The 72,089-nt window shown below is 39.5% G+C and overlaps 1 long non-coding RNA gene and 1 other non-coding gene across 4 annotated transcripts; one reads left to right on the top strand and one right to left on the bottom strand.

The window, feature by feature from the left end:
* The first annotated feature begins 5,962 nt into the window (after positions 1-5,962).
* LOC119506616 lies at positions 5,963-6,064 on the top strand. The gene has a single exon (XR_005211029.1). It is a non-coding gene; the product is annotated as a U6 spliceosomal RNA (small nuclear RNA).
* Positions 6,065-34,165: 28,101 nt separating this feature from the next.
* Positions 34,166-54,617, bottom strand: LOC119506440. Of its 3 annotated transcripts, XR_005210996.1 has the most exons (5): positions 53,663-54,617; positions 47,292-47,351; positions 43,618-43,743; positions 36,816-36,885; positions 34,166-34,318 (listed from the first exon to the last, which is right to left on the bottom strand). It is a non-coding gene; the product is annotated as an uncharacterized LOC119506440 (long non-coding RNA). The 3 variants fall into 3 exon arrangements; XR_005210995.1 differs by lacking the exons at positions 34,166-34,318; positions 36,816-36,885; positions 47,292-47,351 and having other exon boundaries at positions 43,164-43,743; positions 53,663-53,725; positions 54,153-54,617; XR_005210994.1 differs by lacking the exons at positions 34,166-34,318; positions 36,816-36,885 and having other exon boundaries at positions 43,164-43,743.
* Between the last annotated feature and the right edge of the window lie 17,472 nt (positions 54,618-72,089).

Here is a 72,089-nt window from a genome sequence, read left to right on the forward strand (position 1 = left end):
GGATTAAGACCCACCCAAATCCAGTATGATCTTACCTTAACTTGATTACATCTGCAAAGACCCTATTTCCAAATAAGGACAGATTCACAAGTACTGCATTAGGACTTCAACAAGTCTTTTTAGGAAGACAATTCAACCCACTACAGGGTTTTTTAAAAAATATTTTTCTCTCCTTCCTTTCAAGAAAACTCAGGTGCTGAGAAAACATCTAGCCAGACTTTGTCTAGAAAGTAAAATGTGTGTTAAGGACTTTCTAAGACACTCAAGGATGGGGTATCACATCCAGGTATGTAGTAATAACATTATTTTCAACGGCTATACTGGAGTCTGTGTTTTTACTAGATTTCTCCAAGTCAGTGGCATTCTTAGATTCTGGCAATCTAAAAAAAAATTTGAAGAAGAAGAAATCCAGAATCCTGAAGACAGAATCCAAATAAGTGAATGAAAAGGTAAAAGAAAAAATCCAAAAGTACTGATCATTTTGTTTGTCTGTTCTAGGCAGCTGCACAAATAGGAAAACTATAGGACGGACCCAGACCTTACCACAGGAATCTCAGCCTCTACAAATACTGCCAAACCCAGCATCTATTCTACCTATCAGAACAATATCCATTACTACAACTTTGCAGGACAATAAAAGAATCTCAGTAGTCCCTGAGTGTTCACAGTAAGGGAATTTAAACTGCCTGCCTGTTCAGATTTGCCACATTTCCCTGAAAAAGTAATGAATACCCATGCAAGTCTCTTCATTCCAGGACCAGAAATTTCAATCTTGATAAGGCAAAGGTAGAACGCTAAAGCTATACTCTGGTACAGGAAGGAATTCCAAGATAACTCTCCTAAAAATGAAATTACAAAGGGGTCAAAAATCCAGGGTAGCTCACACCACCAAGCAGAGAATAAGTACAGAAGGCAAGAACAAGTAAAAATGTTGGCAGCAAAAGAAAAAGTATTATGTATGAAAATCCAAATAAAGGAATGGAGTCCTTAGCCCCCTGAGCAACTTCTCTGCAAATAAACTTGCTTTCACTCTCAAAGGTAGGACTTTTATAGACCGGGATAAACAAGAGAGAAGTGTCATTTCCAGAAGAAGTGGCCATGGAGTTAAAAAGAAAAAAAAAAAATGCTTTTGTCAGAGGAACAGCATAATTTTCAGTCTCCCACCTTATCTATAGAAAGTCAGTGTAACCAAAAACATCCAAAGAAGTCAAATCCTCTGTGTGTCATGTGGGCATTATGCCAGTACCAGACAAAGCAAAACAAAAGGGGTGATTATTTTTCTCTTCAAAATGACCCCATGCATGAGGATTTGCTTTGCCTCCTGCTCTACACCTTCACCAGGATAATCTCATCTTGTTAAAATTCCAGACCATATCACTTCTTTGGAAAACATTTCCAAGGAATGTGCTCTCTCATTCTCACTCTTTGCCTAGCTGTATCCTATCCATGCTTCACGGTGCTGCTTGAGTCCAGCTCTCCAACCACAGCAGCCCACAGTGAGCATCTCCTGGCTTTGAATTCCTAAGGCACTGGCTGCGTGCATCACTCATTCTGACCCAATTCCACATAGCACTGCATAGGGGCTTAACTGCTCCCCAAATGTGCATGACTTGTTTTCTCAACCAAATTCTAAGGTCTTGGGAGACAGTGACCTTTCTTGTACTTTCTTATCCAGCCCTTTGCACTGTGCTAAGCTCATAGCAGGTGCACAGACCTTGCCCTGTGATTCATTCGCTCCGTGCCATCTTCCCCTCCAGCTAAGGATCGTCACCCAGAAATAAATTCCCTTCCATCGTTGAAGCACTATCTGTCATGCAGTCACAGCTTCCCCTACCTCTTGCAAAAGCTTCAGTACCTTCTCATTCTCTGTTTTGCTCTAGACAAAGAGTAGACAGAAACTAAAGTCACCCCCAGGTCAGTGAGTGTGCATTTTATGGGAAACAGTAGCTCTCAATGCTAGAATACAGGTTAGGTCATCCCTAAACTTTAACCTACCATGATGGTAACAAAGTTCATGACCACCCTGGGTGATAGACAAGGGCAGGATGGCTGGAAATAACAAACGAATGCAGGGAACATATTGGAGCTTTCACAGCAAGTTGGAACTAGGCTCTCAAATCTCCCAACAGTATCATGTGTTCTGCAATAAGGTGATATTTAGATTCCTAAAAATAATCTATATAATCAAAAATTGTGATGTTCAAATAGTTGTTTTAGTGAAGGGGGAAGGTGACTGGGGTTAGGATTAAAGAGTTTCAGACAAGATAACAACAATAATTATAAAAATTATAAGTAAACATTATTATCATAACCTAAAATGTATTTATCTGTTGACCAAAGTTGAGAAAACAAACCCAAATGCTCCAGTGTACACACATAAGAATCTTTCAGTCTTCTCCATCACCTTTGGCTTTTATTTTGCAACTTTGCTTGTTGAACCTCCAATCTTAAACCAAAGAGCAAAGTTATATAAGGGCAAACTACAGAGCAGCTCAACAAGGAGACAAAGCAGAAGCATCTCCCTAGGCTTTGCAGGGCCGTAGCATTTCTCCTCCTTCTTGGGGTCCTGGTTCTTCCATTCACCCACTACCAACAAAAGCAGTTGCTGGATGCAAAATGCTCCTTAATTAACAGAACACTTCATATCTAATTTCCATTATGGAAATTCCCAATGTAGGACAAATGGCTGCCTTTCAGCCTCAAAATTAAATCTGCGCTCTTCATGTCAATCACTGACTTCTTGGGGTCACATCTGTATTTTAAGTGATGTTCCTGTGGGAGGCATATGACCATGGAGACATTAGCCTTCTCCACCCCCCACCACCCCACAGATTCAATTTCCCCTAGCAGGGCAGGAAAATGGGTACTCATCAATTAACTGAACCAAAATACCTAGTAGAAAAGGCCAGATATGACTCCTTAAAGTATAGGCAAGAATGATTCTAGAGGTGAGAATCTCTGCGGCCATACCTTCAGGAAAGCTCTACAAGTCACATGGCTCATTTAGACACAGATTCTTAAATGAAGATCAACAGTAGTGAAAACTAGCACATCCTGAGGAAGTTAAGACTGAAAATCTAGTACAAAGGAAAGCAAGTCATCTTATTCATCTTGTACAGACCCCACCAAATCCATCCTAAGTGAGTGGGTAAAAAAGTCTTACTGCCATGTCATCAGTTAGGACCATTAATCCCTTCCAGCACTGACATATGGATTCTGAGCATATGAGGGATTTTGACTATAAAGCTGACACAACTGGTTTTCTGGCTGACTCATTTTGTTATTCTGAGGCTCTGGGAAAGGCAAACCTGCTGCACTATCATTATTACTACCATGACTCTAAGTACTCTCCATGGATGATATAGTTCGTCCCTATGACATTGTGAGGAAGCTTTCAGTAGCCCCATTTTACAGATGAGGAGACTGAGGCTTAGGGAAGTTAAGTATCTTGCTCAAGAAAGTGTGCCTGGTAAACGTAGTGGAATCAGGATTCAAGCCCAGACATTCTGATACAGGCCCACAGGCTTAACCACCATAGCACATTGCCTCTCCCATAAAAGGCATGAGAACTAGAGGTAGAAAGAATGCAGAGGATGCTTCTGGTGCCCATCTCATACCCTCTCAGCTCACCTCTGATTTCAGCCACAACTTTGGCAGATAGTTCCATATAAGCTCAGAACAATTTTCTGCTTTTCTGCCTCAAGACCTGCTCCAAAGGTGCAGGAGCCCACTCATCTTGCATTTAAACCAACTTGGAAGTTCTCAGCCAATAGTGAATGAGAATCAGTGGATAACCTCCCAGATTTCCGGCACACAATTCTGGAGATATCCCAGACTGAACTCTACTGTCCACAAAAGCCACCTTGGAAGCATTTCCTCCTAATGGCTCTCTCCCCACTCCCTCACAAGTTTCTTAGGATCTTCTCCCCAAAGAAACTACTTGAACCTTAGATCTTCACTCAGGCTTGCTTTTGGGGAAACCAAGGATCACATCTTTGCAGCATGATGAACTGGAGGGCTTCTTAAGGCTCCCTCTTAATCTATTATTCAGCAACATTTAAATCACACACAGAATTTCAACGATTCTCCTCTTAGCCCTGACTGAAGTCCATCAAGAGTTACATTTCAGAAAGAACTCCTGCCATGTGGGTATGTGGAGATGCAAATAGAGGACAGTTTCCCATATGATGATTTACCTAAAGGCTAGGGAGCACGAGCAACTGAATCTGCATTTCTACGTAGATTTTCAAGAGGTGTCTGTTCATCTAGGAAGGCTCATTCTACTCACTAGTCTGTACAGAAGGCTTAGCATAATTCTGTATAAATTATCTGGGAAGACAACTCTGGTTCTCATATTATCATTTGAATATGTGTGTATCCAATACAGAAGGGTCTTGAAGCACAATTCACGGTTTCCCTTCACCCAAGTAAAATTTTCTAAGGCCAACCCCTTTCGGATTATATGACCTGACTGGCATTCTGGATGATAATTCCCAGAGACCCTTGACCTCATAAAGTGTGTCTTAAATCCTGTTTAAAACATATTTAGTCTTCCTTTGCTCTTGCATCAAATGTGGATCATTACAGCCATCATCCAAAGACCACCACACCCATGGGGGATGTCTAATGAGAAGTATAGGGACAAGAAGAGAAGGGGCACATTGTCACTGACCTTGAGGTTCACCTAGTCCAACCCTGTCTTTTCACAGATGAGAGAAGGGGGTTGCTCAGCAAGTTGGCATGTCATACATCAGGTACCCCCAGCCAGAAAGAACCAGAAAGATGGCCCAGGTCTCAGCCCAGGCCTTGCTTCTCCCCCACACTGAACTGCTTCCTCCATAGACAGTCAATTGCTGACAAAACCCAGTTTAATGCATTCCTCGTAGCCTCTATCTCCAGCTGCTCTAGAATCAGTATGGTATAATATGTATTGCAAATATCAGAAAGGTTCCCACTTTGCCTAAGTGAATAATCATGAAAAAGTCAGAGTTCCTCAAAAATACACCATGCAGTCAGTGACGGACACAATAGTTACATAATAATCATAGATTTGTGGAATTTTAGACCTGAAAAAGGTCTGTCAATGGTCATTCTCTATTAACTGTCATGAATTTGGAGAAGCTATTTAAGAAAAGGCGCTTTGTTTTTAGTTAAAATAAACTGGTTACATTCTGTACTGGTCCTTTTTATGCATAGTCTTACATTCCTGTTCTCAAGAAAAACTAACCTCAGTTCCTCTTATTCAGCTATCCACACTAGGAATAAGCTTAGCCTGTTGACCAGTCATGGCTAGGTATAACCATACATTTCCCAGTAGAGATGAAAAGGCAATCTGTCTAGAAATAAACAGACACACCAAGGGCTGGTTTTGCAAAACTAATCTTATGAAGTGGTGACAGAGTTCTTTAAAGAGGTAAAATAAGCACAGCAGTTATAGTGTGGAGTCTGGGATCACAGTGTCAGCTCTACCACCTAGCAGCTATATGACCTTGAGAAAGTTACTTAACCTCTCTAAACCTCAATTCCTAATCTCTAAAAGGGAGGCAGTGATAATAATAGTAGTTACAACCTAGGTCATGGTGAGGAATAAGTGAAATCGTTCACATAAAGAATTTAGCATAGTGTCTGGTCTACAGTAAACACCCAATAATTATTCGTCCTTATTTGGTAGTAATCGGTCACCAGTTCCAACCCCCTTGATGAGGCCCAACAAGACAAAGGACCACACACTCCTGCCTTCATAGTCACAGAGCTGTGTCTGGGCAGAAACTGCTTATCTCACATGAAAACCCTTGTGAGCAGGCCTTTACTATCTTTTTAACCACAAAAGCCTGGTTTATCTCAGGCTTTGATAAAAACTCATCACTTTAACCTAAATTTGACCTCAGAGTTCACAGGCTTAGAAAGAAAAGCTAGAAACAGGAACTGAAAATGTTAAATAAATTAAAAAAAAAAAAAAATGATGCTCACTTTGGCAGCACATATACCAAAACTGGAGCAATACAGAGATTAGCATGCCCCTGTGTAAGATGACATGCAAATTTGTGAAGTGTTTCATATTCTTTTGTACATATGTTACTAGAATAAAATTTTTTTAAAAAACTGAGCAAAACCAAGTAAATGCATACCTGTTGGCTAAGAAAATCATTGACCTTGTAAGTGTGTCTTAAATCCTGTCTAAAGCATATTTAGTTTTCCTTTGCTCTTGCATCAAATGTGGGTCATTAACAGCCATCATCTAAAGACCACCACATTTCAAATAAGTTTAAATAAGTTTCCACTTGGCCTTTTCACAGGCTGTACCAGGCTGCTCTCACCTCAGCAATTCTGCCTCTTTGTAATTCTGATTTACTTAGAGTTTAACAAACTTGGGCAGTTCACTGGACAATAGCCCAAGGCTACAGGGCAATGAAGGGGCCAAATTAGGATAAAATTCAGAGCTTTCAGCCTGCCAGCCAAGCACTTTCTCCTCAGTCACGCTGATGCTGAGCAACTCCCAGCCCCACGGAGGAGCTGACTAGTTCTGGTGTCCTCTCTAAGTCCCTGGACCATGACACCTTTGAAATACATGGTATCCTTCCTCTAAAGTTCTTAGACAATTTAAGAAACCTATGTGGCCTTCTTTCTTTGATCAGATTTATAGTCCACAATATTCAGAGTTCACAATGCAAAGCAACATTAGAGATTTCTTTCTTTCTCAGCCCACCCTGCTTTAGACCTGTTCACTATAATCTTAGCCCAAGAATCATCCAGCACGAGTCGTTTGCAACTCCAGCTATGCAACAGAATTAACTGGAGCACTTTCATTAAAACCATGGATGTCTGAACCTCACCCCGGACCATCTGAAACTGAACCTCTGCAGATGGAATAGAGGGGTGAAGTTTCTAGGCACTCTCCAGGTGATTGTGATGGGCAACAAGGATTGAGAACCTCTGCCCTAACCAAAACACAAAGTCAAAGTGTGGTATTGGCTGTGGGGCTCCATGGGCAGGCCATGTTTCAAGATGAAGAGCTGCAAAAGCCAAGTCACATCACGGATTCCTATGAGAAATAACCCCAGTTCACTACTGAAGGGAAGGCATCCTTCAGCTCATCTAATCAAACCTGCAGGACTCACTTCTATCTGGGGTTACTGAGGGCCTGATCCCAAATCTCCAACCAACATCACACTCTGAGAGCTGGCCTTACCCGACTGAATGCTCTTCCAACCTGTGTCAGTGCCAGCTCCTGCACAGCTAAACTCTACTGTAGAGTAAAGAAAGTTGAAGGGAGCCAGGGGCCACCACCAAGCAGAGGTCTCCACAAGCAGCAGAACCAGTGAATGAGAGATGGCCGAAACCCACAGACTGGCAGACCTCCGAGCTGGGGCATCATCGACAGATGTTGAAGGAGGCAGACAAAGCTGAGGGTATTCAGCAGCAGGACTGAAAGAAGAATATGCAGGAGGTCCATGCAAGTAGAATCAGAGCAGTGGACAAAGATCCGGGACAGAAACTGAATGTAGCTGCAGATGCAGGGCAGCAAAGCAGTGTGACATAGTGGGTGCACAATTGGGCCCTAGTGGCAAACTGCCTGGTTTGAAGCCTGGCTCTCATCCATGATTTGTGGCAAACAAAAACAAAAACAAAAAAATTAAAGCCTTCAATTTCTCATCTGCCAAATGGATATAATAATGGTCTCCTCAGAGTGTTATTAGAGGATTAAATGAGATAGTGAGTGTGACTACCAACACAATATCTGTTAATCAAACATTAGCAGAATTAATATAAGACAAAGAGGTAATTCTTGGGCACAAGGCAGAGGTTAGACAAAAGGAAACAAGGCAAAAGATCAATTTTGAGATGGAGCAGGACCCGCAGTAGAGCTGACAATGCCAGGCCGCTGTGATGGCAGTCGATTAGGACTCTTTGTTCCAGTTTCTTTGTAAAAACAGGGTTGGCTCCAGAGTCCTGAGCAGACTGGGCAGCTGGGGCCATGGGCCCGCAGGCAGAGGGAGCCAGGCAGACCATTAGATTGATCGATTTGGCCCAGGTTCCAAGCCTGAGAGATCACTCCCGGGACTCCCTGAGGCCACACCCCTTTCAGTCCACAGGCTCTTCCCAGTTTGACCCTTCCCTGAAGGGATTACTCTTTTCTTTACTTTACTTTCCTTTTTCCTTTCCTTTTTCCTTTCCTTTTTTCTTTTCTTTTTCCCTTCCCTTCCCTTCCTTTTCCTTCCCTTCCCTTCCCTTCTCTTTTCTTTTCTTTTCCTAACCCCTAATATTTTCCACCTTCAGTTCCAGGCTCTTCCCCTTGCCATGGGCAGTGTCCTCCCTCCTGTCCTCAAGTCTTGAGTCATTTGAGTTTCACTGGGCACTTCCCTTGTTTTCATGCATTCTCCTCTCCAGCCTTCTTCTCGGGCCCTTCTAGCAGCCCAGTGAGGCTGAAAGAAAGTTTTGTTCCCCACCCTTTCTCTCCCATCTCCACCCAATCCCATACCCTGACTGCCCCCCACCCCAACCCGGGTCCTCCAACTCCACCCTATAAAGCTTTCTTTTAGGAATTCTCATACATATTTGCCTGTTAATAACACCCAACATCTTCCCTGGAAAGTTCTCATTAGCTTTTCCTTAAACACTTAAAATACAGTGAGCCTTCACATTATGTAACACAGAAACCTCTGGCTGTCCTACTGGATCTTCAGTTTGCTGTCATTTAAGGGGAAGAGAAGCATTTTACCATACTCCAAAAACCAAATCAGGAAGTGGATAAATGGGGACATTTGTTTAAATGTGTTTGTTTCTGGTCTTTTCTCATTCTGCACTCCTAAGGCGATACACCCATTGGATGGCAGCTTCGCTTCTGATGAAATTCTGCTGCTGCTTCTCACTGCAGCTGAGAGATGTTTGGGCACTGTTCCCAGGACAGACCAATAGATCTGTTCTCTTCCAGGGCCACCTTGTACCTTTAACCCTGTCCGGCCCTTTCACAAACTCAGTTAAAGATCTTTTGTAAGGGGACCATGCAAGAGCATCTGTGCAGCTAGAAGCCCAACAAGCCAGTGGATCAGAGAAGGCCAAGAGGGTACTTATCCCATCAGGCAGGAAGCACTCCTATCCCTGCCTCCGAGACGCCGTCTTCTGCTTTTTCTCTGCAGTCGTGCAGAAGAACTACAGGGGAAAAAATGGATTAATGATGTTGTGGTCCGATGCGTTCTTAAGTTAGCCAGTAGTGGAAAAACATCCTCATTTTATAGAGATACCAACTCATAGACCCTAGAGATAATCTCCTCAACTGATTTATTTTTCTGTTGAACAAACTGAGGTCTAGAGAAGTAAACAGACCCACAAAGGGTCACCAGAGCCAGGACAGGAACAGGCTTCTCTCTGTATTCTTTCCACTGCATCCCACCACTCCACAAACACATTCATATTGGCTATTTACAACATGAACTTTTTAAATGTAAACATATGATCAGAGACTGAAAATGAACATAGGAGTCGGTTTTTTTCCTTGAAAACTATTTGTAATGCCACCATGTTTTACAAATATAATGTATACCTGAATTGTTCTCTGACATCAAATTAGGGAGGGATAAAGCACTAAGGATCAAAGAAGGTATCGTTTGATTGCAGAGAAGAAGAAAATAAAGAAAATAAGGAGGAATGGAGGAAACCAAGAAGGGAGCTTTATGTAAGTACCGGGATTGAATACCAGGGCAAGGATGAAAGGATGGGGCTGGAAAGGAGCATATAAGGAAGAAGGATATTAGAGCTCAGGAGAGAAAAAGCACCACTGAGAAACCTGAAAAAAATACTTTGAAGGGCAAAGTATGAGAATTCTCAATGTTATAAATTTTAAATACTGTGAGTAATAGAAAAGGAGAATAGGGGAGATGACCTCTGTCAAGTGGGTGATTTTTTTTCTTTTAATCCTCACAAAAACTCCTTGACACAGGTAATTATTATACCCATTTAACGATGAGAAATTATATCTCAGAGAAGGTAACTTGCCTGTGGTCACAAAACTAAACCATAATAAAGCCAAGATTTTAATTCAGGATTGACACCAAAGCCCTCCCACCAATCCAGGCCATGGCTTTCTTTTCATTGAGAACAGAAGCACAATTTATGGTGCAGAAGTAAAATCTTTTCTTAGAGCTACATTTAAAATATAACATTGGCATGCCATATTGGTGCATCTAACAAAACAACCTAGAAATACTAAGCTTTACTTGGGGCCAGAAAAATTTATCTACAATTTTATAGGAAGTTGGATTTGATTTTTGGGTCAAAAATTGATTGAGGTATTCAGTCCCAATACTTACATAAAGCTCCCTTCTTGATTTCCTCCATTCCTCCTTATTTTCTTTATTTTCTTCTTCTCTGCAATTTCCCAAGTGATGATAAAAAGGTTGCAGTAAGGGCTCATGTCTCTATTTCAAAGTGGTATTTTTCCCATCTCATATCAATTTAGATTAGGTTTCAGAAATCCTAGTAAGTGGATCCAATTTCAATTCTTTCATTCTTGTGGATTTATTAAAGTGTCATCATAGTTTCAGTATAATTCAGCTCCAAAAATTCTAATAGTTTCCCTATTAAGAATATATAATACACCCACATGTTGGGGAACAAAGAATTAACTAAAAGTTCAGATCCTCTTGCTAATTTATTCCATTCTCAAGGAAATTAATTGGACATATAATAGCTCCCTTAGGAGGTACCTTTTGCTTTCTCTTATGATTACAACACAGCTGGAAATTAATTTTCACTGTCTCTTGTGTAACTTCTTTTTATCTACAGATCACCTCCTAAGTCCCCCAAACACTATAACATCAAAATAACTGAAGTGATAGCTATTTTGATGTCCTAACATAACAAAAGAATTTTAACAGTTACTAGACAATTACTAGACGTTGATTTAAATGGATTTTAATAAATTTTAATATATTTAATAGATTCAATTGATGTAATAGATTGGTTATGAATTCAAGCAACAGGGAAAGGGGGATTGGGGTAGGGTGGAGAAAACAAGAATATCAAATGTCCATAAAGGAGTTTTCTCAGCAAGAAATCCTTTGCTAAAAAAACTCCTTTCTTAACCCAAGACTGAAATTCACTTTTTATTGATTTCCACTTAAATTGTAAACAACACATCTTGCAGTGTTATATTTAGATGTTTTTAATTTGTCTAGTCTAATAAACAACCTGAAAAGTTTCCATTTAGGGTGTGGCAATGTTTAAAAACAAAACCAAACAAAATCTTTTTCCTGTTCTGGTTAAGGTGGGTGGATCAAAGAATGCCTTGACAGATAAGAGAACTTCAGAGACTGTTCAGTCCCAGTTACTGAGAAAAATAAAAAGGAGGGTTCTTACAATCATGACCGTGAAAGCAAAAAATGCCCAGAAAAGCAAGAGAATTCTTCAACCAATCGTTGGTGAATGTTCAGTACAATTTGCTACATTTCATACCTTCTCAGATGAAAAGAAGGCTAAAAGAATAATGGAAACTGAGTTTCAAAATCTTCCTACCCAGAGAAGTTTCAAACTCAAGTTCCATTTAATTCTTGGTCAAACCCAGCAGTCTGGTTCATGGGGTGGGAATGTGGGTGGTCAAACTGTTGAAATAGTGTCTGATGATTTCCCCATCACTCAAGCTCCTTAATGAAAGAGTTAAAAACAATTCTGTAAAAATTTTTGGGTCTAAAGTACAATAGAAAAGCATGTTTTGTTTCATTTCATTTGTTTTTTAGCGGCCAAGGTCCACAATGTTCTAGTTCTCTACAGAATGAATCCACCTTTCTTTGTGTTCCTAAAAATCACATAGGACAGTGTATGACTTCTGTACCACACAAGCATTTGAAGGTTCATTAATATTTTTTTTGCTTTCATCCTGTTACTCTTTCACAAACATGAACTTAATCTGACTTTATCAGACCACAAATAAGAGAGCCATTCTGAGCTCTTCAGTTTGATTCTGGATGAGTCACACTGCCACCTCCATCACCCACCCACCAGCCCCCAGGCTGCCATCACATTTGCAAAACAAATAGCAGGTAAAAAAGTATCAAGAGATGAAATCTAAAGTATAGAGAAAGGACTGAGCAAGCTTTCCTTTTGCACCCATCACTGCGGTTACACGATTGGAACCTGACACCTCAATTGTTCACAGTCTTACCTCAGTTTACAAATCATCTGGGAAGAAAACTCCTTTATGAAACATGCATCGTGGGTCAACAAAACAGAAAGTTCTTCATAAACCATGAGGCAAAGTGCCTGTCTGTAGCTGCCATACACCTCTGCCCTTGCCCAGAATAAGATTCTCTCTAGACAAATCCAGGTCATCTCCCAGGTTTGTCTTCCATGCCCAGTCTCCAGTTTAGGGTCCATTTCTTCCTATACTTCATCCAGGACCTTTACTCACATAACATTCAATCAAGTCAAAATTAAATAACGCGTATAAAACACTTAACATAGTGTTTCAAATCCTGTGGACTCACAATAGAAGTTAGTCTGTTCCCTTCCCTTTCACATAGCTGAGATTCACCCACCTCCCAGGTCTGAAACCTCAGTCCAACCCTTCTTTAACCATTTTCTCACCCCCTCTCTTTTTATCCCCCTCACCTTTCTGTGCTGATCTTCATCCTCCTTTTCCCTCCCACTTTCCCCAACAACAACAACTAAAAAACCAAACTTTTGCTTTTTCCTACAGTTCAGTCCTAAAGGCATTTACCAAGGATTTGTGTCAACATTTGGCATCTCTAGTACTATCTTCATGATGACTGCGACTCTACCTATGGCCTGTGCTATCAGCTACTTAACATTTTTATTTAAATTGACTCTTTTTTAAAATCATATATATAGGTGTGTATACACACACACACACACATATATTAAAGGAAAGCCTGTCACCACTCTAGATAGAAACCAATGTCTCTTTCTATAATTAAATTAAATAAAGGAAAAATATAACTATTAAAATTAAATTTTAAAAATGTTTATCTACCTGAGAAACACCAGGCTGGAAGAACTGGAGGTTTTAAAATTTATAAAATAAAACAAAATATCACTCCTGCCCTCTGAGAGCACAGAGATTAGAGGTAGCTGGGGCAGGAACAAAGTGGGATTGTGGAAACACATACACATAAGTAGTGAAAGCTTTCCTGGAGCTAGGAAAATATCAGCAATGGTCCTGGAGAGGACACAACTTTATAAAATGACACAGTTCTATAAACACTCACTTCTAGTAAGCTGTTTATTTTCTTATCCTCTCTCTCTCTCACTCTACCCTCCCATCCGCCACCCATGAGAACACAAGTCTTTAAAGCCCAAAAAGTGAGAAATATCAACAATAAATCTGAGGACTTATTTTCTGTGGGATAGAGAGCAGTCAGCTTTGCCCAAGTCAAAGACCTTGGCCTCCAAACTTCTCTGGGCCTCCATCCCCTCATCAAGGAAATTAAAACAGGCAATCTCTAGAAGTCCTTCAGCTCTGAAATCAGTGGCAGAACATGAGTCCCTGGGCATTTTAATACAGCAAGTAGAAAAACACTAAGGAAAATCGTCCTACTCTTCCTCATTTTCCATAGAACCATGGACTTGAATAAGTCAAACAGAAACTCAGAATTCAGCTAGTCCTACTTCCTTATTTTCAGATGCGAAAAAGGAGGCACAGAGAGAACTGGAGACTTTCTGGAAGTCACGCAGCAATTTATGGTAGTACCCAGGTTAAAACCATAAACTAGAGCTAAAACCCAGGTTTCTAACACACATTCCAGTGTTATAAGGAGCAGGGTAACTTAAGAATTAATGGGGGACAACCAATCCCTCCCCCTTTTTGAGTTCCCATTTCAGCCCCTAGATAGGAAATCTCCAACCTCAACCCCAACCAGTCCTACCATCTCTTCCTCTCACTCACACCACCCCATAGGGGGTCAGGGTACCACCCACTGGGGAGATCAAGGACAAGGACTATTGCTAGGGCTCCTTTTGGGTCACTTTCTCAGAGCTATCTGACCACAGACTAGGACATCAAACATCCCCACCTGCCTTCTGCCTCTACCTTGCACTGAAGCTCACCAAGGCAGGCCCTGACAGGTTGGGGCAGGAGCAGGGAGGCATTGCAGTTGTCTGGAATGTCTGTCCAAAAACAGGCAAGTAGTTTCATTCCATTTGGAGAAAGAGACAAGAAATCAGATAGTTTTGTCTTTATTGAGTCTTGGTCTATTTCTAATGGTTCAGAACTGGAAGGGAAAGGAGTTAATTAGTTATCACCCTCAAGTCCCCTGAAGTAAGAGCACAGGCTTCAGAATGGATCCATTAGAGCTCAGATCCTGCTCTTCCACTTACCAATTTGGGGAATTCCCTTCACTGCTCTAGTTCTCTTCCTAGTGATCTGCAAACAAGGACAATCATGTCTACCCATTTCATGGAATCATTGTGGGGGTAAATAAGGTAAAACAGGAAAAATCGTAGTACAATACCTGACAAAAATATAATTATATTGGGATTATTATTATAATATAGGTACTCAAAGCATTTGCTGAATTGAATTAGATTTTAAACTAAAATTTATATTCTTTAAATGACTAAGATGTAAGAACATGTAAACAATAAAAAAGTAAGCAGACTTAGAAGAAAAGAAGGTATTAGTAAATTATATGAGAATGGATGGGGTACCAACAAACTATTGAAGAAAGGTTTTAAGATTCTGTATCAGTGCTTCCCTGATTTTTCAATTGTTTGTTTTGAGAAAAGGAGAGAGTGTGGGAAAAGAATTTTCCTCCTATTTCTCCCCTCACCTGAGACCACTGCCTATAAGTTTTGTGATCTCTCTGATCACCAGCTGTCACTATGTAACGCTCTTTAACAAAGCATGAGGATATGGCTTTAGGGAATTTTGAGCCTTATATTCTAACCCAGAAGGTTAAGGTACTTCTAGGTTTTTAATTTAAAAGTCAATGAATTTTATTCAGACAAGAAGAGAAAGACATATGCAATATATTAGAGCTTCATGATGTTTAAGCAATCTTCACTTTTATTTATTTTAAAACTGTATAATTTAGGATTGTGTTCAGTTGAAAGGAACAGAAAATCTGGCCAATGGTAGTTAAATCAACTAGAGATTTATGTTTCCTCGGGTAACATGAAGTCTGGAGTAGTTTTGCCATTTGCTGCTGTGCAGTTTGGCATTGCACAACTCCACGGGGCACCATTCATGCTATGATGTATGTACAAAGCAGCCCTGGTCTGGAGATAGGACAGAGAAGGTGCAGCAGTCTCACAATACCATTAGGGATCTAGGTTTCTTCTAGCTTTTTGCTACATTATCCTAACCATGCAGCTTTCATTCTCATAGTTGCCTCATGGTCACAAGATAGCTGCTCCACCACCACCATCACATTTATGTGACAGGCAAAGAGTAGAGCAGGAAGGGGTGCTACATATAACAGGGAGACCAAAGCTTTACCAGAAACTTTCCACATATAATTCATCTGCTAGAACTAGTTACATACTTACCCTTAAGGGAGGAGAGGAAATATGTTTTGTTTTGTTTTTTTAAGCTGGGCACATTGCTGCTTTGAAATAAATTGGAGACCTATCAGCCAGGATGAAGAGAAGAAGAGATTTGGGGTAGGTATATTAGTTATCAACTGCTGTGTAACAAATTGCCCCACAACTTCCAGCTTAAAATAATAAACATATGATTTCACACAGCTGCTGAGGGAGAAGAATCCAGAAGCAGATGACCTGAAGGTTCTCATGAAGGTACAGTCAAGCTGTGGACCAGAGCTAGAGTCATCTGAAGACTCAATTGGGGCTGAAGAATAAACTTCCAAGAGCACTAACAAGACCATTGAGATGTCTCAGTTTTTTGCCAGCTGTTGGTTGGAGACATCATTTCTTTGCCATGTGGGCCTCTTCCTAAAGCTGTTGCATACCACATGGTTGCTTCCCCCAGAGCAAGCGATCTGAGAGGGGGAGAACAAGAGCATACCCACACTGCAGTCTTCTATAACCTGGCCTGGGAAGGGATGTACCATAATTTCTGATGTAGTTAATTGGTCCTACAGACCACCCCAGTACCTTGTAGCAGGGGATTACATGAGGGTGTGAATACCAAGAGGTGGAGAGCATTGGGCGCCATCTTGGGGGCTGGCTACCACAGACGGCAGCTAGCAACATCTGCCATATACTGACCCCCTCATTTAGACTTCATATACCAATATCAAGCTTTCACATAGCCACAGTGCCTGGGGCACTCAATAAATATTTTTTGAATGAATGAGTTGAGAAGTAAACATTTCAAGTTATTATGCCATGCTGCTGTCTTCCAGCCAAGAACTGGCGATATAACTAGTTTATAAGCACTTCAGCATTTCTTTCTACAATTATTTGAATATTTCATTGGAATGATTTTCAAATGATATTCCATAAGTCTCTAAGGGGGTGGCGGTTGGTGCAGAGGGTACTTCCTCATCCCTTCTTGTTTCAATCAGAGAAACTCCCCCAACAACTAGTTTTTCCATCTTGGGCATCTTTCAAAAATCAATTATTCTGCTTTAAAAAAAAAAAAAAAAAAGTGTTTTTGAAACTCTCCCTTATTGTATTTTGTTTACATTTTTAAAGCAAAAATGTTAAAAAACAAAAATATTAAAGTGTGGATAGTTTTACAAAATTCATGTCTCTAGATTTAAAAGAGAGACGGAAAGCCGCAGGGAAGCCGAAAACAGTGAACTATTAATGTCAATACAGACATTATGTTTAAGCTGGTTCAGTTTGGATTCAATTATAAAACACACACACACACACATGAGATAAGAAAAATCATATGCAAAAATCTGGAAGTGTGTAATTGAAGATTATCTTAAAACTGAGGTAAAATGAGAAACATCTTAATTTTTTTCTAAGCTCCTGAGGAATGGAGACCTCCTGAGAACATATGAGCCTATCTTCCAACCTTTGTGTCTGATTTTCCTTTTGATTTTTCAGAGCAAATTACATAGAGAAATAGACTCTTGCCTGCCTGTGCAGATGTGTCCTATTTCAATGGCTAGCAGACTCTAATTAAATGTTTCTATGGGCCTTCAAAAGCCTTTGGGCCCTTGGCTCTATCTTGAACTAAGCAGGATATTTGGATTTCTGTCGAAAATAGCCTTTTTCACCCAAGTTCTCAAAAATAATAAGTCTCTCAAGTATCTCTGAAAAAAGCTCTGTTTTGTGTGTTCTCCTTAACATAAGACAAAGTAACTTACCATTTGCTTTACCATTAGCTCCATTTCTTAGTTTGTTGGCATTTCAGTTCATTTCAAAGACCTCAGACATCTTCACATTGTCTATAACATTTCAGTACATGAATCATATCGTCTAACTATTCTCAGGGAAAGGATCAATGAAAAAATGAATGAGTCAGCCTCTGCTGTTAACAATGAAAACAAAGACCTTAACTACCGAATTAGGCTACCCAAAAGTGAACTAGTCTCTTGCTGCTCTAACCAAGTATAGACAATAACTCTTAGTAAATTAACTTATGCCTGGTTCTGGGCATGCCACTAAAAACCTCCACCACCTCTCCATTGCCCTCAGCGGGGGCTCCCAGGCCAAGCGATCTGAGAGACAGCACAAGAGCTAGCTCTCTACCGAGTACACCCTGTTGAGTTCTGAAAATTTGATTTCATCTCCACATTTAAAATTGGGAAATTTCCCATTAAAAACTGGATCACCAGGTTCTCTTGAAAAGTCAGAAAATCTGGCACCAAACTCAGTATGATTCTAAGCCTCATTTGTGTACATTATCTTACCTGCCTTGAGTTATACTTGTTTTCTTAACTGGTTTTCCTTTTTACTAAGTTAAATAAGTATCCTTTATCTATTTATCCCCTAAAAGGTTCGTCCTCAAACATCAGGGTACATCAGCGTCACCTCAAAGGCTTGAGAAAACACAAACTGGGCCCAACTCCCCTTCCCCACTACCACCCCTCCCCCACTTCCAGTTTCTGATTCATTAGAGCTGGGTGAAGCCAATAATTTGCATTTCTAATTATTTTCCAGGTGATGCTATAGCTGCAGGTCTCAGGACCACACACTTTGAAAACCAGTGCCCTGCAGCACGATGCAATGCCTTGCATAAAAAATAGGCCCAATAAATTGTTGAATTATTCTAGTAATTACATAGAGATTAAAAGTGCACAAATATCTTTTGCAAATTCCAATTTGTCTACTTACTATGACCCTGTACAAATTATTTAATTTCTTTGAACCTCTACATCTTGCCTGTATAATGAAGAAAATAATAGAACCTATGACTTTCAAAGGATTGTTATTAATATTAAATGAGAAAATAAATGTAAAATACTGCATCTGATATAATCAGTGCTCAGAAAACATTGGCTGCCATTATTATTAAATAATTAATTCCTTCCTTTACTAGTCTGTAAGTTTAAAGCCAGAGTCTTCCTCTCTTTTTCAGTGTGTGACCATCCAACGGCTCTTACCAATGTCTAATGCTGTGCCTTACACCTGACAGGCCCTGAATAAGTATTTCCCGAATGGATAAAAGAAGAAACATACTAATATACATTCAAATCTCATAGGTCTTACAAGCCATATAAGAAAACCAAGTTCAGACCACGCTTTTATAGAAACCTCTTAATCACAGCACAAAGTCGAGTTTATTAAAATGACTGTGTCTACTTCAAGTGTAAGCTCAGAGTTAATTGGTAAATTTAATAATTCCCCAAAGGGCTATTAATAGCTAGCCTTTAGCTATACTCACTCAGTGCTAGTCCCTGTTCTCTAAGCTCTGCATCTGTTAGCCCATTGAATTAGATGTCAGTTAACAAATCAGTTAGAAATTGTATTCGACTACTCATGACACAGTAGCCAAATACACAAGTGCATTTTCTCATATTTAAAAAAAAAAAAAAATCTGGAGGCAGGCAGCTCAGGGCTGGCGTGGTGACTCGGCAAAGTCTTCAGAGAGTAGGCACCTTCCACCTTTCTGCTCCATCATCTCAAAACACAATTCCATTGTCGGGGCACTTCCAAGTCCAAGACGGCTAAAGCGGGCACTAGCCATATGTCAGTTTTCCAGCCAGCAGGAAAAAGGGATGCACTAAAGGTAAAAGTGTTCTCCAGCCCTTGCGAGAAGCTTCCTGGAAGTCGCACAGAACACTCTGGCTAAGTCTGGGTTGAGCTGAGCAAATTGCTGCCCCAATACCAGCAGGGACAGAGGGGAGACAGGTGTTGGCTTAGAGAAGTAGGTGTGTCTGCAACAGCCCGTGTGCACGTGCACACGCACACACACTCTTCGCTCTTGGCTGTCACTGAACAACATATTGTGTGCTTGCAGCACATTACATTATTTGTTGAATAAACTACTGTAGGTTTCACTCACACATTTTTGCACATTTTTTGATGAGGCAAAACACGAAGCTTAACCATATCTCAGCCTTGGGGAAAGCAGCTGGCCTACGGCAGGGCCACATGCTGTGCATATGCAGAGTGCAAATCTGAATCACACATAACACACACAGTGACAATGCTGGCAGTCAAGATAAAAATAAATACCTCCTAACACCTCCGCATTGTGATTATAGTATTCGAACTTGTAGCACCAGAGTGCTGAAAGCAAACAGTGGGAGAAATAACAAATTCTAATGCCTCCTTCAAGGAAAACTGGTAGAACTGGGCTGTGCTGGAGAGTTCTCAGATGGGAAAAAAGCATGAGATTTTCAGTAGGAATATCTTGCTCTCTTTCTCTCTCTCTCTGTCCTTCTATCTCTGTGTCTCTGTCTCTCCCTTCTCTTGCTCCCCCATCTACACTGTATCATGGCTGCGGTTTTAGTTAACTTTTGAAAAGCTAAGTTCTAAAGTACCTATATGGACACTTCCAAAGAAAGCTTTCTCATTGAATACCCCAACCCATCAGCTAACCTGGATCTGAAGTTCCTCTGTGGTTACAGCACTGGAAGGCAGACAAAAACTCCTTTATAAGGAAGCTCGGAAAGAACTGAACTCTGAAACGATAGGGTCTCAGTGTTCTTTGTGTAGGTAGGAGATTTCCCAGAAAGGTTTCAGGTTTTACCCATTGCTTTTGTAATTGCAATAAAAGAAAGATAGTAACCTTTAGAGTGAGTGGCAGCAGCACCCTAACACGAGGCAGTGTGAAAACAGATCATGTTACCCGGAGCCTCGCATTGCAGCAGGACGTCATTGTGCAAAACTGGGTTCTGTTGTAGGCATCCAGGTAGCCTTTCTTCTTCAAGCAGGTCATTGCACCTGGGCAAAGCTGATTTTTCGTTAAGGGGAACCTCTTCCCCCCACCGCCATTACAATGATGTTGAAAGTCTCTGCTACGTGGATTTGTGTGGGGAGTCATGGGGGCAGGGACAGTGAAGGGGAAAATCTTATAAGGGACAAGGCAGGCATCAACAGCTTCAGTAAACTATTAGGTGAATCACCTCAGGGGCAAAGGTGTTCTGTGATTCCTTTGGGTCTATGTGACTTGCTCAAGCAGACAGTAACTCAGTGGTTTGGTTGCCTTGATCAAGCCACTGTCCAAACCAAGTTTGCAAAGAGCAGATCACCATCACCTGCACTGCATTGTGGTGAAAAAGGATGCTATTAAATTAGGAACTGTTTTCAGGTCTGAAGATTTTCTTTCAACAAAGCTCATGAAACACAATGCCTTCATACAAAGATATTCCATCTAATAAGTACCAATATTAAAAATAACATCCTAATGGAAAATTGTCATACAAGCCAAGCTTCTGCTGGTAGAAGGATTCCAAGGTCATGGCTCGTACATACCAGTGTTAATTGGCTCTTTCCACATCAGCATGGAGGGATTGGAATAGTTTGCAGGAGGTAATGGATGGTGGAAATTCAGTGCTAGTAAAGGCTGCTCAGTGGAGAGAAAACATAGAGAATGTGTTACAATGAAAGCAATCATTCATTCATTCAACAAATACTTATTGTGTGCCAACTGTGCACCAGACACTGTTCTAGATGCTAAACAGACCAGATGCCTGCCCTGGTAGAGTCCACGTTCATCAAGCATTTCTTCTTGTGCAGGACATACGGTCAAGACTTCCCCCACTCTGAGGTCACCCATCAGTTGCCATTTGTCATGACAATTGCAACATTGGTACTTGATAGCAACGAAATATTTTCTCCCCATGTCACTATCAAATATGAGGAAATTAAATAACTGAAGAGTTGTGCATCTTTTAAGAAAAAAAAACATTCCTTTCTTCTTTTTACAAATATTTTTTGAGGCCCTATTATGAGCCAGATACTATTTTAAACACTAGAGATCAGCAGTGGTAAAAATAAAATAAAATAAAATAAAATAAAATAAAAGATGGTTTTCTACCCTTGCGGAGCTAATTTCTATCTGTGAGTGGGATTCATTTGTTTATTTCAATAAACAAATAATTATACACTATACATTCAGGGAGTGGTAGGAACTACAAGTAAAAAAAAGTAGGGGAAAGTGATGGGTAGGAATGGGGTAGAAAGGGCTGGCATTTTCGCCAGGGAAAGCAGCTCGGATGAGGGGACATTTCATCAGAAATCTAAATGAACTGGAAGAGTAAGCATTGAGAGGATGTGTTTCTTTGACGAAGGGAAAAATATCCCAATGAATTTAATATGCAAAGGGCATTTGTGTCAAATTAATGTAATTTAGGATACCATTATGAAATAAACCAAGGTGAAAACTATGAAACAGCATACAGAAAAATTGAGGTTCAGTCTTCAACAATCTGCTTTTCAAGCAATTTTTTACACAGATATGTATTTTGAATTTTTATTTGCATTTCACTAGATAAGAGACAGAATTCCAGTTTAATATTGGCCTTTAATAACCTGATTACATTTCAGTCTTAGCGGCCTTGTGAGATTGGTAAGAACATCTCCATTCCACAGATAGAGAAATAAGGCTCAGAATGGTTAACACCTTTGCTGATAATAACACAGTTACAGAAGTATAGAGAGCTAGGAAATGTTTCAGAGCAACCAGCTCTAAATAAAAAATGTCTTCACAATTTCATATTTTATCTTTGATTGCATTCACGTTTTACATCTATTCCATAATATATTTGCATTTGTTCAATTTCAATCAAATTAAAAAACACTCCAGGTAGCTGTGCTATGTTTACTCCCCAACTTTGCTTACCATCCCTCAAAATGCCACTGAATAGTCCAGTTTTGAAAATGGTGACAGGGACCTGGCAAAATTTCAGTAGCAGACTAACAGAATAAGAGCCATCATAGAATTATGGACTCAGCAATGCTACAGACAATAACATGCATATGTATATGTATATGTATAATTTTTAAGATACAAAAATGTGATTAAAACACCCTCTATTTCACAAATAGGAGCAAAAATGCATTATAAAATGGTATTCAAGTGTCGATCTTCATTTGATTTACTGTAGTGTAATTTGCAAGACATTGTGCACACCTGGGATTAAAACAATATGTACAATGACTACTATTGTGCAAAGTATCATATAGATATTAGGTGGGTGTCTCTGCAGCTCTTCTACCCATAAGCTGTTACGGATGGATTTCTAGGATGCTGTAGAACACACAATGAAAATAAATCTCCCTTGCCTTGCCTTTCATTCCTGGTATAAATGCAGGGGTTTTTTACTTATCAGTTTGGGGCTCATCCACAATGGTGAGACACTGTTCTCTGATTTTCCCTACAGGACAGTATTTATATTGCACCTGATATTTTACCCAATCTCCATGTAGAACGATGAACTCAGCCAACGTCTTTCCTCAAATCATGCATCATGCTTGCAAATGGCTGGCACAAGTCCACAGTATTTCCCTCATATTCCAACGCACATGGTTCCCAGGCATCGTTTCGTGTATCACATGGGAAAGAGCTCCACACACGAAGAAACAAACAAACAAAAAAAACCTGCCACAGAATCTAATATTCTACCCTAAGACCTGTGAGGGAGAGTGCTGATGATGGTTCACTTGAACTAAAGGATTCTAGAAATGACTCTGGATATGAGTTGAAAAGGGACTGGAGATCTGTCTTCCTGGGGAACCATTTTGAGGGGAAAAAAAAGACGTTTTGTCCTCAAGCCATTTGTGGAGCAACTAACTTGGCAGGTCTCTTCAAATGTTTTGTTGTGGCCTCTAACAAGAAAAAAGCTACTGTTTCCCTCCCTTTTCTTCCTCCACCTCCTTCTTCATGTCCTTCAAAAGTACTGATTATGCAAATCACTAATCCCACTTGCTCAATTGCCTAGTTCCAACTGTCATTGTCTCCTCCCTTGCTGGAATGGCCCTTAATTCATCTGCTTACCTCTGGCATCTCCACTCCAATCTACCCTCCCACTGCCACCAAAGCAAGCTTTGTAAAGTACAGACCTGGTCTCGTCCCTCTCCTAGTTAAAAGTCTCTGAGGCTCTTACATTACAGGATAAAGCCCATGGGCATTAGCATGGCCTACAGGGTCCCACCCGTCTGACCCAGCTTACCTTTTTCTCCCATCTCTAACTCTTCGCTGCCCCAGGTCCACTAGATTTCTCAGCCTGTTCTTCCTCTCCCACACCTTTGCATCTGCTGACCTCTTGGAATGGAAAACCTTTCCCTTTTCTCTGCCTGTATGACTTCTTCTCATCCTTCAGGATTCATCTCAAATGTCTCCTTGTCTCTAAAACCTTTCCCAGCTCCAGGCAGCATTAACAACACTAACACATCTCTAATTCAGCATTTATGTTTTAATTAACCTCTTTTTCTTACTACCTCTACCCAGCCCTGACTGGCTCTTGGACAGTAGGTTCTAGGTCTTCATTATCTTTATAATCCCCCCAGGAGCACTAACATCTCTGCGCATCCAGCCTGCCATGCTATGGAAACCCCCGAGGAAGGAAACCGAGAGACGGTGCAGCAGGTGTTTGAGGCAGGGCCCAAGCAGCAATCATGGGACCTGTCTGCCACAGCTGCAGCAAAAAGCAGGTGGGCCAAAGGCATGTGACTCCGGGCACAAAGCACGTTAGGGGAGGAGTAACCCTCAGCGGCCCCTCGGCTCAGCCTCCCACCGGACATAGGTACGCTCTTAGGGATTGCTGACAGATGGGCAGCTTCTGCTGGTCTCCTTCCTTTGACATGGGCAAGTGATATGACCAGGCAACTCTGTCTGGCATTTCTGCCAAACATAAATTGATCTGATTTTCTTTGCAAGGATGACAATAACAATAATAACAATAATAACATTATTGAGTGCTATGTACCCAGTGCTCTACTAAAAGCTTCACATGTGCCATTTAATCTTCGTAAGTACCCTATGTGGTAAATCGTCATCATCTCTGTTTCCTAGAGAAGGATGGTAGATCTGCCAGTGCCCTGACCATGTCCTGCCAGACCTCACCATCTTAGTGATGATGGTGGCAGGACTCCACAGTGCCTGCGCTTGGCACCAGAACCCACTTTTCTTACTGTATGGTTGGCCAGAGGTGCCAGAAACAACACTTCCTAGAAGCATCCCTCAGTCACTGACTGAGGGGGTTGCCCCTCATGTGGGTTGGCTCTGAAGTGCACACTCTACACTGGCTCTCGGAGCTCCCCAGTGGGGCTAAGTTCCAATCGCCCACAGTTGTAACTTGCTTGACAACTCACCCTTTATTTGTTGCCTTCCTTTCACTATATCACTTCCCCATCCAGTGTTTCCTGGAATCATCTCCCAATATTTGCACTTGTACCCTGGTCTCTGTGTCTACTACTGGAGGAATCTAACTGAAACAAAGATACAAAAAGATTTCAATGACATACCTAAGATGATGTCTCACTCTAGGATACATACTTTTATCCACTACCCTCTACTGCTTTCTTATCTAGGCTTCCCACTGGGGAAAAGAACAGCCATCTTCTCCTTTCTCCATACCAAATATGTGAAGACAACCAAAACATCTCCAATGCCCTCTGCTACGACCATTACAAATGTGGTTTCCATACCAATCACCCGCTCTTGAGATTCCCTAATCTAGCTTCAAATTTTCCACTTAAAATTAAACACACAATGTTTTTTTCTGCTTACAAACCTCTCATATTTCCATCCATCTGTTTCTTAATCCTGTGCCATTATGGGAGTAGTAGAATCCAGAATTTGGTATAGTAAGCTATTCAATTTGAATTCTAATTTAATAACAAATACATTTCCCAGGACTATTTCTAGTTTCAAAATAGCATCTTTATACAAAAAATGTTGAATTGGTTACAAAGAATTTTAATAAATATGAAAATATAAGTAATGGTTGCATTAATAAGATCTTATCAATTAGCAAGACAAAAATTTTGAACATCTATATTTTCATTATAAACAACAACAAAGACTAATAAACTCCTCCTGCTCATCTAAGCAGGAAATGCACAATTTGCACCCTCAGCAAGTCACACCCTCATCCAGAGGTCCTGGATTTATCTCTGACACACCTCCTTCTTCAGCACTTTATACATTGACTATAAACAAAAATTCAGGCATCATAGATTGTCTACAAAAACATTCCAGAAGTAAGTCATTTCACAGTAGAATGTGGAAAACATATTGTTGGCAAGTTTAAGATCCTTAACTGTTATACAGAATCAATCCAGGCATGACAAAATAGATTACGAAATGAAGATTCATAAAATGTTACAGCAAGAGGAACCTTAGAACACATCTATTTCAATCTCATCTTTTACAGAAGTTAAGACCTTACAACTAGGGAGTGACATAATCAGAAGTAGAACCCAGGTTTCTTGGCTCTCAATTTACTGCTTAGTCCACTTACCACAATCTTTTATACATTCTGAAATAATTCACTTTCTATCCCAATCACAATAGATTATCCCTATATACTGAGTCACTAATTTATCCCCCAGGATAACCGACATCTGGTTTAAAATAGTGTAGCATTAAGGCTGGGTGCCATGTTGGGGCTATAGATAAAATCAGAGAAAGTGACCACAGAGGTCCCAGAGCTAAAGAGTAGCCTGAATCTCATTTTCACAGACCAGTACTTGTGAGGCCTTATGGTATGTGGACTTCATAAAGCTTATTTGTATTTTTAAAGTAATATCATTCAACCAACTTACTTAAGCTAGCTTGAATGGATTTCTCTTCCCTATGACTAAAAGACTGAGGTAGAAGACCCTTTCCTCTTCTCACTACTAAATTATGCAATTGTTTTTTTTTTTTTTTTTAAAGGTGCTGGATAATGGTATAGTAAAAATGGCCACTGTAATCAGCATCAAAAACTGGAATGAAGCAGGAGACTAAGTTTAGGCAAATACCAGCTGTGGTTATCACATGGAGAAAAGAGTCTAGGAGCCCTCTCTTATTCTTTAAGCCAGTTTTGGAGTAGTCCCTTGGCATTACAAATGTATGGGTTTCAAATGGTGAGTTTTCTGCCTCCCTCCTCCTGTAGACTCGTCCCAAAAGTTCCAAACCAGAGAAAGAGTCTGATCTGTGAAAACTAAGGAGCGTATTCCCTTCCCCCTTAGCCACTCTTCTGACCATGAACTTATAGTCCTTCTGAGCTCTCTGCTACTCTCACCCTTTAGAGGTGGATCAGAACCTATAGTCTAGAGGGCCTGTTCCAATTTCCTTCTGATCTTATTGTTTTCCTATAGACCTAAGGCAGGCAATATATACCTAAATTAATAAAGCATTTTCAAAAATCTTCTCCCCAATAGCATTAAACACAATTGCTTTGGCACTGTTTGTTTACAATTAGCAGCCATTCTCCTACTCCTTTGTTGCCAGAACCCCCATGTGGCATAAATCTAGCCAATGACATAATGGTTCCTAACATTTATTGGATGTTAATTGTGTGCCCTGTTCTGAATGCTTTACAGAAACTCATTCTTTTAATCTTCATCCCAACTCAATAAGGTAGGGTCTATATTTGTCCCAATTTTATATAAAGAAAGTAAGGCACCAAGAGGGTAAGTAACTTGAGCAAGGTCATACAGCTAGTAAGTGGTACAGCCAGGATTTGAACCTAGAATAGCTCTCTCCAGAGTCCTCCTTATGAACTTGTCATGTAGGGAAAGTCTGCCAGGGCCCCAGGAAAAGGGTTTCCTTGTTGTTTACAATAGACCCACGGGGAGAGATGGCCTCTTTTACCTCTGGTTACTGTCAAGCCTACATATGACACGTAGGACTGAAGCAGCCATCTAACAACCACAGCAGGAGTAACCTGAGCACCAAGCTGACACATGGAAGAAGAAAGCATGGAAACATGGACACGAATGAGGCTCAAAATTCACTAACCCTGGAGCCACCCTACATCGTGTCTTCTTGCAATTTAAGATCATTCATTTTCTTCATGGTTTAAGCCATTTGGTTGGATTTTCTATTATTTATCACTGCAAACATAGGAACCAATACCCAAATTAATGTGTTCTTTTGTCCTCAGATCCCATTTAAACATGAGTACAAAAATAGCAAAAGTGTATATAAATCCCGTTAAGTACTATTGAAATTCTTTCCTTCCTTATTCCTGTAACAGTTTCTTTGATCCTTTGTTATTATTAAAAAAGAGTAGACAGGAAAAATAACACCTTATTCTCATCTATTAGGAGTATTATTAAGATGCTTATTATTGGATTGTTTTATTTATGAAAAATTAAACTTGTAAATAAACACAATGAATGAAACTAAGTTTTCTCAGTCAATACAAGCCCTATCAAAAAAATAAAGTAGATCTTTCCAGGCCTGTATTGTTTTCTCCAGGAATATCACTCCCAGAAGCAATGGAAGGTCCTTCAGTTTCTCATTCCAGCACCACTGATTGTATGGTTATCAAATGATGCTCAGTCTTCTGTTCTGTTATAATTTATACTGTTATGATTTCCTTTTTCAGAACATTTCAAATTGCTGCTCATGAGTCAACCATTCTCCCATCAAATAACATTTTCATTGTATGTTTCTTGGTACTTTGTTTATATTTCTACGTATTTTTTGAAAACAGAAAAAAAATTATGCTTAATTCTTTTAGTAGATATCATATAAATTAGCCATTATATAGGCCCTTGGCCATTATTCTTCAGATAGAATGTTAATAAATTAGCATTCAGGTATTTTATTGTTGCTCCCTGGCCAACCTAACAATTTCTTATATGCTATTATGAACAATTCTGTTATATTGAGATAGTTCAATATAGTGATGAAAAGCACAGATGGTGAAAGGAAATGCCTAGCTATAAAAGCTAACTGTAATTTATTATCTCTGTAACATTGGGCAAATTGACATCTTTGTGCCTCAGTTTCCTCAGATGTAAAATAGAGATGATGAAAATGATAATAGTACCTACCTTTTAAGATTGTTTGGAGGATTAAATAAACCAATACAAGTAAAGCACTTGGAAAGTTTCTGGTATATTTTAAGAACTCTAAGTGCTACTTACTATATTATAACCAGATGTTGGGGATTGAAACATGTCCCCCTCAAAAGACTTGTTCTAGTCCCAACCCCAAGTTCTATAAATGAGCTCTTTTGTAAGTAGAACCTTTGAAGAACTTACTAGTGAAGGGGAACCCAAACTGAATGCCTTAATTAAATATGGCTGAAGTCCTTATAAGCAGAGGAATTGGACACAGAGAGAGAGAAACCATAGGGAGCAGCCAGAAGCTGGAAGTCAATGGGACTCAGGAGAGAGTGGAAAAAATGCCAACATGCACACTGCCATGTGACAGAAAAGCCAAGGACCAAGGATGGCTGGCAGCCAGCCCCAGAATGCTCCAGTCTTTGAGGAGAAAGCATTGCCTTGCTGACCCCTCGATTTTAGATTTCTTCTAGCCTCAAGACTGTAAACCAGTAAATTCCCATTGTCTAACCAATCCATTGTATGGTATTTGTTTTAGCAGCTAGAAAACTAAAACACAAGAAATTTTGTAATTAATAGACTTTGATTAACAGTGACTTAAACCATAAGGACATGTATTATTTATTTAATAAGAAGATTTTTGGTCCTAGGATTGGCTCACAGCTCAAAGGCATCATGAAGGACCCAAGCTCCTCCCATTCTTCTGCCTTGCTGTCCTCAATGTATTGGCAAAGTTTCTCCTCACAGTCACAAGACGGCTGCCTAATTCCAAGTTCAGATAACAGGATCCCAAGCAGTAAGGTAAAGGGAGGAAGCAAAACTAAAAGGGAAGGGAGAGCTTTTTCCTAATGAATATTTATCTTTTCATAAGGAAAGTATTTCCCAGAATTGTCCATCAAATGTCCTCTTATGTCTTACTGGCCAGAACTGGGTCACATGGCCACTACGATCTAATCACAAGGAAAGAATAGCATTGACATGATTGACTTAGACCAAATATGAGTCATTTTTCTGGGGCTGGGTCATTTGTTATTGATCAAAACCAGGGTTCTATTGCCAAGAAAGAAGGGACAACAACAGTGAGTATGCCAATAGTGTGTACCATAAACAAGCACTTGGTGCCTATTATGTGCTCAGCTTGTGCTCCGAATGAAGCCACAGAAACTACCGAAAGGACAAATGACGTTTTCCTTGCCCTTGAGGTCCTGTTTACTTGGCATCTTTAGACTAAGTCTACTTCTTCCAAGCCATGTCAAGTAACTAAACCACAGTCTTCAAGGCTTCATTCCTGTCCCGCTTACCCGATCAGAGTGGGTCTTATCTTCCAAATATTCTAGAGCCTCCTTCTCTTGGTCACATCCTTGCTTTGCATCTTAAAGTGTTTCATGCTCTATATTGCTTCTCCACTTTCAGGTAGTGACAGCTGAAGAACTGCACAAAGAGTTAGTGATCAAAATTCCATGTTTAGAATCCCTGAGCATCCTGGATACCCAGAGGAAGATCCCATTTGTCATTTTTGTCCTCTATTGAGTACTTACTGTGAGCCAGGCACTTTCACAAAAAAACTTTCCATTAATTCTCACACAAAAATCCTGCAAGATATAGGATTCAGATAAAGGAAAGGGAAAGTTTTTTTTTAGTTTTATAGGTTTTATTATTTTTTTAAATTACTTTATTTATCAAATAAAAAACATTTCCAAATAAAACAAAGCAAAACAGTGGGAAAAACAAATATCCTGAAATAACCTCATTCCTTTCAATATACTCCTACCATACCAAAAGAAAATTAACGAACCATAGTCACACCTGAGCATTCCCAGATCATTAAGATTAGCCTCACTATCTTATCTGTTTTTATTAGATTGTAGTTCCCCCTTCACTAGCTGATGTCTATCTATAGGTCCCCTGTATTCTACAATATAAGACACTTATTTTACTTTTTTTCACAGAATTCACATTAGTGGTAACATACAATATCTCCCCTTTTGTGTCTGGCTTATTTCACTCAGCATTATGTCTTCAAGATTCATCCATGTTGTCATATGTTTCATGACCTCGTTCCTTCTTACTGCTGCATAATATTCCATTGTGTGTATATACCACATTTTGTCTATCTACTCATCTGATGAAGGACATTTAGGTTGTTTCCATCTCTTGGCAATTGTGAACAATGCCACTATGAACATCAGTGTGCAAATATCTGTTCATGTCAGGGAAAGGGAGATTAAAACAGATGAAGTGACTTGTCCAAACCATCAGCCAAAACAGGAAAAATAATTACCCCTTATTAAGCATTTGCTATGTATAAGCCAAGTACCATCCTAAGTGCTATATGTGAATTAATTCCTTTAATACCCTTAACTACCGAGTGAAGTTAAGTATTCACTCCCAACAAATACTTCCCAGTTCCCACTACCTGTCATTTTATAGAAGAAAAATCTGCAGCTTCAAAAGCTAAGTAACTTCAGGTTCACCCAGCTAGAAAGTAACGGGTATTAATTAAACCTAGGTCTGTCTAATTCCAAAAACTTTGTGTTTTAGCTCCACCCCTATACTGGAGGGATTTTAACCCAGGCCTCCTAGCTCCTGCACTCATTCCACAGTCCCTACATCAGTGATCAAATACACAAGTTGCATTCTATCCCACTTGTTTTTGGAGGCGTTCTCCAAATAGTTGATGATCGGCCCAGCTGTCTATAACAAAATTGAGAGCTTATCAGATAATATTTAGCAATTCGGCAACTCCACTTCTTCCTTTTGAGAGTGGGGAGGCAAATCTCGCTGATCACTTTCCAGCTGAGAGAATGGGTCTCCTTGGAGAGCTAGATTATCCACATTTATCACATTTCTGCTCTGCCTTCAAGTCACACATGAAAGGTTAATACATTGATTATGCCATTTTATGCAGTTCCCATTTTACCCAGGCTAAACTTTGTTAGCTGGCCTGTGGTTTAGAAATAATATGGCCAAGAGCTCTGCTATAAATCATTAAAACATTTTATGCCCTGTCAGCCCCATATCAGAGCTTGGAAGAAAAGAGCTTTAAAAATTGGTAACTGCTTTGACTCCACCCCCAAAGGAAGCCTTCTATCTCTGTTTATCTTTCTGGTGTAGCCTTGCTCTTGTAGCCTGCTACTCAGAAATCAACCGGGACACTATCTGTGGGAATTTGCAGTTCAAAGAAAGACATGGAAGGGTCATTCCTTACCTGTTTCCAGCACTGCTAGAGGCTGAGAAGAAATGGGGTATAAGTGCAGGTACAGAAAAACATTTTCCCCCTTTTTATTATTTACTTATTTTTAGCTAAGTACCTAGATTTTAAACATGCCACTGGATCAAATATTACCAAATCCTTTCCCAAAATGCATTTATTGTCACTCAAGGAGTGAGGTTTTAGAAAATAGAACCAGATATCTGAGCTGCTGCATGAACTCCACAGCAATGCAGGCCTGACCCCCTGGCTGGGAAACCATGTTTTAGGGAAGCGTATGTGTACTGATCAACACAACCACATAAACAACCCATCAGGCTGAAAGAAGAGGCAATGATAATCCCAGGGACCAGTGTTTCAGGTGAACCAATGACTGTGTAAAATCAACAATTAAAGAAAATGATGTAGTAATGTTTACAATTTGTTTTCATTTGGATGCCAAAGATGAACAAACTAAATAAATACATAAAGTATTATTTACAGAGTTCATGTGTGTGAGACAGAAGGCATGATGTCAATTTTTTAAGGCTTTTCACACAAATGAAGATATTGAAGTCTTCCTAATTCTGAGCCCAAACTTTCTCCTTGTGACATAAGTTGGTGACAGACTAGAGAACTGTCTCTAAAGCTCCTTTTAGGTCAAAATACTTGCCTCTTCACTTCTCTTCCATGCTCTTTACTGCTACATCTATTAAGGCACTGATTTCACCACACTGTTCTGTAATTACCAGGTGGATTTTCTTTCTGCATTGTCATTAGATATTAACCCCAGTACTGGCACAGTATTTGGTTTATAGTCAAAATGTAGTAAACGTTTGTTAAACTGAGATGGAATCTATGAATCTATTCATTTCAAAGCCTCAATCAATTTTGAATGCCAAAGCTATAAGAATGTTTTCAATATCATCCTAATTCTAGAAATTCCTAAGAAACAATTAGCCAACTATTACTAAAAACTGTGTTGTAATAATATTTGGGATAAGACCCTTCATGTACTCATCCAGCATTTGTGACTATAATTACAAAATGTGTACAATCTTGGTCTAGTCAGATGTCTAGATTAGGGAAAAAAGTAATCTTTCTATGGGATTATGGCTGCCCATCCCCTGCCTTTCCCAGTATTATTTTTATATTTCTTCCCCCATCAAAACTACACAAATCCCAAGTACCACTAAATCATCATTTCTCATAGTTCATTTCACAGAGTCCTATATCTGAACCACCTCAGGAACTTACAAATGCATCTCCCTGGGTTCTTCTGCAAGCGTGCTGAATGAGATTCTCCAGGTGTGTAACCCAGAAAGCTGGAATAATAAGGCCCACAGGTGATTCCAATGGACACTCAAGTGTGAGAACCACTGCCCAGGGCCCATGAATTAAGACGGAAGATCAAACAGGATGGGACCTTGAGGAATCTGTTGAAGCAGTTAAGTAGGTTGAAGCTCCATTTGTTTACAAGATTAATTTGAATCCAGCACCCAAGAGAAGCACTTTGATTTCTGAAAGCTCTAACCTGTGCTCTGACTCAAGGGTCTATCATAATTTTTAATTACATAACCTTCTGGGTTGCATTCTGCCTGCTCTCTCTGTAAACTGAATAGGTTCCTTCTATATCCATGATGGTTAATATAAATTTTATATTTAGAAAGTAACATTCCCTCACCTCTCACCTCCCTTCCCCATCCCCCCACTGCTTTATCAAACCTCACACCTCTACATTTTCTATAAAGAGGGGAGACACCTCAAAGTCTGCTCAGTTGCAACCATGTAACCCAGTTATCTGCTCAAGGGTGGGGTGCCTTCCTCTGAATCAGTAATAGCAAAACCACCTCACTTTACTGGAGAATGGAAACACCATGCCTAGGGAAAGCATGTTGCTACCAAAAAGATGGGTGTTTGTTAAAGATTTTTAAGTGGCCATAGAAATACTGTGAGTTAGTAGGTTGACAAAGTAGGTTTGGTGAAAACAAAAATATGTTGATGATACATAAGTCAATAATGGTGCCATTTAGGTACAGTGGATTCTCCCCCTAGAGAGCATCCTGTTCCGACGAGAGAGAACATAGGTGCACTCGGAGAATTGAGAAAGAATTTGATGGGAAGACCTTCCTGGAGGAAGCCACCCACTGTGGAATGCTCAGTGGTCTCCCACAGATGCCTTCTCCAGTGATGGATGAGCATATTCTGTGGTACAGAACTAAAGAGGTTTAAAGGAGATAGAATTTCTTTGATCTATGTGATTAGAAATGAGGAACCATCACAGAGTTAATGCGTTTCAAAGCGAATGAATGAATGAATGAATGAGTGAAATGTTTCTTTCAAAAGAAAAGACAAGAAAGAACAAAAAATGTGTATAAGGAAGGAGCTAAGAAAGAATGGAGAGAGGGAGGGAGGAAGTTCCTAATCCTAGTTGGAGGATATTATCGCAAAAAAGAAAGATAAATGAGGAAAAGGATGGATTTCAAGAAAGCATATGATATAATGGGAAAGCATTAAGAGAGGGAGAGTCTGTTCATTTCTCTACTTCTAATGGATTGGAGAAGAGATTCCTAAGGCCTTGGAGGAGAGGCTAGAAGAAGCAGCATTGCCAAGGGTATGTTGTTCTTTGAATTTTGCTTTTAACTGTCAGATAACAGCCACATTAATGAAGGCATTTACCAAACTTAATCACACTAATCCCCTCTCCCCACGTAGAATGGAATGAGTATCTTCTTTCCAAAAGAGATAGGGATCCTCCAGTCTGTCCAATGCTCAGGTCCTGTCTGCGGTGTATCAATTCCAAGTCAACTGATTAAACAAAAAAAACAAACAAAAAAAAAAGCTCAGTGAAGAACCTACTGTACAGGAGAGAGGACTGTTGGTAAAACAAAATGCCGAGTCATCAGGTCATTGGCCACATCCCTCTGAACATCCAGGAGAAAACTGAGTCAAGCCCATTTCTTAATTGAGATAAATTTTCTCTTTTCTCCAGGTAATAGTACAGTTGAATCATTCCATGGGGACACACACACACATAAAATAAGTAGCAATAAAAGAAATGGTTCTGTCTCATCCTGCTACCCTTCCCCATCCCCAGTTCCTCCAAAAGAAAACATTCTTTGTAAGGAGTTAAAAATGTGAGTAACATAAAAACCCTGGAGTTGAGACAGGTCTCTAGACTGGACACAAAACTGTAATTAAAATTGTCCTCTAACACAGAGACACAGTGGCCACTGCTGCTACCGGAACAGCCCTGTCGCCTCAGATAACCACAAGGAGTTAATGCTTGTTGAGGGCTTACTATCTGGGCTAAGCACTTGATGTATTATCTCTTTTGGAAATCATAATTGGAACAAAGATTTGTTACTTTCATGCCTAGAGCACAGAATCCATAAGAGAGATTATTATTTTCAGAGCAATAATTTGAACAAAATAATTATAGCCACCTCACCAGCAACTTTGCAAATCCTGATTTTTTTTTTTAATCTTGGCTCAGAAACAAGCCAAAAGAGCATAATGCAGTCCTCTAAACCCAACCTTGAAGTTGTCCTTGATCTTGTTTGTAAATGCAGCCTTTATATAAAAGACCGACCTCGCTGGGCGCGGCTGGCAGGCCCAGACAGGAGACTACACATTTCTTCTTGGGGATCAGTGTTTGAGACAACCCTAGAGCAGTGTCACCACGTGGCCAGTGACCCAGATGTCAGGACGAAGGTTATGAATAAACTGAATAAGAATATCTGAGAACAAAGAAGGAGGAACCCGACTACAGGTTCATATGAAACGATTGTCAGGGCAAATCTGGAGACAGTTCAGGTAGAAGAGGGGTAGGAGCTTCAGTGTGACATCCATGTGTCACCACAAACTCAGAGTTGGGTTTTCCAGTTGATGGACCAGGGGAAACTGGGAAAGCCTGTGGCAGCACCGCACAAAACCGGATCAGGACAGCTGCCCAAAAAGCAGCCTAGAAAGCAGTTTGTCCAGTCAGCAATCCTGAAACAAATAATTCTCACAGATGTAATGCCAGTTGGGCAGCTTCACCAGGAGTAAATATGGTCTTTCTCACGATTAGTTCAGATATTTGCCCTCGAGAGATTAAAAGAAATCAGCTCTGGGGAGGCTGGAATTCAGTCATAGGAAGAAAAATGCTCAAGCTTTTGAGAAAAAGTTGTGTATGTACTTGACCCAGTTACTATCTGTCTTTCTCTTTTTTCCTGCCTGTTCAGGAAACTACCTCTTTCTTAGCTTGAAATATTTTTTTTTTTTTACTTTGCAATGGGATTGTCTATGAAAATTAATTATTTGTCCTTTATTTAAAAATACAGAAAAATACAAAAAAATTTGTCACACCTAATCCCACCACCCGAATGATCACAGTTAATGTTTTTCCTTATTAATTTCAAGTCTTTTAATTTGTCTTTGTGCATGTATGTGTGTGTATACAAATAGCAACACCTATATCTATCTATCCTATCTGTCTTCATATCTACATACATTTATTTATTTTACAGAATTGTAAAATATAGCTTTGTGATCTGCTTTTTTCTACTCAATATAATGGAAGCATATTCTCAAGGCATTGAATATTCTTTGAAAACACATTTTTAAATGATTACATAATTGCTCTTCTTTTTCAGGCTCTTGCATTTAGGAGTGCAGTACATTAAATAGGATAATAGATGGATATCTTACCCTTTAATGTAATTTGGAGTCATTAGGTTTGACTGCACTCATTTTTTTTGTTTGTTTGCTTGAACACTTTAAGTGCAGCCAATTAAATAGAAAACACTAAGACTAAGAACATGGGGAAAGATTTATCTATGAGTATAAACTACTAAAGAAACCTAAGCCAGATGTATTTCTCAAAATGAACCATGTATATCTACAATCAAATCAAGTCTACCTTGTGATCGCTTATGCACTATCTTAGGTGTCACAATAGGCTGGCTAAGTTGTGTTGTGAACTTTAATTTTATTGTGTCCTTTGCTATCAGACAATCACTCACAAACAGCAGAAAACTTTTATCCCAATGGATGGTATTTGTTAACATCACACTATCTGGTCATTTAGAAAATCTTGCATAATTGACTGCATTATCAATAGGATTTAACTGTTGAGCAGGTACAATCCCCAGTGACAGTTTTCAAACTGGTTGTTTGTAGCTCTCAGAAAACATTCTCCCAAAGAAATAAGCTCTAGGTGGTAGCCAGCTGACAAAGTGCCTGCAGCATAATAAGCTGGACGGGGAGTACCACATGCCCACAGAACAATGATGCTTGGAGAGAATGAATTGAGTTTCCCTACCTTGGTAGGATAATGACTTTCTCTCTTGCCTTTCACCCAGCATCAGGAGTGAGGATTTCAGAAGAGCAATCTTGGGAAATTCAAAGCAGAGTTATGAGGAGAAGGTTCAGGGAAATTCCAGTTCTCCCAGGATTTTCTCAGGCTAGGCGAGCTTCCAGACACTTCTCTCTCGGTGTCTCGGGGTGGGGCTTCCTGCTTCCACTTTCTGCTGTCATCATCTTTTGACACCCCTCAAGCTTGGCCTTGTATCCTGGCTCACTTCACAATTCCCCTGGGCCTTCCTTTTCCTAAAACAAGCTCAAAATCTCTTTTGAGGTTTTTCTAAGAATTTATGTTGATAGAAATAATGAGAAAGAAATGTAAAAGCTCCCTCCTGAGTCCACCCATCATTTTAGATTTGATAGTGAAAGAAAGACAAAGGTAGCAGAGGGGATTGAGATGAGTCTGATGGTATACAAAGGTCTAAAGGAAAAAAAATCACTTCCAATTCAGAGGAACATTCAGTTCCAGTGTCTCCCATGAACACTGAGGCCCCTGGGTGGGGGTAAGAAGGGAGAGTGAAAGGACAAGGTTGAAACTGGGGATTCCTCTAGGAGAGATCTCAGGAGTGGCAAAGGGAGAAAAGCTACAGGGAAGTCCGTTTCCTGTCCTCTTTTCCCCTTTTGCTATTATCACCTTTCTGAATGGGAACTCAAGTACATTAAGAAGGGAATTAACATTTACTAAGTTTTTGCAGTGAACCAGGCACTGGGCTTTTACAGATAAGGAAAATGAAACTCAGGATGGTTAAGTGAGAAACAGGGACAAAAGTGAAGCACAAGGAGGGTATAGTTCTTTGCAGGAGCACAGCCAACAACAGCAAATTGGAGGAAAAAAGGATATCCTAAAGCCAGCTGGGAAGGGAGTCTGGGCCCTTCGTTCCCAGGCTGGCTCTACCGTTCCAAAGACCTTTCCTACATATGGAAAGGATATAAGGCAGGCATTTGTAAATCAGGGCCTGTGCTCTAATTTTTATTCAGATATTTTGGCATCATATGCACAACACCATGGGATGTTTCAGAATCTACCAAAACAAAAGAGCCTACGAAGAAATTATTTACAGTTAAATGCTTCTAACCAGGCAGCAATCTATCCTCTTCACCAAGCACTGAATTTGGTTCCAGGATCCTACTCAAGCATACTGTCTTTAATGCTGAAACTCATGATTTAACTATAAATTCTGTTATTTTCTAACTGGATGGTGCTGCGCCTTGCTTTCAATTGTTCTAGCACGAATGTTAGAATTTGCTTTTCTTTTTTTCATGATCACCAAGTTCTAAGTTTCATAGCGTCTTGCTTTTTCCTTTAACTGGTTCTATCAGGTTTTAAAATGTATTAAGCTTATTCATTCTAAAGCTATCCAATAAATCTAAATTGTAGACTCTCTCCCTATGATGTCTAGAATAGTTATCTTTCTTGTGGTAATAAATTTAGAGATTTATAGTTCTGTTTGAATAAATCACTTGTCATTTGTGGATATTCTCATTGATGGATAATATTAACAAAAATATTCCTAAGCCAAGGCAACAGATTATAAAGTTCAGGCAAGTATATTAATTATTTTTAATTAGTAAATTAATATTTATTAATATCTTAAATATTCTCTCATATTTCAAAACATTTTATTGCTCAATTTAGAGCTTGGCATTACAAATGTTATAGAGACAAAAATATGAGTATTCCTGGAACTGCTAAATTTTTTTTTTTTGTTAGAGTAGTTGTAGGTTTACAGAAAAATCATGCAGAAAGTACAGAGTTCCTACATACCCTCCTTCACACACAGTTTCCCTATTAACATTTTGCATTAGTGTGGTACCTTTGTTACAACTGATGAAACCACATTATAATTATGCTATAAACTATAGTCCATAGTTTACATTAGGGTTCACTCTTTGTGTTGTACAGTTCTATTCTGGTAACGTAAGTACAACAACCTAAACTAATCATTTTAGCCACTTTCAAGTATGCAATTCAGTGGTGTTAAATACATTGACAATGTGTGCTGCTGTCACCACCATCCGTTACCAAAACTTTTGCATTACCCCAAACACAAACTCTGCACCAACGAAGCATTAACTCCCCATTCCCACCACCCATCCTTGACCCTGGTAACTGTATTCTAATTTCTGATTCCATGAATTTGCATTCTAATTATTTCATATACGCGAGATCATACAATATTTGTCCTTTTGTGTCAGGTGTATTTCGGTCAGCATAAACTGGAAGAGCTAACTGCTTAAAATCTGGAAAACATTTGACTATGGTGCAGAGCAGGAACAGATGCTTTAGGCCGTGAATGGACTTGGGTGCAGTTCTCAGCAGCAGCAAAGCCAACAAAAAGGATCATCTCAGAAGAATTCCTTGGACTCTGCATTACTTATAAAGCAAAAATTCATTGGACTTCCTCCTGGGCCCAACTGTGCCCTCAGTGTGGAATACAAGCGTCTGCTTCATGAGCACCACCATCATTTAGAGGTTCTTTGCTATCTAAACCCATTGTACAACTTTATTGCTGAAGGGAAGCAGCCTCCAGCTCTGCAGGCTGTAGCCATGCCAAATCCCAGAGGCAAAACAAAATTTTCTTCATTGCTCTGGTGGGATGCAAGATGTTTTTGAGGTTTGGAGTTCAGCTTTTACAGTCGCTTCCCTTTTGTCTTCAGAATTATTTTATACTTAGATGGTATCATCTTTTAATGTCCACAGATGAGTTTATCCCCTAACAAAGAAGACAAAAAAGTCAAAGAAGACTAAAAGGCTTCAAGATTTCAGTCTAGAGACTTCTGAGGAATTTGGATTTGATTTGTATTTTCTGTGCCTTGGGGATATTATTTATGTGGGGTTACTGTTTATTAGGTTATTGCAGATTAAGAGAACTTGTTCTTAAACTTAGATGAATGGGAAATAGCAGCAATTCAATGTCTTTATAACATATTAGTAAGGCCTAATATGTACCATGGCTTTACTTTCACTATTAAAACACTAACAATTACATCTTAAAATGATAAAGCCTTACATTTCATCATGTGTTTATTTACCAAGCGCAATTAATTTCCACGGCCATAGTTTTCCTTTCTAGAGATTTCTATGAAATATTTCAAACAAGCCTGCTCTCTTTTTTACAGTATTCTGTTCCATTATTATTATTTCCCCTTATTATTTTTTGTTAACTTACATATTTTATAGTATCCTAAATTTCATATTGCTTTATTAAGTTCTTGGGGTATGAATTTTCCTATCTTTTTGTTCTCCTATCATTTCAGTGCATAGTACTTGTGTGTGTGTGTGTGTGTGTGTGTGTGTGTGTGTGTGTGTATTTTGTATGTTGTGAATTGAAGTAATGTACTCAGAAAGTGATTTTGAGTTTTCCTGTACTGGAAGCCCCGGGGTTTCAAGTCATTCCACAACCAGCTTCTTAATTAATTTTTCTCAATTTGAGATTCCCCAACATGCAGAGAGGGTAAATTTGGATTCCACACCCACGCATGGCTTACACGTGGAGTTTCAATTTTTCACGGGAGTTGTCTCTCTCACCAGAACCCAGAATACACATAAGTTTCCTTTTCCTGAAAATGCGGGCATCAGTGGCCCTGGCTTTATCCTGGGATCTCAGCAGCCTCAAGGAGCTCAAGGACACATAACTTGGCTTTAAAACTCCACCACCTTGTTGGACTTCCTCACCTGGATTGTTGCTGATGTTCTCACAAACATTGGGGACTGATGGCTTGATGTGCTGAGACCTCTGTCTTGGGGCTGGCCCCTATGAGGCTTGTTGCTGCAAGGAGAGGCTAAACCTGCTTATAATTGTGCCTAAGAGTCTCCCCCTGAGTGCCTCTTTGTTGCTCAGATGTGGTCCTCTCTCTCTAGCTAAGCCACCTTAGTGGGTGATCTCGTTGCCCTCCCCCCTACATGGGACCTGACTCCCAGGGGTGTAAATCTCTCTGGCAATGCAGGATATGACTCCTGGGGATGAATCTGGACCCAGCATCCTGGGATTGAGAGCATCTTCTTGACCAAAAAGGGTATGAAAAATGAAACGAAATAAAGTTTCAGTGGCTGAGAGATTTCAAATGGAGTCAAGAGGTCACTCAGGGGGACATTCTTATGCACTATATAGATAACACATTTTAGGTTTTAATGTATTGGAATAGCTAGAAGTAAACACCTGAAACTATCAAACTCCAACCCAGTAGCCTTCACTCTTGAAGACAATTGTATAACAATGTAGCTTACAAGGGGTGACAGTGTGATTGTGAAAACCCTGTGGATCACATTCCCTTTATCCAGTATATGGATGGATGAGTAGAAAAATGGGGACAAAACCTAAATGAAAAATAGGGTGGGGTGGAGGTGGTGGTGATCTGGGTGTTCTCTTTTTATTTTTATTTTTTATTCTTATTCTGATTTTTTCTGGTGTAAGGAAAATGTTCAAAAATAGATTGAGGTGATGAACGCACAACTATAAGATGGCACTGTGAACAGATGATTGTACAACATGAATGATTGTATGGTATGTGAATATTTCTCAATAAAACTGAATTAAAAAAAAAAAACAAAAACAAAAAACTCTACCCTCTACCCAGGCATTTGGCACCCTAATCAAGGTTTAATTCTCTCCTGGGCCACTGTGGCATCTGTTCATTAGCTTATCCCTCTGGTTTTAAGTTGTTTGCTTCTGGTACTTGGAGATTTCCCTTTAATCCTTTTGAGTGCAATGTTATATTTTAAATATTTTATGTGCTTCTAGAAAATTCATTATTTTTATGTGTTTGTTGGGGTGGGGGGCTTCCACAGTGATTCAGTCTACCTTGTTGCTGGGACTCAAAATCCCAAGAACTTTTGTATAATTTTTTCATGTGCTTATCAAAACAGTGAGATAAACTGAATTTTTTTCTTCAGTTTTACAGATGGGGAAATACAGGCTCAGCCATATTGAGTGACTTATCCCTCATCACAGACTAAGTGAGGATGAAGCAAGGCTGATGAAATCTAGCCCTGTATTCTTTCCACTCTACTAGGGATTTCCAAACAGGGGGCTCCAGTATGCCAGACAGTCCTTATTCTCTTGGCACTGAGCGTTGTCTTCAGGCTGAAGAAATAATGCTTTACACAGATATATTCTACTATTTTTCAAATGTGTCTATATTTTACAATCAGTAAAATATAAATTGATTTAAAAACAAAACTCCCAGCAGCCCACTTTTTGGTATCTACCCCAGAGAAACACTGCCCACATAGCCATAAGGAAGTGCATATACACAAAGGATGCTTTTTGCAACACTTTTTGTAACAGCAATAATGTGGAGGGAAATAAATAATTGTCAGTAGGGGAGTGGCTACATAAACTAGATATATTACCTAGGGGGTTGAAAAGAGTAAGTGTGGCTATGAACTGACATGAAATGAGTTCCAAGACATAGTGTTGAGTTATAGTTTGTGTTACAAACACACATACCATACATAAAAAGCACCAAATAATCTTATAGGTGCATATATAGGGATATGAGAGCAGAGAAAAGATATGAAAGCTACTGCAATCCCACTAAGGTGGTTCCCTCTGAGGAGAGGCCTAGGAGGTACCTGGAGGAGCTGAGGTCAAGAGGTAAGAAGGAGGCTACAGCTTTATGGGTTGTATCTCATTTATACAATGGAAATAGAGACATATTAATTGTATGATTAAAAATTGAGTAAGTTTTCTTTAAGCACATTTAATAGAGACCATGTAACTAAATTCACAACAGCTTTTTTTTGTTTGTTTACATTATGTAACTTCTCCATCAACAGATACTAAAAAGACCTGTCTATCCATGAAAATTTTTGAGGAACAATGGGCCTCATAATCACATGACTGGAGACCTCCACCCTTGGCCACATGCCTCTTTATGTAATTAATAGCTATGTAGATGAGGCTGGAAAAGCAATTTGGCATTATTGTGAATCTGTCCATCTGGGATGCGTGAAGTTCATGATTAAAGCTAGACGATCACATTGACATGTACATTAAATGCAAAAGCTTCATATGGACCTGCTGTTGCCACGAAAGTGAAGGTGAGAAAAACAATATATCAGAGCCTTTCACTGTGCAAAGTGCCTTTGCTTGCACATCAAACTATGAAATGGGCCCAAATGCAGAGATCAAACAACCAAGGAAAGCCACCTTATTCCTTTCTTATGTCTTTGTCACATATTATTTCCTGTCTTTGGAAATTCTTATTACTTGGTAGGGGATAGTCTTGCAGAGTGACAAGCAGGTGGTTTCTATCACCACTAAAAACACTACACTTATCTTGTTTTCCCCTTAGATTCTCTGAGCTTTTGTTAAAAAAAAAAAAAAAAAACAGGAACCCAAATAGATTGAGACCTACGTCTCCTTCTGGTAGGCATCTCTGTGAATACACACTGAAGGACCTTTAGATTCAAGTCATTTTTAATTGCTAAAGCCTTGTGGGGTTCTAGGAGGGCTCATGGTGAAGAGGTCCAGAAGGATGATAGGGAAGATGGGCAGCCTTAAAAAAGCAGACATTGGCTGTGAGATCATCATGCATAAACCTAAATGCACTGCTGATAACTCAGCCTCCTTCAATCCAGTAAGTTCTTTCAGACCACCACAAAGGCACCTCTGCCAGGAGTGAACAAGGAACCCCGTCAACAGGTACCTGGTCTTGAAAATGGGACAGTCAAATTCTTCCATAAATACAAATCCATACAACAGATCTGAGATTTGCCAGAAAGAAAGAGTTCTACAGTTCTGAGACAATGCAGTCACCTTACAACTTGACCTTCAGAAACATTCCTCACACTGGCATCCCCCTCAGAGCACCAAGAGGCCACAGGGTCATACAGGAGTCTAGCCTTGTCATGGGGAACCACTTCACAGCTTGTATCAAATCATCTAAAAAACAAAAAGCAAATGTGCCATAATGTCAACAGGGAAGTCAAAACACTCACTGATACCAATGCCTGGTCTGTTGCTGAATGAAATCCCAACACACAGGTTTAGAGAAGGCTGCTCTTATTCAAAAGAAATAGAACATATTCAAAAGTCAATGAGAGGAATTCTCCAAGTGCTTGCTTTAGAACACAATTTCTCATCGCTTTTTTTAAAAAAATTTCCTGGTACAAAAATGTTTGCATGCAAATTTAAACACTTCATTTTTATTCAGTTGCAAATATAGCAAAAGTCATTTCATAGACATTGGAGGAAAAACACAAAGACTCCAGAAACTTGCAGGACCATTGAAATGTGGGAGCTCTGTTTTTTAAGTAAGATGCGTTTGCTTTAGTATGCTAACCGGGCGGAGCCCTTAACTGTTTCTTTAGTTTCCTCATAATAAGCACCATTGTGCACTCTGTCTAGTCAAAGTTTAATGAGTTTTAATATTATCCCTTCAAGCAAGGGAGTGTCTTGTATCCACACAAGCATCCTTAGGAATCCACACAGAAGTATCTCATTTACTTTCCCTGGCTAGATAAAATCTTGGTTTAAAGGTTGCAATGAAAAATTGCATTGCATAAGGAATTGAACAGTGAGTTCTTATCCTCTCGGTATGGCTCAGCTGTGCTGAAGCCAAGCATTAAGCTCTCCACCTGATGTCAAATGGATTGGCAGTCTGGGCAGGTATGGCTAAGAATAAACAGGGAGTGAGAATTAAGTCCAGGGTTCCATTTAAGAGCATGTGTCATCATACATGTCCAAGACAAAGACTCACACGAGTGTCACTGCTGCAAAGGTCCATAAAAATCTACTTCATTTGTCCATTTTACAGATGATAATAACTATAGTTACCATCAATGGAGCATTTTGCTTTCATGTAATTCTCTCATGGAACTTTTAATTCTACCTTGTTAAAGGGTACTATCATTATCCCCGGTTTAGAAATGAAGAAACTGAGGCTGGGAAAGATTAGAATTTCCTTCAGATGTCTGCTGAAATGCCACCTCTGCTGTAAGCTCTTCTCTTTATAAGATAGCACCTCCCTCCCACCCTGACACTCCCACTCACCCTTAGGTACATTTATTTTTTCTCCCTGCCACTTATTTCCTTCTGACACCACATATATTTACTTTTGTATTGTCTATCTCACCCTTCTACATGTAAGCTTTATAGGGGAAGGAACTTTGCCTTTTTCACTGGCTGTTATTCTCTTGGGGCTCAATAGATACTTGCTGAATAAAAGAAATATTGAAGAAACCTGCCCAAGGCCACAGAACTAGTGATTGGTAGACCTGGTACTTGGACCCAGGACTATAACCCAAGCACACACTGTTAACCATTTGGCTATTACTTGAGGTCACCCTGGCTATTCATTTTCTCTTTCTAGGAAAATACAAATGTCATAAGGCTTATTCCACATCAAGATATTTTGCAAAAACTTCCAGGCCATTTCATTTTCTCTGGTTACATCCCCCGCTGTGACTAGGCTATGAGGCTCTTTACTGGAAGGACAGAGAGACTTGGAGATCTGGATGAGGTTCTCAATGCAGCTACTGGTGTCTTGAAGCAAGTTTCTTAATCTCTCTAAGCCTCAGCTTCTTCTTCAGCAAAGTCAGCCAGAAATTTTGTTCCACCTCTAAACTCTATTAGTCTAGGTTCTTACAGCAGATATTTGCCATAAGCTCAAATATCCCCAGTGACTCCAAAGGATGGCAGAGGCCTCCAAATCAATTTTTAATGCAATTTTACTGAGATATATTCACATACCATACAATCATCCAAAGTGTACAATTAATTGTTCACAGTATCATCATATAGTCATACATTCATCACCACAATTTTTGAACATTTTCATTACTCCAAAAAATAAAAATGAAAGTAAAAAAGAATACCCAAAGTTCTTTTTTACTTTTATTTTTATTCTTATTTTTATTCTTTCTGGAGTAAAGAAAATGTTCAAAAATAGATTGGGGTGATGAATGCACAACTATAGGATGGTACTGTGAACAGTTGATTGTACACCATGGATGACTGTATGGTATGTGAATACATCTCAATAAAACTGAATTTAAAAAAAAAAGAATACCCAAAACATCCCATATCTCTCTTCCCCCCTTCCCCCATTATGCATTTACTTTATGTCCCCATTTTTCTAGTCAACTGTCCATACACAGGATAAAGGGAGTATGAGCAATAAGGTTTTCACAATCACATGGTCATACCATATGAACTATGTAGTTAGTTATATGATCTTCTTCAAGAATCAAGGATACTGGATTGCTGTTCAACAGTTTCAAGTATATCCTTCTAGCTATTCTAATAGACATCTACATAATGCATAAGAATAACCTCCAGAATGACCTCTCAACTCCAAATTTGAAAGCTCTCAGTCACTGAAACTATTTTGTTTCAATTCTCTTCCCCATTTTGCTCCAGAAGGCTTTCTCAATCCTATGATGCCAAGTCAAGGCTAATCCCCAGAGACAAGTCCCATGTTGCCAGGGAGATTTACACCCCTAGGAGTCATGTCCCACATAGGGGGAAAGGCAGCAATTCCACCTGCCAAGTTGGCTTAGAGAGAGAGGCCACGCCTGAGCAACACAAGGGGTTCTCTGGAGGGGTGACTCTTAGACACAATTATAAGTAGGCTTAGCTTCTCCTTTGTAATAACCAGCTTCATAAGGGCAAGCCTCATGATCAAGGGCTCAGCCTACTAAACTGGTAGTCCCCAATGCTTATGAGAATATCAAGAATTCCCCAGGTGGGGAAGTTTAATGTTTCCACATTTTTCCCCAGTCCCTGAAAGGGGCTTTGCAACTGCTTTTTATTCTCTGCTCAAATTACTCTGGCATGTATTGGGGCTTCAGGCTAACCTGTACAAACCAACCAGATCTCACTCCCCATTCAAAGTTCCATGTAATTATGGCATTTGAATAAATTGACCATACAAATTAAGTTATATAGAATGCTACAGAAAATATAGATTTTGCACCAAATAAACATCTATTTCTTTGGTCCTCTACAGAAGCCAAAGTCTTAAAACACAGTCAATATCATCCTCTACCCTTTAATCTGATCTACCCCAGTCTCAACCAAGTCCATTTTGTTCATATCTCCAACCAAAGTCTGATCTCCTTTTCAGCTTCTTTAACAGTTGCTTCATGGGGCAATGCCATCACTCACAGCTGCCAAATTCCGGCTCCAAGTCCCAGGTGTCACACAGATATCTGAAGTTCCAGGGATTGACCAGGTTATACACAAACAGCTCAGCATCTCAGAATTTGGAAATAACCATTACCATTACAACGCAGGAATAGATGTGACTGCTGTAAGAGCTTACAGTCTAGGAACCTTTGCAATAAGCCTTCCCCTGATAATCCATGCTCTCAGATTCAATTCTCGTAGTTTGTACATTATAGACAGTTCATGTTAGTGAGGCATTATAATATTTGTCTTTTCATTTCTGGCTTCTTTCACTCCACATACTGTCCTCAAGTTCCACTCACCTAGTTGCATACCTCACAGCTTCATTCCTTCTTGCTGCCTCCAAATCAATTTTGATTGATCTAAAAATTTAAAATAACTATATATATATAAATGTATATTATATTCCACATTCCCATCCTCCCTAACCCCCCTACCCCCCAAAAATAAAACCTCTTTTAGAAAAGTCTGCAAGAAAAGACACAAAAATATTAACTGAATGCTCTTTGTGACCAGGGATTTTTTTTTTCCTTTTTTTCTTTTACTCTTTTGTGATGAGAAAATATACTTTATTTTAAAATAAATTTAAAATTAAAATAAACATAACTGCCATCAAAATTTTAGGGAATATAGAGTTTTTTGTTTTGTTTTGTTTGTTTATTTATTTATTTATTTTTATTGAGATTGTTCAGATACCGTACAACTATCCAAAGATCCAAAGTGTACAATCAGTTGCCCACGGCACCACCATACAGCTGTGCATCCATCAACACAATTTTTTTTTCCAATTTTTGGAACATGTTCACTACTCCAGAAAAGAAACAAAGACAAAAAAAAGGAAACTCACATCCTCCCATACCCCTAACCACGCCCCCCCCTCCATTATTGATTCATAGTTTTGGTATAGTACATTTGTTACTGTTGATGAAAGAATGTTAAAATACTACTAACTGTAGTATATAGTTTGCAATAGGTATATATTTTTTCCCTATATGCCTCTCTATTATTATCCTCTAGTTACAGTGATGTCCATTTGTTCTAGTTCGTGAGAGAGATTTCTAATATTTGTATAGTTAATCAACGGACATTGTCCACCACAAGATTCACTATTTTATTCATTCCCTTCTTTTAACCTCCAACTTTCCTTCTAGTGACATGTGTGACTCTGAGCTTACTCTTTCCACCACTTTCACACACCTTTTAGCACTGTTAGTTATTCTCATTACATGCTACCATCACCCCTGTCCATTTCCAAATATTTAAGTTCACCCTAGTTGAACATTCTGCTCATAATAAGCAACTGCTCCCCATTCTTTAGCCTCATTCTAAGGGAATATAGAGTTTTTATGAAGAAAGCAACAATTCATTTGTTCTATAGTTTATTGGGTGTCCTTATGTGCTAGGTATTACATTATTCCTCTAAAAGAGTACAAGTTATTATTTTACAAAGTTTTAAAAAGCAAGAGACCATGATAAAAAGTTTTACTAAATTTTATTTCATTTAAAAATGGGTACTTTCAAGGTTAGATTAAATGATAACATAGGAAGAGGAAATACACAGCCACCTACTGTGACCCTTTAACATTAACATTTTCCATAGACACCGTGTAATTGCTGGGTTTCGTTCTAATTCAGGTGAGTGTGTTCATATGAGTCAACTTGACACTGAGGTAAAGCCAAGGAGAAGGTAAGCCATGGACCTTTATCAGAGTGTGGGGACGTTTCTAACAAATACAGGGGAAATTGCTCATCTCGGAATTTTCCTTTTTCCCTTGGTGGTGGTCCCCCATGACCCCCTTACTCTCCTGGTCCCTGGAGTCGGCCCCCAAGTTGTTATTTTCTTTATCAACCACTGCTTTCAGCTACATCAGCAGCCAACTTCCCTGTGCCCATCCTCTCAGATTTGGCCAAAACAGAACAACATGTCTACGTAGGGAAGGGGCAAGAAGAAAGCAGTAAGGTCTTCTGTAGCCCCAACTTATTGACTGATTAATAGCCTTGGTGTCAGCTATCTTCCAAAAACAATAGGGCAATAATTAGCATGGCTTGGCCACCTGTCAGCCCACGATAAAAGGCAGTGAATAACAATAAATGAAAAGACAAAAAAAAAAAATAGGTTTACAAGCAACATACCTTTAAACATTTTACTATCATTTTTAATGAGAAGGTTTAGACTTTTAATTACATAATTAATAGCCCAAGAAGCAACTTGTCTGGACAGAAGACATACCAACTTCAACAACCTGAGCGAGCAAGCCTAGGAGCAACTTGGGCACAGGAGGGTGCCAATTATAAGTTTTTTACAGATAGCAGTGAGGTCCAAAAACCTCTGATCTTCCTCATCAATCTGCTTCCAAAGGCTAGTAAGAGCTCTATTAACCCCGAAGGAGCCGCCATGACTGGCAGCCCAGGAACCTCACAAAGCAACTGGTAAGAAGCCATTCCCTTCAGTGGAATCAACCCTGTTTATTTCTGGGCTTGGTGCTCACTTCACAAATCACCCCTGTTGTGTTTTCGGTATGTAAGTATATACATAAATAAACCAACCCAGCGAGCACTTCTGTTCTTGGCCAGGAACATCATTACCAGTGTCTGGATAAATGCTTCATTGGCATTATTTTTATTCCATCTGGGTCAGTGGCTGAATGAATAGTGGTGTTTTGTTTTCAACTTGAGGGGAATTCAGTGCCTTGAAAGTAGAGTGGCTACCCCAAACCATTGGCCAGTGGTTAACTACACAGATGGCACATAGAACAGGCAGAAGAACTTTAAAAAAAAAAAAAAAAAAAAAAAAAACACCACCAGGACCAGGGCTCCACCTCCAGAGATTCTGATTTGATTGGTCTGGGGTAGGCAATATGACTGGGTAGGTTTTAAAAGTTCCACAGGTGATTCTACTATCCAGCTAGGTTAAAAGCAGTGCTTCTCAACCCCCAGCATGCATCTGAATCCCCTAAAGATCTTGCTAAAAATGCAGATTCTTACTTGGTATGTCTGGGGTGAGGCCTAAGAGTCTGCATTTTTAACTAGCTCCCAGGCTGTGTCCAAGCTTTTGTCTGTGGGCCACACTTTAAGGTGTTAGGGAATGGGAAAGAGGGTTCCACACTCATTTCCTCCTCTGACACTCGAAGGTGAGCCCTCCCTGGCTAGGACACCCCCACACCTCCAGATCTATGGCTTTGCCTTCGCAATCTGTCAAGTTGAGCAGATGCTCCCAGAGCTCAAAGATGACCTTCCAAGTTAGCTATAAAAACAAGCAATAGTCCTTGCTGGATAACAAGGTCTCAAATAAATCAGGGTGACAGTAAGGGGAATCCAAGAGAGAGCAAATAAGAATCAGGCAGTGAACTTAAAAAAAAAAAAAAAAAAAAAAAATGAATTGCCTTTGTTTCTCTTTGGCTCTGTGTTTGTGGAGAAGCTCCATAAGCAGAGCCTGTGCTGCCCAGCACAGTTTGAGAGTGAGCTGGCAGGGGAAAGAGAGACGCAGGTGAAGGCAGCCCCGTCTCTGCAGAACAGTGTGGGAGGACCCACCCTCACAGCCTAATAACCTTGGCAGCCCTAAGCCTTGGTCACTGTGAGACTGGACCCTGTGAGTTCCTTCTGCACTGACTACCACTCTCATCTGCTTTCATTTTCCTGACATATTGCTTTCCTCATCTCCTTACCCTGATCAGAAACACCCAGCAAGGTGAGCTCTAAATCTGTGTGACTGTCAGGATCCTCTGTAATCAGAAGCCCATCCTTCAACCTTACCTCCCTGGACATTCTATTCTCTGCTCCCAAGCTCAGGGGCCATCTTATCCCCAAGGCTCTAAGTAGGTATCTCTCCACCTGGAAGGATCTCCCTTTCACATTTCCAACAACTGAAATTCTCTCACCCTTTAAGGCTTAGTTACAGACCTTCTTTCCCTTCCAGCCATCCCTGACATAGCTGCCCTCATGCCTTCCTGGGCACTTCTACAACATTCCCTCTACATGTCCTATTGCTCCTGACTTGTCATCTTTTTACAAGAATATAGCATATCTCTCTAACCACACCATAAAATTCAGTCTGGCAGTAATGTACCTTGTATTTCTTTGTACTTTCTGTACCTAGTACTGTTCTTTGCAAATAATAGATGCTCAGCACTACTTGTCACATGTTTACCAAAGAGCTCACCACAGTTGATGAACCTGAGATCCCCAGAGGCAAGACTGTCAAGAGATTCCAGTAATAGACATGACTTCCTGCCCATCGCCTCAATGCCCTAGATCCTTCTCTCTAACCTGAGTGTTTTGCCATTGTTGGGCATCAAACAGTCCCTGTTCTGGATTCCCTCAAAGTCCTAGGCTTTACACTCTAGTTTTCTTGTCCAAGCCAATCTTTGTGCTGGTATGTGCATCCGATTCAATAACCTAATCTTCAGGCATGTGCAATGTTCACTCCTTATAAGGAAGTCAAAGGTCCTCACAGGATCAGGTTGTCAGTCTGTTCCTCTGAAGAGAAAAACAATTGGGTGTGGTCAGGGGAAAAGTACAGTCCTAGCCAAACACAAGTCTCCTGGAAAAACCACTTCTGCAGCTAGATCAAACATGTATAGCCACTCCACCAGCTCTGAGCAGAACTCTGCACCTCTGCAAGGTTGCAGGTACACATGGGAACACGATCCGATGCCATCCATCCAGGAGCCAGCAGCCAAAACATTCTACAGGAAAAAATGTGTCCAAAAACATAAAACAAGGCAAAACCAAACAAATGGACACTGTGGATGTAATCATTAGGATGCACCCACGGGAATGTTTTGAAAGGGACACCTTGCTGAGGGGGCTCCCTGTGAGAATGTCTTAGTGTACTGGCAGCCCTTGACAAACTGCAAGAAAGAAATGAGATGCATTTGCTGGACAGTTCTGTTTCTTCCCCAGGGCTTAGTGCACAAAGGCTCTGCTCCTTTCTCCCCCAGGACACATGGCCAAAAATGCTTCCTCAGGCACATGACTTGCATTAGCAGAGGTTCTGTGTTGGCCTTGGGCACCAAAGGCTGTTCCAGTCCTCCCCCACAGCCCCCAGGCTCCTCTTTTGTTTATTAAGTTAACCTTTTCCCAAATCCTATTCTTCTTGAGTTATATGGAGGAAGAAAGTTAAATTCAGTCCAAATTAAGGAGGGAGGAAAAGACTTTGCAATTAAATTGCTAATTAAGGAAGTACCACCCTGAAGAAGCTAATTTGCACTGACCTATTTAAAATATCTTGCAGCAGATCATGCACGAATTGAGGTACAGCTCTTTTATGCATAAACCCACTGGCTTTCTTTCCGAGCAGCAGCTATCAATAATTCCATGCTGAGGACCATCTGATAGGAAATCAACCACTGGCCTCTGGAATGCCAGCATTCCCCACTGCTCTGTTTTCCCAGTTGTCAGCTCTGTTTATAAATTGTCCATTTATAGCAAATCCAGCACCTGCTATGAACACCTCATCCTGCCAAGTGTTGGAGTGCATCTCAGAAAGAGCCACTATAGACTTTTTCAGTTCCTTTTAACCTTTTTCCAACCCGGGAGTTTGAATATTTGCATAGGAATTCTGAGGGAGGACTTATTCTGTACTGAAAAAGATAGTCTATTAAAAGTTAGCATTTTGCTCCACTTAAAAAAAAAAAGAGCAAATTATCATTCTCTTGGGAGGCACAATGCTCTCTTTCTGAACAAGCCTGACATTGGGACATATTTAAAATAACCCTTGAAAAATTCAGCAGGGTAAAAATGCTCTGGAGGAGAGTGAAGGGAGGCTTTCTTTTTTAACTCTATTATATAGCTTTTTAGCTCACTGTTAACACTGCTACTTAACAGATAATGCTGCCTGCCGCTCAAACTATTATGTTAAACATATTTAAAGACATCTTTCCAGCGCTGGAGACTTTTTTCTTGCCAATTACCCATTCACCAAGTGCCTAGAATTAAATCTGCCTCTCCCCCACTTCCCTTCCCCACTCCTAACGTGCTTCTCTTTGTTTTGTGCTTTGCAAAATAAAATAAAACCAACGGCACACATATAATATTCACGGAGTGTGGGTTCCTGGTTTCTAGAAGGATTGCGAAGGTCAAAGCAGAATGCTGGGGTGGACAGAAACTTGCTGAGTAACGTTGGCGAGATCAGTCAACCCCTTGATGCTTCAGTTTACAATAATCCTTCTCAAGCATAAGATTCTCACCCTTTTAAAGCCGGAAGGAGACCCTGATGAAGAACATGTGCCTGAGGCAGCTGGGCTGAGCAGGCAGCTCTCTGTCCTAACTCCCAGCCCTGCATTCAGCCAAGTAGGTGGTCCTGACTTGTTAAGGGAGGACTCGAGGACTTAATATTTCTAAAGTCGCTGGATAAAAGACAACCCATGCAAGGTAATGGTCACTAGCAGGCCAGCAAAATGATTCAAGAAATATAATTACAGGCCATGTGATTAAACACCCTTCACAAACTCTTTGCTCTGGGCAATGTGTTTTCCTTTGCATTGGCTACATGTCCAAGCGTTCTGGTCTGGGATGGTTGTAACTTTTTGTTGCAGTTTAATAGATCAAGGTAACTTTGGGTTATCTGCACAGATTATTTTTTTAAAAAACTGGAATTTTCTTTAATCAATTACATGTTCCTCCACTGCAAATCATCCTTGCTTATTTTTTGGTCTTTCAATGTTTTACCAACCTGAATTCGTTCACTCTTCATAGAAGCCAGTTCCCATTACTTGAGAAGATCTCCGAGATGCCCCTGCTGGGAGAAAGGAATGTGCAATTAGGAAGCCACAAATCAGTTTGAAACCTCAACGATTCCTTCCCATAAATCTGGGTCCTTAGTATTAAAAATCATTTGGAGGGGCTGAAAAGAAAGGGAACTGATAGCTGCGGTAAACAGGTTCTATTCTGTTCAGGGCACAGATTAGTCGTCGGAGGGGTTGTGCGCATCTAAATCCATATTCTGCTACCAAAAATAGAAAAGAGGAAACCTTTGAAGCCCAAGAAGGCCTAAGAATAACTGCCAGCAAAGAGCCAGAGCCACATGGACAGGAAGCAATGCTCAAGTGGCAGTTTTGTGCTGCTCAGCCCCCTCCCCCAAGTAGCTTTTCACATTCATCCTGTTAGAAAGATAGCTTTCAAAGGCTTCCCTTCAACACAGACACGAGACACGGAGCCCTCACAGCCGGCCTTTCTGCAGCAGCTCAGGGGACTCAGCACTGAACATGGCTTCCACACAGCCCTTCAGTTTGCTCTTTCCTGCCACGGATCATTTCAATCTGTTTAAGGGTGAACAGGGAAGCTTTCATAGACCACATCACACAGAGAGTCGTCAATAGGAAATGGCTGGCTGAGCAAATGTTCGCTTCCTGTTTTGCTTTTAATAATTTTACATTTCAACTCAGCTCAGCCTTATCCTGTTTTTTAATATATAGTCAGGAAAATCAATGCACTAGACAAAGTTAATCTCAGGTGCCTTAAAATGACGCTATATAAATGTACACCTGAATATATCTTTTAAAGGCATTCAAGTTAGAAGAGGTTCTTTGGAAACAAGAGGGTGAGGAGTGACGTTTGGCAAGGACAGCTGGAGAGGGGCAGAGGGTGAGAAAAGTTACTAGAAAAGAGAGCAGGTTGCTGGGTGGAGATGAGGCAGCCTAAAGGCTGAAGAATGGAAACAGGGGATGGAGGATAAAGGACATAAGTAAGACATTGAGAAAGGCAGTGCAGAGCCCGCACAGGGCCTTTTTGCAAAGTAGGAAAAGGCATCCCTTCTTCTGAGCACACATAAACCTATGCAAGGATATGTGGCTAGATTTCAACACTCACGCTTCCCCTTGGCCAGATGCAAGGCATAATCTGTACCGTACCATACACGGGGCCCTGTAAGAATGTGGGCACAATATTTAAAGGCCCAAAGGGGGAACTTTAGAAGTAGTGGCAAAAAAAAAAAAAAAGAGTCACAGATGCTTCTGGTAGCATACAGGAAATCCTGTTTGAATCACAAAACTTTGCAGGCAAATAATTTCTTCAAACTAGCCATATCAAAACATTCCAGTGGAGCATTTTATCCTTTGTCATGTTTCATATGATGCAAGTTATGCTCATTTTAAAGGAGCTTTATGTTAATCACATTCAATGAATTACTTCATTGTAATTACCAGTTTTATATATATATATCTATATTCGTCAAGATTAAGATGGTGCCTAGACACAAACTGCCCTGACTAGTTAAAATTTAAAGCACAGCCTCAACCAAGACAGAGGGAACATATGAACGTATATGATAAACAGTTGGGAATTCTTAACTATCCTTAGCTCAATATTCTTGAAAATTTTACTGAAACAACTGGTTAAACTTCAGCTAAAAGAAAAAATAATGATAATCCCCACCACCCAGAGACATTGATTTTTCCAAGTATAGTAATCTGTACTATAATCCAGCATCCAATTGTTCAATTTAGGTCCATGAGTTATATCATGGTTAGCAAAATTGAAGCTGACAAAATCAAAGTCTCATAGAAAACAGGAAACCAGAAGAGGAAACACTAAAACATAATATTACACATCTATCTTTAAAATGCAGTCAATAAAAGTTCTAAATGGCTTCTCAAAACAAATCCAACTCATGCACCATAGAACTAGACCTGGCAGACTGGTAACCTTTCAGAACACATTTTTGCCATGTTACCTGCTGAAATAGATTCTCCCCAGCATTTATGTGATGCAGACTATATCTATTTTTAATGTTTTAAAATTATTTTCAAATGTAGTGTCTTTTGCATTTAATGTTCACCATTGCTTTATTCCATTTGGAAAGTTTCAGCAATCTGGGCTTTTCACTAATTACTGCTGTGCTTAATGTAGGCAAGCTTTTTTGGGCCTTCTATTCTCAGGTGGAGAGTGTCATGAAACAGATGCTCTCTCTCCACACTTTTCCAGGGACCCGCCATATCATCTATGGAGCGGGGGGCAATAATTATGGTGTTTTCTGTTTTTTTGTTTAAGAAAACTACCTGATATGCAATGTGTATGTGTGTGTGTGTGTGTGTGTGTGTATACATACAACATTTTTGTATGCAAATAATAAAACTATTAGGTCAAAACCGCAACAAAACTAAAGGTGACGAAATACTAATATTGTACAAGTACTTTTTGTCGCATATTAAATTGCAAGTTCTCCAGTTCTCTAGAAGTAGCTAAAAAAGAAACCTGCCAAATGCCCTACCAGAATTTTTTTTAACCAAATCTCTCTTTACTGGCAGTGGCAATGGCTGCAGCTACTGTTTGCACAGCCTGGCTGAGCTCTCACCCAAGCCCTGTCTCATGCAGTGACTGTGGGAACCATTAATTACAGATCTAACAGTTCATCAACAACTGTTGCACAGACCGTCTTCGTGAATCCTTAGAACAGTTCTTTGCAGTGAGTATTATTTTGTCTTGCCACTTACTAGATGAGGAAATTGAGAATTCAGGAAGCTGAGTGACTCACCCAAGACCATGCAAAAATAATTGACAGAAGCAGGACTCAGTCCCAGGCCTTCTGGCTCAAACCAGTGATACTGGCTTTCTGGCTCAAACAGACATCTTCTTTCATGTCATGGACCAGTCTACCTGTTTCTGGGATAATAAATATTCAGCAGTCCTGACTGGTGGTGGGATTGGGAATTGGGAATGCTTTATTCTAACAACCTCAATTGCTTAGTTTATGAATCTCTACTTTATATTCTATAGATTTTGGTCTATAAAATCATAGTCTCTATTGCAATTGACCCATGGGTGTAACAATCAACTTTAAAGATTCAATCAAATCCATGGAATTATAAAAGCCAATAGCAGTATTATTAAAATCATAATTTAAACAAGACAGATTTTTTTTTTTTTTTTTTTTTTGGTTTTGGTTTGGCTGACTTTGATTGGTTTGGAGATGCTTGGGAGTATGCTGCTTGTTCTAACAATAAAGCATTTAATGGAATTTAAAGTAGGTCTTGCAAAGTACTCATGGTCTAGGCCAATTCCAAAAATGGGTATATAGTCAATCTGTTCTCATTGTTTGAGCACCAACCATCCAAGGAAGAGGACAGTCTAGCACCCTAGCTCTCCATCAGATCAGTAACTTGCATGTTTAAAGCATAAGAATAAGGTCTTTCTTCATGCAGTCCTTCTGCCAAATACATTTTTGGAAAATTAAGATGTTAACTGGTTTCAATTAATAACAGTCTCTGAGTTATCCTGCTTCTCCTAACAGCAACTTATTTCAATTCTAATTCAGATTCCTGATTAAATATGAAACAAACTACTTTAAAATTTGAGAATACCTTTGCATTTACCATTTCAGGTATCTGGAACCAATTTCATTGGCTCTAGAATATCATAGATTCAAATTGTCTGATAACAGAGTAATTTGGAGAGATTTTAAGGCCACACCTGACAATGATCCATTAGAAGGACTGCTTCCTAGAAGATTCAGCCACGTGAAGAGATGAAGAAACTAGATGCTCAAACTCAATCATCACCACACCTTTACAATAAAAAAGGTCAGCCCTTAGAACAAATCTTGTGGAAATGCCACATATAATCTAACCAAATAGCAAGTGATAGTCCCAATTAAGTCCCTCGCTGCTTATATCCCCTTCGGTCATGAATGTCTCCTTTATATTGTTGAAAGTTGTTTCTCAACATGCTCCATGACACCAGCAATTCCACTTCTAGTTATCTATCCTAGAAAAATTCTTGCAAGTGAGAAACATGTAAAAATATGTTTGTCTTAATGCTGTTTGTAATAATAAAAAGTTAGAAACAACACAAATGCCCCTCATTGGAGAAATGGATTCAAATACTATGAATCAGTGTGTTTCTCTCAGGATGCCCTACCACAAATAAAATGAATGAATTAGATGTGCATGTTCCAGAATGGACAAATCTCAAAATACATTGTTGAGTGAAGAAAAGCAAACTGATAAAGGCTATGTTTAATATGCTAACCTTTAAGTAAAAACTTAAAACATACAAAATAAATGATAAATGGGTACATACAGACATGTAATAAATGTATGGAAACATTCATGGAAACCATGCACATCAACTTCATAAGTGGTTACTTATGGGGAAGAAGAAAGAGAAAAGATGGAGAGGAGAGCTTTGCTCTATCTGTAATTTTTTTTTAATCCTTATATAGATTTAAAAGTTTTTTCCAAGATTTAGAGAGAGAGAGAAAAGTAGCAAATATGACAAAATGCTAACGTCTCTTTAAACCCAGTGGTAGGTTTACAGATGTTCTATTATATTTGTTTCTGTTTCTCTGTGTATTTGAAATGTCTTGGCTTAATTTAAAAAATTCATTATGTTATTTCAAAGGAAAGTATTTCTTTTCTTAAAATTATTCGGACCCTTGCTGTCAAGTAGAATGATGAAAATATGGGGTAATAAACATAAACCTGAAGGAGCTCTCCCTTATTTTTTATTAATCTCCTGTGATCTAAAACACTGCTCCTCCTAAGACAAATCTGATCAAAGGGTAAAGGATGATACTGACTGGGTTTTAAAACTATAACTTTTGTGCAAGACCAAGGGAGGAGATGTTTATTTGGTGCAGGATCTGTATTTTCTGTAGCACACTAGATAATTTAACTTGTATGATCAGTTTGTTTGAACACCACAGATGCATGGAGCTTTGAATGCGAAGTAGGATTTGGTGAGTTTGTACAGGCTGGGGTAAAATCCTGATACATCCCTGAGTGATATGGGCAGAGAGTAAAAGTGTATTTGCAGGGCTCCTCAAGAACTGGGGAGAAATAAAGAAATGTTGGACTTCCCCACCTGGGTTATTGCTGATTTTCTGTCAAACATTGAGGACTGTCAATTTGGTCTGCGGAACCCTCCATCTGGGAGCTTTCCCTTTTGAGGCTTCTTGCTGCAAAGGAGAGGCTAAGCTTACTTATAATTATGCCCCTATCAGAGAGCCTCTGTGTTGCTCAGATGTGGCCCCCTCTCTCTCTAAGCCCACTTGACATGTGAATGTACTACCCTCCCCCTATGTGGGACCTGACACCCAAGGGTGTAAATCCTCCTGGCAATGCAGGAAATGACTCCTGGGGATGAGCCTGGACCCAGCACTGTGGGATAGAGAAAATCTCCTTGACCAAAACAGGAAGACAGATGAAACAAAATAAGGTTCCAGTGGCTGAGAGATTTCAAATGGAGTCGAGAGGTCACTCTGGAGGGTATTCTTATGCGCTATATAGATATCACCTTTTAGTCTTTAGTGTGTTGGAATGGCTAGAGGGAAATACCTGAAGCTGTCAAACTGCAACCCAGTGACCTTGATTCTTGAAGACGATTGTATAATTATGTAGCTTGCACAGCGTGACTGTGTGATTGTGAAAACCTTGTGGCTCGCACTCCCTTTTCCAGTTTATGGACAAATGAGTGGAAAAATAGGGACAAAAATTAGATGAAGAATAGAGTGGGATGGAGGGGATGGAAAGTTTTGGGTGTTCTTTTTTGCTTTTATTTTTATTTTGGAGTAAGGAAAATGTTCAAAAATTGATCCTGGTGATGAACGCATAGCTGTATGATGGTGCTGTGAATAATTAATTGTACACTGTGGGTGACTGTAGGGTGTGCAAATATATCTCAATAAAACTGTATTTTAAAAAAAGTAAATGAACAATGAGGGGAGGAGGAGAATGGGATGTTTTGGATGTTCTTTTTTATTTTAATTTTTATTTTATCTTTTGGAGTAATGAAAATGTTCAAAGATTGTAGTGATGAATGCACAACTATATGAAAATACTGTGAACAACTGTACACTTTGAAGGCTTGTATGTTATGTGAATATATCTCAATAAAATTGCATAAAAATAAATAAAACACTGTTCCTCAAATTTAAATTGCATGTGAAATACCTAGGGGTTGTTCTAAAATGCAAATTCTGATTCAGTAGGTCTGGGATGAAGCGAGAGAACTTACATTCCTAACCAGCTACCAGGTAAGGCTGAGGTTTCTGGTTCATAGACATTCTGGGTCTAAAGAATGATAGCATTCTACATATATTATCTCTCATCTGAAATTTATTTCTTAATTATATACCACTAGATAATAAAAAGCTGAAGCCAGACTTGATGGCTTTTTTCCTGTAGCTAATGAAAATTCATTCCCCTTGTAATTTGTTTAATAAAGACCACCATAAACCAAAATTAACAAACAATTTAATTCCTAACCATCATTGACAATATTTTACAAAGACTGCATTAAAAATCCTAATTGGAAACTTTAGACTGATCTGTTAAAATCCATTATAAATGCAGAGTTTGGGACATATTAACACCTCTTGCCAAAATGAATTTTGAATTAGGAATTGCTATAGCACAGATTTTCATTGATGACTTGACAGATTTCTTCATCTAATTATATAGTCCTTTAATAGACTCACCTTATTTTGTAAATTCTAGCACAATCCTAGGTTGGGAGCTAATAATTTCAAGTACTATAAAATGACTGATTAATTGCCTAAGATTGGAAAAGTCCCAAGGAGAAAATTTTCTGCCAGAATTGTTTAGAATCTGTTTTGTTGGGTGGGCCCCAAGATATGTCAATCTAGTTAACTGAATTAAAACTGCAGTTCTGCCAGAATTGACACGAAATGGAATTCATTCCCTTGCCAAAAAGCGAGTGATCCTCTATCTCCCCAAGTTAACCACCAGATTCCTCTTTGGAATCCAATGATAGGGTTCTCTAAATGAGTAGAGCTGATAAAAAGTAAGCAGATTTCAGGCATAATTATCCCATTACTGAGCTTATTTTATCCCATCTAGCAAAGTTTTGAATAACATAAGGCTATCTGTAGCATTCACTAATCTTTCATCAGCCTGTGATTTCAGAAGCATGAATTGTCTTTAGTCCAAACTGAAAATTTGACACACATCCTAGGTCAATACTTTTATGAAATCTGTACCCTGTTCTTCCAAACAGAATAAGAATTACAAAAATAATGCACACAGTTAACCTTTATGGTGCCCTAACTGTGTAAAGTTCCGTTCTAAAGGCGGTATATGGATCATCTCATTGAATTCTTACAACTATTAGATAGGTATTATTGTCATCCCCAATTTGCAGTTAAGAAATGGAGACTCAGGAAGTTTAAATAATGTGTCCAAAGCCACAAAGAAAGTTGCAGCTTCTGTCTCTGGAGCCCCATGTTCACCAAGATGCTCAATTGATAATTTCAATTGTAATTGCTAATCACAGTCATGAATTCAGTCAAACAGGATTCCTCCAAACTACTTAGTAGGGCTATGATAAATTGGAAGCATGTCCCTTTCTTATAGCAAGCATCCTCCTCTATAATATACCTTTATCCACTCTTACTTGGAGTAGTCATTAGAAACATATGGGCCTGCTAGCCAATTACTGTCAAAAATAATTTTTTTTATATTTTCAATTGGCAGAGTGTATGCAATATTTAAATGGAAGGTCACTAATGCCTTTATTGAATAGTTCACTTCATTTTAGCCATTCAGGGTAGTTAAAATCCAGAGGTGAGCTGAGGTTTCTTTTTGAACAAGGGCTGTTTGGGAATGCAGGCCTGAACATAAAACCCTTGGGTCTGAATAAGGTCAGCACATTTTCATTTCCAAGGCAATGGAATTTCCTTCCAAATGACTTACTTCCCTCAGCAGAAATTAGGCTCTTCCTTCATGGGTCTGATATTTCATCATTGAGTAGAACGGCTCTATTTATTAATAGCCCAAAAGGAGGTCACATTGACTCAAGAATCATCTCCCCATTGGCAGCAGCAAACGCTGTGCCCAAGTTTAGAGGATTCAGACTCTGGGTGGGTCCAAGGAGGGAAAAGCCAAAAGATATTGATAGCTTTGAATAAGAAAACAGAAAGCCCAATCCATCTCAATCCCATCTGCAGTCTCCAATGATCACTTTTACGGATGAAGTCATCATTTCAAATAGACATTTCTCAATAAAATGTAATTCAGAAACAATTTGCAAGAGGCTCAATGGCTATCTCATTCCTCTAGATTCACTTAGCACATTTTCTTCAGGACCTGAATTCACTGGAGGTTTAGTTAACTTGAGAAAGGAGACCAAGAGGCTTCCTAAATGTACAGAAGAGTGAGTGATGGTTCTTTTAAAATTAGGAATTACAAATCAAATCTGCCAAATGGTCAAACAGAAGAAAATCAATTATGTCATTAATCAAAGTGATTAATTATACAGACCCTAAATACATTTCTCTTAATTATCTTCTTTACCCTCCCAGATGTAGGGAAAAACAGACAAAGCTAAAGATTGCTTCATGGGTAGGGTCAGAATGGGGTGGCCCTTAAGTTTAAGTATATATATGTTCTTTTATTTGTTTACAGCTTGAAATTCCTTGATGACTTCTAAAGATACAGGGTTAGTCAGTAAAAACCAGACTTACAAATCAGCTGAGACTATTCATCCAGATCCATATGGGGAGATGGATGGAAAGGCTTTTACTGCACTGCATTCATTGCAGTTTTGCACAGAGCACTGAACTATGTATTACTAATGAAGGGCGACACATGGAACACATCATATTCTGTAATGTGAGACAGAAATCATTTACTATTTATACTTGCCATATTTCTAGATTTTATGGTTACCTTATAGAATTTAACCAATTATTCTGTTTACTAGATCAATAGTTTTCAAATATTTTGGTCTTGGGACCCCTTCACATTCTTGAAAATTATTGAGGACCTCAAAGAGCTTGTTTTTATGCAGGTTGTGTCTCTGAATATTTGCTTTATCAGAAATAAAAATGGATAATTTTTTAAAGATGTATTCAAAATGAATTTTAATTCACTTAAAATCACAATAAGTCCATTATATGTTAATATAACATATTTTTATAAAATTACTGTATTTTCATATATATATATATATATATACATATACATCTATATATAGTTAAAAGAGTAGCATTGCTTTACATTTTTGTCAGTATCTGGTTTAGCAGAAGATAGCTGGATCTTCATATCTGCCTCTGCATTCACTGTGTTGCAATAAGTTGTTTTGCTGAAGTGTATGAAGAAAATCCAGCCTCGCATACATGTGTAGTTGGAAAAAGGAGGACTATTTTAATAACCTTTTCAGGTAATTATGGCTATTCTTCTTTGATTCTATATCAAAATTCAGTAAGTGGCAGTTTCTATATGATTAGTTACAATGAGAAAACTAAAACCATATCAAGAAACTTTTCATACCGTTTCATTAAAATTCATTGGGCTATGCAATTGGAAGGAATATTTTACCCATGTTACCTTTGTAACATCATATGTTGTCACTTGGAAAATGTTAGTTAACTGATTTATGAAAATCTTGCAAATGTTGACACATTATATTATACAAAAATTTACACTTGTCAATATACAATAATACTAGCAAACAATATTAATATTTGTTCATATATATAATCTTTATATATTAGGACTCTGTCAGACTTACAGTGGTGGATACAAGTTTTCTAAAACTCTAATTTTTATTTGAAATCTTGTATTTTATCATTAGCAAAAATCTGTCAGTTTTTCTCAAAGTGACAGGCTTGTTTTGTTCGTTTTGGAGAAAATGTCTGCCAAGTAACCAAATTTGAATAGCCATAGTTTTTCACACCATCATTCCTTTAAGTAAAAATGGTGTTCCAACTAAAACAACTTCATAAGTGCTTGTCTCCAGACAACAATCGTTCTTCAACTGGCAACAGAAGTGTATCATAACATACTTCCCGTATCATCACATGGAATATTTAAAAATTGTACTGAGGGTGTGGGGGTGAAGAATACAATACCTAGTGCAATTTGGTGCTGCCGCCTTGATTTGTGTTAAGGCACCAACAGCTTTACCAACCATTGCTTTTGCACCATTGGTTAAAAGTATTAATAAGGTCTTAGTATTAATATGAGCATAGATGAGACCTTGCAGGAGGTCTCAAGGACCCCCCAGGTTCCACAAGTCACACTTTGCTAACCACTGGAATAGAACACAACTCACATAAAAATGCATTAGAATGAGTCTAAAATGTGTTATTTTAAGACAATAGCTCTGCAATTCTGTAGTGTGTGGTAGCTGAGGCAGACAGTCGACCGGGAGACTCTTGTGTTGAAATGCCATTTTCATTTGAAAAATTTTATTCTTCTTGTATGTCATCACATGGTAGATGAAAGTAACCAAGAGTACGGAGAGAGAGAATGAAGCAGAAGTTCAGGGAGATGAGATTAGAAGGGCCCAAGGGTCTCAATGACAGACCTGACCTAGTTGAATGGGAGCCAGTGCCCAATACCCATACCTGGCAGGCATTAGAAATGCAGGAGCCACTTGGAGGGAAGAAAGGCCTGGAATCTGGACATTTCAGATTACCTCAGGCAGCAGGGATCTTGGGCAGAGGTTGCTGGCATCTGCGAGTTGGGCATTTCCAATAATTAACTTGTTAAACCAGAGGCCACTGGAGGCCTCCCTCTCTGTCTTTGGGTGGCTTAGTTGGCAGAATTTCTTTGTCAGCACCCTTCTCCTTCCTCTTCTAGATCACTGTCAGCAGGTACCTCCGTGCCACAGTCCCACGTTTATAATGAAGCTTCAAGAGAAGTGCTAAGTAGCTTCTCAATAACCCACCCCACCCCACCCCCCCAAAATTGAGCTCCCAGATCTTGATTAAACAGCTCATGGTTTAGCTCCAAGAATTTCATGTTTATAGTATAACCTTTCAGTTTTTATATTTGGTGTGAATCATTTGTTTCTTTTGTGATGTGTTTTTTTATTTTTTAACTCTCATTCTTGTTATTCAGATGTGCCATCTCTCTTTCCATTGATTCTGATGAGGTGGTTGCTGCTGCTGTTTTGGTAACAAGTAGGAACAACTAGGGGTGGGAAATATACAAGGTCTTTGTGCTGTGTACACACTGTGAAAAAGTTCTCCCACATACCCTACATGATTTTATCTGTAAGCAATTCTTGTGATATTAGAAATATCTACAAGTAACTGCACTTTAAAGGTAGAGGTAGAGAAAATGAGGCACTCAGGGTCTAGGTGACTTGGTTCAAATCATAGATTTAATATAAGATTTGAACATTCGCAACCCAATGTGTTTTCTATTAGGCCAGTGGTTTTGGGGGATTTCAGGACCGAGGTTCATACCCCACCTCTTTATCCACCACTATCTCTCTCCATACCCATTCCCCCCAAAACTCCAGTCCAACTTTTTATCTGTATTTTCTATAACATCTGGGATATTAATTAGGAGATTGATAAGAAAGGAAGTAAATAAATAAAAGTTTGCCAGAAAAGGTTTTCAATGGTGGCTTTTAGTTACAAATATATATTCTAAACATGCACTGGTATTTTTAAATAAATATTGGGTATTGATTGACCAGCAGTCTGCAGGTGTCACCTCAGAATGCCTGGAAGCAGAACTCTTAACTGCTTTCAATTTGATTGTTGGGTCTATCTCTGTATTACAGAGAGTACTTTATAATTTAATACCTATAAAAATATTTGCTACTTTGAATTGATTTTTGATCCCATTTGCCTTGTTTTCCTAATCTTTGCAGTGTTTGTTCTTTAAGAAGACTTTCTGTTGCTTTTTGATTTATAGTACTCAATATGCTCTGGCAGAACCATAATCCAAACCCCAGTGTTCTTAAGTTTTAATTCAATTAAAGGTAGAAATTAATTTGTGAAGTTTCTTGCAGTGCAGAGAACATTTACATTGGATGAAACAGTTTATAGGAACATTGATGACTGAGTTAACTGTGATTGCTTGCTGAGTACTCCTAATGAACCTGTGGAAAATATGACACAATATGGTGAGCTGGGGTTGGGGTGAATGGAGTAAAATCCATGACATCAACAGACATGCATCTGCAATTTTGGCCTCATTATCACAATGCCCTAACAAAGAGCTAATTAGTTATGGTCAGTAATTAAAGTATCCAGAATAAGCTGAATACCTGGGCAAGAGATGGAGGGGCCAATGGCAAAGGTAGAAATAAGCAATACTAGAAAGATACTATGTGGAGTTAGTGACAATTTCCAGCAGAAGTATTACAATGCAGGTCCCTGGGATTCTGACACAAACCTAGATCTAGAGTGGAGACATGATCTAGAGTGGAGACATGATCTAGAGTGAAGAATTATATGATGCGTGAAAAACAACTTCTGGTATGCTACTGACCCCAGATAATATGGAATGCCTGACATAGGAGTCCAAGTAACCATGCAGTCAGAAATGTCCATCATGAGCTTCATCTTATCAGACCCTTCAAGTCACAAAGTCAGGCAGGCCTAGTGTAAACAACTGTCCCAGATTTAGTGCTGAAAGTTCCACATGCCAGGAAATCCCTCGGTCCCAGGTAAACTGGAGAATTTGGTCACCCTAGGCGGATCCAGCAACAATCCATCATAAGATGGAAGTGGTACATCTGGGATCAAGCATGAGCTGGATCAGAGGAGCAGGTAGCCCACATCTCCTTGCCACCCACCATTGTTCAGAAGTGTCCCTCCTCAGCACATGCCAATGGCTATATGGGTGATTCCATAGAACCAGCTGAAGTGGGTAGAAAAGCACATGTTTGGTTTATGGATAGGTCAGCTGCACTACATCCCCTCTTAGGCATGGCCTTAAAAGACAGTGGCAAGAGACAGTCCTCCCAATGGGCAGAGCTTCAGTGTTGCACCTGGTCATTTACATTGTGTGGAAAAAGTGGCTGAGGTCATAATATATATTGATTCATGGGCAATAGCAAATGGCCTGGCTAACTTGTCAGAAGGCTAGAAGGAAAGAAATTCGAAGATTAGCAAGAAGGAGGTCTGTGATAGGGGCCTGTGGATAAACCCACCAGGAAACATCTACCATAGAAGAGGCACCAAACAATCAGTAGACAAAATGACTTGGCCAGTTGATATTAGCTAGCCAATCTCATTGGCTACCCCAGTGCTGGCTCAATGGGCTCATGACCAAAGTGGCCACAGTAGCAAACACTGAAGTCATACATAGGCCCAACAGCATGGACTCCAACTTATCAAGCTGATCTGTTACTGCAGCCAACAAATCCTCAATCTGCCAGCAACAGAGAACAACACTGAGCCTCCTACATGACACGATTCTTTGAAAAGACCAACCATCCACATGACGTAAGTTAACTACATTAAGTCATATTTTTTCTGGAACAGCCAGCAGTTTGTTCTCATAGAAATAGACATTTATTCCAGGTGTGAATTTGCTTTTCCTGCCCAAAGGGATTCATTCGGCACAATCAACGAAGAGCTTACAGAGTGTTTGATCTACAAGTATAAAATTCCATATAACAGTGCATCCAACTAGGGACCCACTTTACAGCAGCCAAGTGCAGGAATGGAACCAGGACCATGGGATCCACTTGGTCATAAACATCGCAAAACCCAGAAGTTATCTACTGAAGGCACAGCTGAAGTGCCAGTTGGAGGCAATACCTGGTGAGATGGGATCCCATTCTCCAGAATGTAGTATATGTGCCAAATCAAAGTCCCTTAGCTAGCACTGTGTTCCAAAGGAAGAATATATGAATCTAGCAACCAAGAGATAGAAGGCCCCACTTACCATCACGCCCAGTGACCTACTTCGGAAAATTGTGCTTTCTGTCCCCACAATTCTAAATGCTACAAGGTTAGAAATCTTAGTCCACAAAGGGGGCATGCTTTCACCAGGGGACACAACAAAAGTCCCATTGAATTATAAGCTACAACCACCACCTGGGCACTTTGGTCTACTCACATACAGGGTCCAGCAGGCAACAAATGGTTTTGCAGTCTTAGACCCTGATCATAGTTCTTTGCACTAATCTCCCTCTTCTAAGTGTTTCATTGGGAAGCAGAGCTTATTATCATAGTCCCCAAACATGCATAGAGAAGTAGATCCAAGCAGCACAAAGGGCGGTCTGTGATGGATATGTAGATGTACTGCCTGATAAGGAAGGCCTTGTGCTCAGCTGCTGAGAGTGAGGTCAACAGACAGCCTCAAGCTCTCAGTTCCTTTTAGTTCTGCTTCAGATGCAGAGAGCTACAGGTGTCAATCTCTCTGCCTCAGTGTCTGCTTCCAGAGAACCCAACCTGTGATAGGGACACATGGGATTCTTCCAACATTGCCACCAGACAAGGATGTAATATAAAAAGAGACAGAAAGCGGCAAAAATACAAACTTCATAGGAAGCATATATTGGATGTGTCTATATGATGCCCCTGTATTCAGAGAAGGGCAATTGTCCCACAAATAGGCTACTCATTACTGTCTCCAAGGAAAATGTTCTGAAGAGTATTGCCAAGATCCATTCCACGTAAGTTTTACAGGAGGAGGCCACTGTTTATCTTTCCAAAGTCATTTAAGATCAGAGACTCGAGGACAGTGCCAAAGCCTGATCCTTGTATTCGCTGATGAAGACCTTTGAGGAACAATAGAGTGACAGGATGATGGAAATGGGAAAGCTTTTGCAGGTCTTTATACTCATTAAGTCTGACTTACACTGTGGAGGCTGCAAATGCCTGATAGTCACTTTCCCATTTTCCCTTCAGACTATGGCATGGGACCTGTGATGCTTAGTTTCCTGTGTCAACTTGGCCAGGTGATGGTATCCAGGTGTCTGGTCAAGCAAGCACTGGCCTAACCATCACTGCAAGGACATTTGTGGCTGGTTAATAAACCAGAAGACTCGTTTATTAAATCATCAGTCAATTGGCTGCAGCTGTGACTGATTACATCAATGAAGGGCGTGTCTTCCACAGTGAGAGAATGCAATCAGCTGGATTTAATCCAATCAGTTGAAGACTTCTAAGCGAGACAGATAGAAGACCTTCACTTCTTCTTTGGCTGACCAGCAAAGTGTTTCCTGAGGAGTTCATCGTAGTTGCCAGTTCATTGCCTGAGGAGTTCATCGAACACTTTCATCGGAGTTACCAGTTTACTGCCTGAGTAGTTCATTGAACATCTTCATTGGAGTTGCCAGACTGCTGCCTGCCCTACGGAATTTGGACTCATGCATACCCACGGTTGCGTGAGTCACTTTATAAGTCTTATGTTTATAGATATCTCTTGTTGATTCTGTTTCCCTAGAGAACCCTAACTAATACAGGACCCAAGGAGAAGTCTGCTGGGGTCTTCTAGGAGTTTTCTTCCCTAATAAAAAGACTTAGAAGGGAGTTATCCTTCCTACACTTCTTTGATCTAATGTCATGGTGTTTACTCTTGATGCCTGAATGATGGTAAACGTCTTACAACCAAAAGGAGAGGCATCACCAACGTGCTGGAGATGACAGAGCAGCAAAACAAGAGTCTGCATCCTTTAATACATCATTGAGCTACGAAACCAACCTCTGACATCATGCAGAATCCAGAATTTTTATTTTTACAAAATACATTCCTTATTTTTTAGTCACTTTTAGTTGGCTTTCAGCCCAAAGCACCTGAACTAGGGGTTATCTAATCTAATAACTTTGTTTTCCAGAAAAAGAAACTGAGACCCAGACTGGGCAAGCAATTTATTCAACACTTGTATTAGTTAGGGTTCTCTAGGGAAACAGAATTAGTGAGAGGTATCTATGACTATAAAATTTATAAAAGTGACTCACGCAACTGTGGGTATGCACGAGTTCAAATTCTGTAGGGCAGTCAGCAAACTGTCAACTCCAAGGAAGATGTCTGATGAACGCCTCAGGAAATGAACCAGCAGCTTCGACAAACTCCTCAGGAAATGCTTCGCTGGGCAGCCAAAGAAGTGAAGGTCCTCTACCTGTCTCACTCATAAGTCTTCAACTGATTAATTGGATTAAATCCAGCCAATTGCATTCTCTCATTGTGGAAGACACGCCCTTTGGTGAGTCATCAGTCACAGCTGCAGCCAATTGACTGATAATTTAATAAACCAGCCTGTTGGTTTATTAATCAGCCATAAAAGTCCTCACAGCAATTGTCAGGCCAGTGCTTGCTTGACCAGACATCTGGGTACTATCACCCGGCCAAGTTGACACATGAACCTAACCATCACAACACTCCATGGTGATTAAGTGACAGAGCTACAACTCAGATGCTGGTGTCATGGTTCTTAGACTAAGGAATTTTTCACCAACCTTAGAAAATGTTGAAGGTAGAATCAAAAGGAAACAAGAAGACCAGAGGGAGGTCTGGTAGGATCTGAGGGAAAGCAATCTCAGGCACTCAGGGAAAAGAAGCTCCTACCAGTGAGATCAGACCAACAGGACAAGATTTTAGCTAACTGTGACTTTCTTGCCTTCTTTTTTGACCTCTTAGCCCACCCCTGTGTCTTCAGAAAGCACATTAAAAATAAGCATTGACCATGTGTCTGTCCTAAATACTTAAAAATAACATTACTGTACATGACCAAAAGTGAACAAGATTTTCTAAATTTTTTTCCAACTTCCAAAAATAGTTTGGATCCACTGCCAAAACGAACGGGGCCAGAATTCCCATGAAAAAAACATCAGCCTATGACATTTGCTCCAGTATAGAAATAATTAAATACACACTGACGAATGGAATCCACAGTACAGTCTCACTCCACTAGACTGTTCTCTGGAAGTAAAGAAAAAAAATTTTTTTCAGTAACATGACACCCACCATGTCGTGAAGAAAGCATTAGACTTGTAATCAAGAAAACTGCATTTTAGTCTGCAATAAATATTTACCATTCTTTTTAGTCATCCAAACACCTGACTCTCCCTTTACAGGTTTGAAGAATCCCTCATCTTAAGACACAGAACCCACCTCTCACTGTGTAAGCTAAAAAGGCCAGCCTCCCTTGCAGCTAGGACCTAAGCCTCACCAATCAGAAGCATGTTTTCAGTGTGGCAAAGAAGGAGGATCCATGCAGAATCTATTCTGACAAAGGTAGCTACAGTAGCAAAAGCTATAGCCTTATAAAGTTGCTATGAAAATAGAAACTTTGTATTTTCAAAAGCACAATATTACACAAATATACAGTATTCAATTATTTTAAGGTCTAAGTATAAGAATGAAAATTTTGGGGAAATTAACCCTTCATATTTTCCTAGAAAACCAAGAATTTCTTCAACAAACATTTACTAAACACTGTTTACACATTGTTCTAACACTAGGGTCAAGTCTAAGACAAATCAGGCACTGTCCTTCACACTAGAATCTTTTAGTTCAATAGAAAAGGAGAGATACATACTCAAATAATTCTGAAAATAAATGGATTGTTACTCTGATGGGAATTTGAAAAAACACCTTAAAAAGTATGGTAGAAAAAGCCTCTAACCACCGGGAGAGCCAGGAGAAGCCTTCACAGAAGAGAGGATATTTGAGCTGGGAGCTCTACTCCAGCAGTTTGCAGCTGTTTTTAAAAGATCCGCTATACCAATCTTCTGCAAAGATTTGAGTGGTTCTGAGAAGTAGAACATCCTATGGTTAAGATGTGACTGGATATTTCTCTGGACCATCTGGCTGATAGCTGACCTTTTGCAGGAAGATCTAGCCAGCTTTGAGTTTAAAGATCATCTGTTCCAGAGGAGGCTTTCTGTTCTTAGGGAAATCATATAATGATTAGTTGTCCTACTTCAAAGCAATCAGATTTTTAAAAGATGTTGAATTTATGGAAAAATTAGGGAAAAAATAGGAGAGTGTCAGATAAGACAGTTGGAAGAAGGAAAGATATTCTGGAAGATTACCAGTTATCTTATTTGGTTCCCCTTCATTTTTTCTAATTTTTTCATGATTTTTAAAAATCAGATAGTTTTAAAGTAGGACAACTAATAATCCCCAAGATTTCATATTTTGGCAAGTAGAACCAAATGACAAATTCTAATTTGTTGTAGTGACTATGTTCTGTAAACTGTAGAGAAAAGAACAAGGAAGCAATTTCCATGCACTTTTTTACTCTATACATTTACCTATTGATCAGAAGACTGACTCAGGTTATAATACTAAGAAATTTGATAAAATAAAAATTTATTTCATTTTTATGAAGCCCTTTTTAATTTCAAAGTACTTTCATGTATACTCTCATCTGACTTAAAATAGCAGCTATGAAGGTTAAAGTATTGTTACTCTTGATCACATTTTACAGATGTGGAAACAGGA

This window comes from Choloepus didactylus, chromosome 11, assembly GCF_015220235.1.
Source record: "Choloepus didactylus isolate mChoDid1 chromosome 11, mChoDid1.pri, whole genome shotgun sequence".
Taxonomy (NCBI): domain Eukaryota; kingdom Metazoa; phylum Chordata; class Mammalia; order Pilosa; family Megalonychidae; genus Choloepus; species Choloepus didactylus.